The 69,992-nt window shown below is 49.2% G+C and overlaps 1 long non-coding RNA gene, 14 other non-coding genes and 1 pseudogene across 15 annotated transcripts; 10 read left to right on the forward strand and 6 right to left on the reverse strand.

The window, feature by feature from the left end:
- Positions 1-8,005: 8,005 nt before the first annotated feature.
- Positions 8,006-9,093, forward strand: LOC122219474. The gene is made up of 3 exons (XR_006202394.1): positions 8,006-8,232; positions 8,496-8,695; positions 8,822-9,093. It is a non-coding gene; the product is annotated as an uncharacterized LOC122219474 (long non-coding RNA).
- TRNAT-CGU lies at positions 8,620-8,692 on the reverse strand. The gene has a single exon. It is a non-coding gene; the product is annotated as a tRNA-Thr (tRNA).
- A 7,237-nt stretch (positions 9,094-16,330) lies between the features above and the next one.
- TRNAL-CAA lies at positions 16,331-16,436 on the forward strand. Its single transcript has 2 exons — positions 16,331-16,368; positions 16,391-16,436. It is a non-coding gene; the product is annotated as a tRNA-Leu (tRNA).
- Positions 16,437-18,168: 1,732 nt separating this feature from the next.
- On the reverse strand, positions 18,169-18,274 carry TRNAL-CAA. Its single transcript has 2 exons — positions 18,237-18,274; positions 18,169-18,214 (listed from the first exon to the last, which is right to left on the reverse strand). It is a non-coding gene; the product is annotated as a tRNA-Leu (tRNA).
- Positions 18,275-22,054: 3,780 nt separating this feature from the next.
- On the forward strand, positions 22,055-25,388 carry LOC122219293 (annotated as a pseudogene).
- Positions 25,389-26,857: 1,469 nt separating this feature from the next.
- On the forward strand, positions 26,858-26,929 carry TRNAM-CAU. The gene has a single exon. It is a non-coding gene; the product is annotated as a tRNA-Met (tRNA).
- A 1,125-nt stretch (positions 26,930-28,054) lies between these two features.
- On the forward strand, positions 28,055-28,127 carry TRNAK-UUU. The gene has a single exon. It is a non-coding gene; the product is annotated as a tRNA-Lys (tRNA).
- An 8,896-nt stretch (positions 28,128-37,023) lies between these two features.
- TRNAD-GUC lies at positions 37,024-37,095 on the forward strand. The gene has a single exon. It is a non-coding gene; the product is annotated as a tRNA-Asp (tRNA).
- Positions 37,096-38,504: 1,409 nt separating this feature from the next.
- Positions 38,505-38,577, reverse strand: TRNAK-UUU. The gene has a single exon. It is a non-coding gene; the product is annotated as a tRNA-Lys (tRNA).
- A 1,418-nt stretch (positions 38,578-39,995) lies between these two features.
- On the forward strand, positions 39,996-40,101 carry TRNAL-CAA. Its single transcript has 2 exons — positions 39,996-40,033; positions 40,056-40,101. It is a non-coding gene; the product is annotated as a tRNA-Leu (tRNA).
- A 5,692-nt stretch (positions 40,102-45,793) lies between these two features.
- On the reverse strand, positions 45,794-45,883 carry TRNAR-UCU. Its single transcript is given in 2 exon segments — positions 45,794-45,829; positions 45,847-45,883. It is a non-coding gene; the product is annotated as a tRNA-Arg (tRNA).
- Positions 45,884-51,520: 5,637 nt separating this feature from the next.
- On the forward strand, positions 51,521-51,602 carry TRNAS-AGA. Its single transcript has one exon. It is a non-coding gene; the product is annotated as a tRNA-Ser (tRNA).
- Positions 51,603-57,460: 5,858 nt separating this feature from the next.
- Positions 57,461-57,532, forward strand: TRNAQ-CUG. The gene has a single exon. It is a non-coding gene; the product is annotated as a tRNA-Gln (tRNA).
- Positions 57,533-61,206: 3,674 nt separating this feature from the next.
- On the reverse strand, positions 61,207-61,288 carry TRNAS-UGA. Its single transcript has one exon. It is a non-coding gene; the product is annotated as a tRNA-Ser (tRNA).
- Positions 61,289-63,966: 2,678 nt separating this feature from the next.
- TRNAS-AGA lies at positions 63,967-64,048 on the forward strand. Its single transcript has one exon. It is a non-coding gene; the product is annotated as a tRNA-Ser (tRNA).
- Positions 64,049-65,497: 1,449 nt separating this feature from the next.
- TRNAM-CAU lies at positions 65,498-65,569 on the reverse strand. Its single transcript has one exon. It is a non-coding gene; the product is annotated as a tRNA-Met (tRNA).
- Between the last annotated feature and the right edge of the window lie 4,423 nt (positions 65,570-69,992).

Genomic DNA, 69,992 nt, shown 5'->3' on the forward strand with positions numbered 1-69,992 from the left:
TCCTTCTATGATGCAGTCAGGCGTGTTATCTTATGACAGACAGCCTCCTCCTCAAAACAAACAAACAAACAAACAAACAAACAAAAAAGACCCAAGTAAAGTACAAGATTTTTACAGATTGTACAGACTGTGAACTGCTTCTGGTGGAGACCAATTTCTACAACTACATCTTAGTCTTTCCCGTTTCTCTTGTGATTAAGGGGTTGCCTCTTGGTAAGGAAAAAGATTTTTAATCATGGAGTTAACCATCATGGAGTCCAACCAGATTTTTAAAAACTTTTTTAGCGTTTATTTGTTTTGGAGAGAGAGACAGGGCACGAGTGGGAGAGGAAGAGGCAGACGCAGAATCCGAGGCAGGCTCCAGGCTCTGAGCTGTCAGCACAAAGCTCGACGCGGGGCTCGAACTCAAGGACCATGAGATCATGACCTGAGCTGAAGTTGGTCTATTGACTGAGCCCCCCAGGAGCCCCCTGGATTTTTTAAAAGCCTGGTCCTCTCAAACGACAAATAGCAGTGACAATATTGATGGTGACAACAACAATATAGCAGATTATTAAATGAAATGGATTAACGTGAGCAACACGTTGTGAACTGTCAAAAAATCAAATAAAATATTGTGTATATTTTGAACACTTCTTTTGAGTAGCCCATCTATGCTATTAACAGCCCCACTTATCTCAAGGCAGAAGTTAGAAACTCCATTTTGTAGTCTCCCTGGAATCCAGAGTGCAGAGACAGACCTAGATTTTTCTCCAATAGACACACCCATACGGGAATAGATTTAGAAGAGACTAATGTGCGGAAGAAGTATTGGACAGGCTTTGTGGCCGTTTTGAGGCTGTCAGTGGAGACACATTGGTTGTCAGAGTGGGCGGTGAGTTAGGCTCTAAGAGGAAGCCTGGAGGCCAGCACGGAGGAGGCTGTGCCCAGCTTCAGGGAAGGTCAGAGGCCTGTGTGGGCCGCACTCCCGAGAAACCGGGTCACACCCACACCGGTTGGCCCAGATGGCCACTACGGCAAGCCCCCGAGCAAGTGAGGAGGACAAGTGGGAGACCAGCCCCAAGCAATGAACATTCTGTCCCCTAGTTCACAACCGTCAGTAACAGAGGGAAACCCGACCCCAGGGCACCAGCTCTGTCTCTAGCTCACCTGCTCTCACATCTAAAGAACGTACTTTCACTTTAATAAACTTTGCTGCTTGGATCACTGCACACCGCATCGTGTGTCCTTGAATGTTTTCTCTTGAGGAGACCAAGAGCCTTCAGTGACATCTTCGGGGCGGGCTGGGGCGGGGCCTCGGGGCCTGGGGTCACCCCAGTTCTCTGGGCAGCCACGTGGCTCAGGAACAGCAGGTGCTCCGTCGGGTTTAGCAGAGGAGGTGGCAGGGACGCCCAGTGCACTGGTACCCGGCTGTCTGCGTCCGCAGCCCCCTGGCTTGGACATTGTCTCCGGGCCCGAATCTCCGGACATCCGTGTATTTGGAACATCGGAGAAGAATTGTGGAGCATTAAAGGACGAATCGGCTCTCATATAACCATGACGTGAACATGTGTCTGTAGAGGGGAAAAAAGTTCTCCTTGCTCCCCTGGGGGTCCTTGGCTGGGTCTGAAAATTAAACTGGCAAAGACTGAGGGGAGAAAAGCATACAGACCCTACCGGATTTTTACGTGTACGCGGAAGTCTGCACCAGAGCACGAAGACTCCAAGAAGTGACCAGACCAGGAAGCTTGTATGCCGTTGGGACAAAGGGACAATAATCTGCGAGGAATTGACAATACGAGGGGGGTTGGGGTAGGGGTGGCAAATGGTTAGTTTAACAAGATTTGTTTGCACAGATCTCTTGGCCCCCGGTTGCCCACCCCGTGGGGGTAAGAATGTCTTCATCCTCGCGGCACAGACCTGCTGCACGGGATTTTGTGACCTGCTTCAGGGAAGGAGGGCAAGGGCAGGTCAGCGTGACCTTCCTGCTTCTGGATCTTCTCCAGTTCCTTCAGCTTAAGACAGTCAATATGTCAAGGTGCCGCATTTTGGGGCAAAGTTTTCGGAATCCTATCATTTCAAGTATTTTAATAAACTCAGTAATTTACGAGGGAAACGTTAGCTAATCAGTAAGATATTATCGTTGGTTCAAAAGAGAATTCAAAGCAACGCACATACGTAGTCGGGTGAGAAATACAGAAATGAATTTACAACCCAATGCCAGCCCCACAGCCGGCGAGCACCGCAGCTGACCGGCCTGGCGTTGCACCCGCTGTAATTTGGACTCTCCACACACAGGATTCGCATACTGTCAGTTTTCTACGGGTTAGCTTCCTTCTCCACAGTTGTAAGACTTCACCCACAGACCAACCCTCTCTAGGATCAGCAAATCCCCGGAGGCCCCAGCATCCGGTTGAAGGGGAACTCACAAGTCCCTTTTGCCCATCTTAAAATCTCCCACGAGATGCTCAGGTAAAAAAAAAAATAAGTTTATTGATTTATTCTCAGGAAGAGAGAGAGCACGCGGGCGCACACACATACACTTGGGGAAGGGGCAGAAAGAAGGAGAGACAGAATCCCCAAATGGCTCCAGGCTCTGAGCTGTTAGCACAGAACCCTACGCGGGGCTCGAACGTTGGAACCATGAGATCATGACCTGAGTTGAGATCAAGAGTTAGATGCTTAAGCAACTGCACCACCCAGGCGCCCCCAAGCTGTTCAGTGAAAAAAAAAAAAACTTTTAATGTTTATTTATTTTTGAGAGGGAGACAGAGACAGAGCGTGAGCAGGGGACAGGCAGAGAGAGGGAGAGAGGGAGACACAGAATCCGAAGCAGGCTCCAGGCTCTGAGCTGTCAGCACAGAGCCCAATGAGGGGCTTGAACCCACGAACGGTAAGATCATGACCTGAGCAAAGTCAGACGCTCAACCGGCTGAGCCGCCCAGGTGTTCCTCAACTTTAAAAATAAATTCCATTTCAGGGACACCTGGGCAGCTCAGTCGCTTGAGAATCTGACTCCTGATTTTGGCTCAGGTCATGATCTCATGGCTCATGAGTTTAAGCCCCTCAGAGCCTACCTGGGACTCTCTCTGCCCCTGCTCTGCTCACGTGCTCTCTAAATACATACATACATATATACATTCCATTCCATTCCATTCCATTTTAAACTAACTAGAGCAGCTTCTGATTTTTGCAACCCCCAACTCCGGTTCACAAAATTCTTTCAAACAAACACCGACTTTACAGGAAAATACCATCCATGCATTAAGCACCAGAGCAACCCCGCATGCCAGATTTACTGGCTGAGCTGAGCTCTAGGGAACGAGCAGGAAGAAACTTCACTCTCCCTCAACTGCCTCTTTCAGCCGGCTCTGCAGACCTTCCTCCTCACTTCTTGGTGAAAATTCCAGTAGATCCAGCTTTTCTGGATTCTTGCTCAGGCGGACAAAGACTCCAGGGAGGCCTTGGCCCCTGGGGCCTGCTTCCCCCTACCCCACCCCACTCCCCGGTTTATCTTTTCCTTTTATTTGAAGTTTATTTATTTTTGACCGAGACAGAGACAGTGTAAGCAGGGGAGGGGCAGGGGAGGAGAGAGAGAATCCTAAGCAGGCTCCATGCTGTCAGCACAGAACCTGATGCGGGGCTCGAACTCAGGAAACTGTAAGATCATGACCTGAGCCGAGATCGAGAGTCTTCAGGGGCACTAAGGGATCTACTCCTGAAATCATTGTTGCACTATATGCTAATTTGAATGTAAATTTTAAAAAAAATAAAACAAGTTAAAATAAAAAAAAAAGTCTTCGGCTTAAGGGACTGAGCCACCCAGGCACCCCTGTCTCGCCCAGTTTAGCAAGAATCCTGCAAAGTCCGCTGCGTAAGAATTCTCCCAGCCATGACATGGGATCAGATTCCTCGGCCTCTACCCTTGAGCTGTGGCCCCGTCTTTCACAAGAATCCCGGAAAGTCTCTCCTCTTAGCCATCCTCAGGGTGGTAACTCTCCAACGACCTGCGCTGTGTTTGGAGTTGGGTTCAGTCCCTCTCCGCATGACAATGGTCTTGAGTAAAATCTCACCATTTTTAATGATGGAGGCAGGTTGGGTGGGAGGACCCACAGGGGCTCCCAGAGGACCAGCCAAGAGGGTCTTTGGCTTCCAGCAGGATCGAAATCAAACAGGAGCCAGAAGGAAGCGAAACCAGTTTGGTGAATAGTGTAAGTGGTAAGAGTGTCGCAGACGCAGAGTCTGGAAGACTCGGGAAGACTCGGGAAGGGAAGGAGAGTGAGTCTGGTTGCTTGCGGTTAAGAGTTTATATCGGAGGGAGGTCCAGAGTACTTGCTCCTTAAGGAATCCGGGGCAGGGGCCAATCCAGGGCGAGTGACAGGTGGACAGGAAGTGTTATTTCACAGATCACCGTGGGTAGGGGGTATTGACGCAGCACCAGCCGGGTTTGCTGGAAGCCAGTGTCCCAAACACGCTCGGGATCCGGTGTCCGGGGGGCCTAGGAGGAAACTCAGAGAAAGACTGACTTTCTCGCCTCCCCCCTCGGAATGGGCACAGAACCTCTTTGGTTTCCTCCGAGGCAGGTGAACAGAACAGGAGTACGCGGGGCCTAGCGGAGAAACAGCAGGACCGCGCCTTTCTGAAAGAGAGGCCCTCCGGTCTCCCCATGGCACCGACAAGCGTCGGAATAAGCTCTCTGTACCAATGCTAAGGAACACTCTCGTTTTCCGGTACAGCGTGATATCAACTCTTTAAATTCTCACCCAACGTAAAGCTTTCTCCTTTCCCGGCTCGGGCCTTTTCACGATGCTGACGCTGCAGTGGGCAAGGAGGTACGTTTGGTCTCCTGAACTCTCCCTCCTCACTCATGCCGCCCGTCTGGCTGCTGTGAGGTTGGGCCGCGTGGGGCAGACTGTGTCTTCCAAGCCCCCCACCCGGCACCCCTCCCTACAGCACACGTCCCCCCAGGCACCCCTCCCTACAGGAAAGAAGCCTCAGTCCCTTAGAGGAGGAGACACATACCCATCACCAAGAAACACCCGCCTTTTTCTGAGATCCGCGGAAGAATGGCTCACCCTCTCTGTCCCTCCGTTCGCACTCAGCCATCAGAGCAGCCACTCAGGCTCGCGCTTCTAGATGCTTTTAGCCATAAACCCAGAAGTTTTCTGAACCCTGTCCTTCTGGGATTTTTAGGGAGACTCATCACATAGGCCTGAGGCTCAGTAACTCAATCTCTAGTCCCTCTTCCCTTCCTGGAGGATGGGGGTGGGGGCAGCCGAACATTCCAAGCTCCTGATTCCGGTGACCAGCCCCCACCCAGGACCCCACGCGGAGTCGCCCCTTTCGAACAAAAGACGCCCCTGTCACCGAGGACATTCCGAAGGGTTTAGCAGCTCTGCGCCAGGAACGGAGGTCAAAGACCGAGTATTAGAACAAAAGACACTCCTAGTGCTCTTGTCACTCGGGGAAACTACAAGGGACTTGGGAGCTCTGTGCCAGGAACCAGGGACAGAGGCCGCTGTGTACCTACACACGGTCTAAACTGAACAGCACGGTCTAAACTGCTGGGTCCATTCATATGCAGATTTTTCAGTAACTATAGCACGGTATTGTAAATGTATCTTTCTTTCCTTGTGATTTCTTTCTTTTTTCCTTTTTTTTTTGTTTTTGTTTTTGTTTTAAGTGATCTCTGTGTCCCACACAGACATCTGACTGAGCCAGTCAGTCCCTGGGATTTTCTTAATAACATTTCTTTAGCTTACTTCGTTAGAAGAATACAGTATACAAAATGGTGTCAGTTGTTATAGATCAGGGTTCCGGTCAACAATAGGCTATTAGTAGTTAAGTTTGGGGGGAATCAAAAGTTATCTATGGATTTTTGACTACATGGGGATCCGGGCCCTAATCTCCCACATTGTTCAAGGTCAACTCTCTCTCTCTCTCTCTGTGTATAATGCTATACTGTATACGAAATATCACACAGCAGGCCTCTACTGTACCCAATCTCGAAAATATGAAACCCCATAATGAAAACCCAGGGAATTCACCATCATGCTATTCTTCGGGTCCCAAGTTCTCTTCTTTCTTCTCCACACCTTTCAGGGTCTCCTTACATTTGGTTTACACCTAACGCCTGGGATTCTTAGCTGTGCTCAGTGGACGGGATAAGGAGACGTGACGTGTGTGTTCCGTCTACAGAGGTCAGCCTCCTTTCAGTCTATTTAAGTTTTTTTTAATTTTTTAAAATTTACATTTATTTACTTTTGAGAAACAGAGTGAGACAGAGCATGAGCAGGGGAGGGGCAGACAGAGGAGACACAGAATCTGAAGCAGGCTCCAGGCTCTGAGCAAGCAGCACAGAGCCCGATGCGGGGCTTGAACTCGCGAACTGTGAGATCGTGACTGAGCCAAAGTCAACCGACTGAGCCACCCAGGCGCCCCTCAGCCTATTTAGTTTTTATAGTTTCACTTTCATCAGCCCCACGAGGAAGAGCGTGTTGTGAGGTGGATTCTAGAAGTCAGGGAATCATCAGAGTAACGGATTTTACATTTGGCCTCAAGCACCACGAAGTAGGGGTGGGTATTGCGACATCCAGATTTGGCCAGTGGACATGTCTCCAAAGTCTGTTCTTTTGGCCTCATTATCTTTCACACTTCTTCACATCTTGATTGACCGTGCATGAGGTTACAAATTTTATCTTGCAATTTCTTGGGCCTTGACCCTGGCTACACACACACACACACACACACACACACACCAAACAGTGGAAGCCATTGGCTTATATAATCCAAAACGAGGGGAAACAGTAACCTTGGGGACTAAAACGAGACGCCCTCAAATCATCTGCTTCATACACACAGAGGCTAAAAGGAATTCATGTGAAAAAAGAAAAGTTCAGTCTTTCATTTGGATTTCTGGGATATCATTCCACCAGAGATGTTTTTTGGAGGCTCACTTCATTTCTCTCTAGTTCTGTGCCAAGTGAGATGGCTCGGAGTTTCAGAATCATGAGAAGCCGTGTTTTATGTCTTTTTCTTAATCTGGCAAGCAGTTTTTCTTGTCACCCTCTGCTCTCCTTTCTGCCCCTTCCCTCTGCTCCCCCAGGCCCCTAAGGAGACCACCAGAGCTCTCTGAGGCCCAGCCAGCAAAGTGTAGCTTCCTGTTTACAAAGCAACTTTGGAACAGAAGCTATTTCTGAATCGGGAAAGAAACGCACTGGAGTATTATTTTCGACAGAGAAGTTAAAGATCATTAATAGTGCTTGTTATATTTAGCAAAAAAGTTTTGCTTTCTCCCCTAAAGTGCTGAATTATAATAGTTTCCTTAGGACCGATAACTACGGACACGGAATTTCCTACCTACTACCAAGAAGTGCCATTTTAGTAAGAAAAAGAGAAAAAAAGCCATCAGTTATTTAGTGGGCCTTATACATATGCTGTAATAAAGGTGTACAAATGGTGTTAGAAAAAGCACCACTCGCCTAGATTGAGGGTAAAGCGACCCACGAGCCGAATCCTGAAAGATGGGGAGGACTTTGCCAGAACAAGGGTTGGGGGTGTATTTTGAGCAGAGAGAGCAGCGTCCACAAAGTCACGAAAGCACAACGAACCCCGGAGACTCTGAGGAACAGCCAGAGTCCTTCGCTGGGAGCAGCAGAAAGCTGACTGATTGTAACGAAAATGAATCAAATGTGTCTTTCAGAGTTTACAGCACCCTTTCCAAACACCTTGCAAAGGGATGTGTGTTGGATTGTTTTCAAAACTCCAAAGTACTCTCTGGAGAAATATATCTGTGGCTTATATACTTATAATTACTATATTATTAATTATTTAATACAAACGTGGTGTAGGGAGATTCCATCACTTGAATCTCTGGTGTGGATTATTGGTTTTAGCAACACACGGACGCCATTCAGCTGATATCCAGTGTTCACGTTGGGGGCAGCCAATTCCAATCATGAGACAACAAAATGAGGCCAGAAGGACGAGTCCCAGATTTGGTCGAATCGTTATCAGGGCTGAGTTGCTCTTTGGTCTTCTCGGTTTGCTGCCCTTGGCTCCTTGACCTTCAGATCGTTTTTATGCCTCCTAAGGTATTTGCAGGGTCGCCGCACTCCGGGTACAGTCTTTAGCTGGGCTTCACTCAGCAAATCTTTGCTGAGCACACACTAGGGTCCCCACTTGTCCAGGCTCTGAGATACAAGAGTAAATCGGGTGTGACTCCTGTCTGCGGGGGAGTTTAGCGTCCACTGGGTAAGTGCGGTAAGATCCATGATTATAACACAATTCGTTTAGGCCTCCAGGGGCTGAACGAGGCAGGACCCCAGGGTGGGGTTGAAGCTCCATACAAATCAGCTTCCCCGCTGGCTTATACCGGCAGTCGTGACACTGGTGGCTCCTCAGGTTTTTTCCGCACCTGAATTTCAGGTGTTACCAGTAATGCAGGTGGCGGAGCGGCTCAATTTCCATTTATTAGGAGAAATTTCAATTTTAGAATCATCTCCTTTTGTTCGCAGCAATTTTCTGAGAATACGGAATAGAGATGCAGTCGGTTCATTTCTAGTTCTTGATTCCGGTGTCAATGAAACATTCCTTTTGAAATCATCGACCAAAGATGAAGAAAAAAAAGGCAGCTATTGGAGGCCCCAGTGAGATTCGAACTCACGACCCCTGGTTTACGAGACCAGTGCTCTAACCCCTGAGCTACGGAGCCTCGGTGAGTCCCTCTTTGACTCCTTGTCCTAAGGTTGATTATATATTCAAATGTCTGGGTTCCTGTTTCTTAAGTTTCTGGAAATTCCATGTTCCACCCTCATCCCCTTTCCTACTTTCTCCGTGACAGTTTCAACATCAGAAGGGCCGTCTGGGGCCCGGGCTCGGACCAGCGGCGCCTCAAAGTAACGAGACCGGGGTCAGGGAGGAAACGCGCCCGGAAGCCGCGGGCCCCCGAGCCAAGCCCGCAGCAGGTGCGCCTGGAGCTGGCAGGGACCGCTTCCCTCCGTACTCTCGCGGCTCGGTCGCTGGCTTACACGGAAACAGGAGGCACCAAACCCAAACACACCTCGACTGCTGGCCAGGCCAAACGAGTCATGAAAACCACCCGGAAAAGCAAGATTCCGGGGCTGGGAAGCGGGGGGGGGGGCCGCGCGGCGCTTCCGCCCGGGACTCCGGAATGCGCGCTCCACGCGGCGGGGGAGAGGCCGTGCGACCCTTGCCTGCAGGGCCGGCGGCCAGCCGGGCAGAGGGACCCACAGGCTGGGACAACCACCGTGCGCAGGCGCAGCACTGCCTGTGTGCCCTGGGGCCTCACGAACGCACGCGATCGGAAACCTAACGAGGGGTGGGCGTGTCCATGAAGGTGAGAGCGAGGTCAGTGGAGGGGGTTCAATGTTACCACTTACTCTTCGGCGCCGTGCTGACCCCCCTAGGATTAGAGGTCCGCCCCCGCCTCCGGGAGCGGCCAGTGTGTTCACATTCTCCAAAATCCTCGACTTGCCTGCGCAGAAGGGCCCTGTCTTCCGAAGCTTCGCGTCCTCGCCCGAGTATCGGAGAAGGGGGTGCAGGCCCGAGGAGGGTCAGAAAGTCCCAGCCGGCCTGTGATTTGCAGGTTTGTGTACAATGTTCACTTCCTGCTTCTAGCACCTAAAGAAATGTATAACGTCGGTGAAACAGGCCTGTTAGGGTCAGAGAAATCACTTGAACTTTTTTTTTTTTTGGGGGGGGGGTTGTTTTATTTTTTAATGATCTTAAGTTATCTCAATGGGCTCTCTGCCCTCCCCTGTCTGCAGAGACAAAGGCTGAAATGCGTTCATTCGATGAGCCCTTGGGCTGGATTCTGCGCAGGCTCCTTGTCTTTCGGCAAGTCCTCAGTAGGTAGAGACCGCGCGGCGTGCGTGCAAATCTCGACCACGCGGCGTGTGTGACAGACTGTTTCACCTGCAGATACAGTTATATTGAGAGCGTTTTTGCAGCTCTGCGAGGGCCTGCAAGAAACCACAGTTCTCGAAGGGGACGAGCCCAGATAGCGCTCTTCTCCCAGCTCGAGTCTCCAAAAGTCAGCTAAGCCTTGCCTGGAACTCAAGACCTCAGGGGCAGGAAGACAGACGGCTCCAGGTTCTGATCGTGGAGGCATGGCCGCCTCATAAGAATTAAAGAACTCTCTTTAAGAAAACGGGAAAGGAAGCAGAGAACACAGTGGGGAGGGAGACGGGAAGGACGGAAGTAGGAGATAGACACCTGCCTCCATCAAGTCCCCAGATCTGTTGGCAATACTCCCAAGGGGTCCTGAGCCACCCCTCTCCCAGGCCCGAGTCTCCAGGTGGGACTCTGAATTTTGGTCCACCTCCACTAACGCCGCACTAAGGTACTATGTAGCCACACAGGATATCAGGTGGCTCTTACAGATTTTTAGAGGCAAACTATATTCAATATGGGGAAAGGCCATAAAATACCAGTAAGTGAAAAAGGCTGAGTGCAAAACTACATGATACGATCACAGTTTTATTCTAAACGCCTTGCACCTTGACTTAGAAGGAAATAAGTCAGCAGAGTGGGGACTCTCCGTGGGCTTTCGAATTTATTTATGTGTAACGCCCTCTATAATTAGCTTGTAGTGCTTGTTCAATTATACAAATTAAAAGATACTTGAGTAATATTTCTCTGTGTTTGGTTGAGCCTTACTTAACGGTAAATGTGGTTTGCGGAGCCAAAGGATTCAGAATTCCGTAAATGTAGGACCCAGCCCTTTGACTCTGTGATGCTAACCTTGACAATTCACTTTTCCCTACTGTTGTTATTAATTTTTACCTCCTTCTGATGTAGGAAATCTTTGCCTAACTGGAATTTGGTTTTTTTTGAATTTATTTTGAGAGAGAGAGAGAGAAAGAGCGTGAACAGGGGAGGGACAGAGGGAGAGAGAGGGAGAGAGAGAATCCCAACCAGGCTCTGCACTGTCAGCACAGAGCCGGACATGGGGCTTGACCTCATGAACCGTGAGATCATGACCTGGGCGGAAACCAAGGGTCAGAGGCTTAACCGACTGAGCCGTCCAGGCACCCCTAGAATTTGTTTTAACAGGTGTTTTCAGAGAGCCATTGGGTTGATCTCCAAATTTAGGGTTAGGTTCAAGAGAGGAAATCGGGGATCTCTACTTCTCTCTTGCCATCTCACATCTGCCAGTAGCTTCCACGGGCTGAATCCACATAGGAGCTAGCGGGGCAGGAGAGCCCAACGGGATACAGCCTTCCAGGGAAGAAACACAGGCCAGAGAATGGGTCTGGATGAGCAAAGGAAGGATGATCAGCACCCTAATGTAACTGCAGTGATAGGGTTAGGGTAGGGTTGGTCCAGTCGTGAAATTCTTGGATAGACCTCGGGTAATAGGGTAGGTTGACACTTGAGCAGCAGATACATAATATTTACTTCTAAACAGCTTGAATTGGCCCATATTGGGAGTACAGCCATTGCAGTATGTTGGCCACTAACTGCCATCGGGTGAGGAAGAAGGCAGGAAGTCTAGTCCTTTCTGGCAGACGCCTCCCAGGGAGACTGGTCTGCGAAACGCAGCTCTTCTGTGAAATAAGGCTGGTTCTGGAGAAAATGCCGTGGGGCTTCTGGTGTCATTCCAAACACCACCTAAGGCTGCAGTGATATCTCCTGCTCGAGACGTAGTCAAGTCTGTTTCTCTTGGGGACCCCATGAGCTACATAAATAATGTTTTCGAAATCTCGTTGTGATTATACTGGTAGCGTGGATTATCTTTTTAAAACGCGCGATCCTGCCCCACACTTGAGTGTTGGAACACTCCCCTAATACCAGGGATGTGCAAAGTTACTGGTCAGGAAACATCAGTTTCTGGTCCACAGAGAGGTAAGCTTGTTCCAGAATGTAATTAAATGCACTCCTACCTTCCCTGAGGAACTTTCACTACGAACAATCCCTCAACAGAATTGAACAAGATGCTCACCGATACAACTGATTTCTTTCTGGCACGAGCTCCCTATCTTGGAACAGAGAAGACTGGTGGTAGACATTTATGGACTGGGGTGGTCTGCCGACCGTACGTTGAGTGGCTGTGTTCGGTTTTATGTCCTTCTTGTCACTTGCCCTCAACAGACTCTCCGCAGACAGTATCCACACACCTTTGTGTGCCCTTGGGCTGATGGGTAGCTGGTTAGTTCCATTGGACACAAAGCAGAGAGAAGATCCTGGTTTTGCAGTAGCTCCTTTCCGGCCGACAGGACTCAACTGGGATCCGTAACACCTTTCCTTACAACTAATACCCAGTGTGGCTTCTGTTGGCCTTTGGAATCCCTCATGGGTAAGATTTAGTGAGGCAAAGGGTCTTGCCTCCTCTTTTACAGGATGAGAAAGGGGGCAGCAGGAGCCAAGAAGGTACACACACATTTCTAGCTAGGCGCAAATAAGTGGCACTGGGTCCCAAAGGGGCCTGGGAGAGAAGGTCACGGGCAAGAATGTCAGGGGCTCCATAAGTGAGACACCCTGTTCTGGTTCCGGGAAGAGACAGAACAGAAGAGCGTATCTGGTCCACCGAGCCCACCTGTATGGGGAATGTAGAGATAGACTTTTCGCTCTCTGCAGTGGAGAAGGGGGATAAAGCACACTCCAGTGCGGAGAAGGTGATGGTGACGCCAGCACGAGACCGGGGGAAGGAACGTGCCTACGTCTCTGCCTTTCACAAACCTCTGCGCCCCAGACATACCCCCCACCCACCCGAGGTCACGCTTGTCCCTAAGCGGCAGCTAATCTAGAGTAGAGAGAAATGGTTAGCCCGAGAAGCCTGGAGTCGGGCCGCTCCTCTGAAAGGACGTGAACAACAGATAACAGAAAAGAAACGGAGGCCCTAAGCTTCCCCCAGAAGAACAACAAAGAACCCAGAGTTGCCAGTGCACTCAGAATAAAAACCACGGAACGACAGATTCGCGAGAGAGTCGGCAAACTCTTCCTGCAAAGGGCCAGATGGTAAACATTTTAGGCTTTGCGGGCATATGGTCTCTGTCGCCACTACACAGCCCCAGACTGTGGCTCAAAACTCGTCTCAGATAAATAATACATAAGCGAGGCAGCGGGGCTGTGTTCTTACAGCACTTCACTCGCAACACCGAAATTAGAATTTCATATAATGTTCACAGGTCATGAAATATTCCCTTGACGTTTTCAACTACTCTAAAATGTCAATTTTAGCTCACAGGCCCTGTACAAACGGGCCTCGGGTGGGATTTGGCTCCCGGGGCTGGTTCCCTGACCCCAGAATAGAATACACCACAGAATGTCAAATACAGGTAAATACCAGCTCTCAAAGTCCGCTCTGCGGTGGAAGTTCCATTAGCTGGATTTCTTGCCTTTTCCTTTTTGTCTTGTTCCTTTAATTGTCCTGTGATTGCATTTGCCATTACTATTGTTTCAGTTACCATGGCTACAGAACAAATTACCCCTCAAATCAAGGGCTTAAAACAACTATGACATAGGTTTTGACTTAAAAATACATATAGGTAATTTGTGTAGGGCCCTGATAGATAGTCCACCTGCGTGCGGCTCAGCAGAGATCTTTCTGGGATCTGACCCAAGGCTTCACAATCGCATCCTTGGCTTTCTCTTTAGACCATGTTTTCCCAGAAGACGTTTCTTAATTGTAACATCGTCTGTCATCTGGAGAAGCTGGCAATGGGGAACAGTTTTACTGGTGAATATTCACCAGGTCCTGGCTCCTTTATAATTAACCATTCTTTCCTTAGTGTGTCTGTCTCTCGTAGTGTGTCCCTCTCGCGTCTCATTTTACCGTAGGCATCTAGGAAAAGCCAGGCGACACCTTCAGAACATTGCCCGGAAATGTCCTTCGCTGAATCTCCAAATTCATTAGGTACATTTTCTATTTTTTCACATTTACCATAGTAACAGTCCTGCTAAGCTTTCTGCCATTAGATAATAATCCTCTCCTTTCCTCCAGCCTTTTTAAAAAGGATTTTATTAAAATCTACAGCCAATGTGGGGCTTGAACTTGCAACCCTGAGATCAAAACTCAGGTGCTTTACTGAGTGTGCCAGCCGGGCGCCCTTCTCCGGGCTCATTTTTCCTCACCCTCCTTGAAACGTCCCTGACTCTGGGATCGCAAGTTCTGCCAAGTTCTGCCAGCACAACACCACGGTGATTTCTCTGGTCTTTAGGGAGCCACGGCTGTGTCCCCCACAGCAAGGCTGGATCTTAGCTAGGGGTGCGGAGGGGCAGAGGGCTCACCCTTCCAGGCTTTATCTCGGCCCTCTCTTCCCGCTGTGCTTTCTCAGCCCTAGGGGTGGTGACTGCTCCCTGGGTCGCTCTTCTTAAAGTCTCCCCAGTTCTCTTTACTTGTTCCTAGCCAATTCCTTGTTCCTCCGACCCTCCCTTTAGTTACCAATTCTTGACATTAAAACTTGCCCTGTTCGTTGTAAGATAAACAAGTTCTGGGGATATCGTGTAAAACATGTCAGCCATAGTTAGCAATACTGAAATATGTACTTGAAAATTGCTGAGAGAGTGGATCTTAAAAGTCTTCATCACCAGGAAAAAATTGTCACAATGCGAGGTGACAGATGTTGGCTCAAGGACCGTTTTGCAATACGTTCCTATATCAGATCCTTACGTTGCCCATCTTAAACTTACAGTGTTCTAGGTCAATCATATCTCAATACAACGTGAAAAATAAGTAAATAAATAAACAACCAAACAACTTTTCCTGTCAAATTACTGCGCGGTGCCTCTCTCCTGATTGGACTGATACCCCCGACCTATTGCCACGTAAAAAATCACATTAAAACCTGATGGCTGAACTGACACAACAGCTCTCATTTATTCTCTCCCAGACTTGGTTGGGAATCTGGACAGAGCACCGAGGACACGGCTTGCCTCTGCTCCTGGTTTCTGGAGACCCCACTGGAGGACTGTGAGGCTGGGGGCAGGAAATCACGCGAAGGACCATTTCCCCACGTGTCAGGCAGCCGCTGCTGGTGCGGGCTGGAGACCTCAGTTCCCCTGCAGGGTCTCCTGTGGCCCAGGTCGGGCTTCCTTGCAGCATGGTGGCTGGGTTCTGAGGACAAATGTCCTGAGAGGAGGCTGTTGGAAGCAGTGGTGAGCTAACACTGGGAGCCCAGCAGCATCGGTTCCAAGCATCGCAGACCTACCTGGATCCAATGAGATGGAACACAGCCCCCCACCCTCGGGCGGAAATGTGTCAAGATCGCATTAAAGGAAGAACCCGTGGCATGAAATCTCTCAGTAGGGCCATCTTTGGAAAATACCATCGGTCACAGGCGTTCTTACGGCTGCACTCAGAAGCCTCTACTATTTCAGATTTCACGTATCCAATTTCCCCTGAACTGGTAAGGAAAAAATCGGTAAAATACAATATAACAAAGAGGTGTCAGGAAACGTACTATCCAGGAGTTCATGACATATTGACTGTGCTGTGAGGAATCCATCTATGAAAGACAGTTGGATTATGGCATCTTTTCTGCTGCATTTCCATACGACGGGGCATTCAAAATAATATCTACTTTCAAGTATCTCCGATGTTTTAAACCTGTATGCAGAAGTTTTCATTCCACAGAAAATATATACATAGACTTCAAACCGGTATAGGCCGAGTGCAAAAATTCAGCATATGCATATATTAAGATATGCACTTAATTTTCGATACAGTTGTCGTTGCCGTGCCGAAACATAATCACATTAAAAAGAGTCAACTCTACAAATAATAACCCACCTTTTAAAAAAGGTATTTCCCACGCAGCTTTAGAGTCATAGATGAAGAAATCACAGATTTAAAAGTGATGTCTCACAAATTTAAATGTGCTGTATGGATCTAGACCCTTGCGGTCTGATTACAGGAACCTGTCGATCCTCCTATTTATCGGAATTTTAAAGTGCTCCTCTCTTTCACGGCTTAGGCCTAGAACGGTAGTTGCACCAAGGTTACTTCTTTTCCTTCTTGGCTATTTCATTTTCACCGTCAGCTGGTGTTTTTCCAGCCACCGAAGGCAAACATGTTTCAGACTAGCTGCTGCCGCCCAAGGTGGGTCACTTTTACTGAAAAGCACCCGAGAGCCGTGGAGAAAGGAGGGGCAGGACTGTCCTGCAGCGCCCAAGCGACCCCGCAGGGCGGAAGGCAGCGCTGGTGAGTGATCCGGGGAGCGAGATGAAAGGTTAAGGGCGGCTCGGGCGCCGAACTCCCCCGCGGTCGCGTCTCTGGGTTCCCAACCCGCGCCTCGCCCAGTCCCTCCGCGAGACGCCGCGGGCGCTGAGCCCCGGGGCACAGGCGGAAGCACTCAAGTAGCAGATTTGGCAGAGGTCGCGACGCGGTGTCAGGATGGCCGAGTGGTCTAAGGCGCCAGACTCAAGCTTCCGCTTCCCGCTCTGGGGCTTCTGGTCTCCGCATGGAGGCGTGGGTTCGAATCCCACTTCTGACACTTCCGTTTTGTTCCCATCTCCGTGGATTCAAAATTCTCCCCCGTAACCGCCTGCGACTAAGTAACCGGCCACAAAAGAGTACGGGGGTGTTTTCACGGACATTTGGACGCAACCCCTTCCCTCTTCCCAGAAACTGGAACCGCGTGCGCGGGTGGGCGAGTCATCCACAGGCGGGAGGGTTTTTTACTGAGGAGAGAACTATGGACCCGCGTGCGGAAAAGCACCTGTTCCAAAGTTCCGTCCCAAAGTCTGCAGTGCCGCCTGTGAACTCTGAGAGCGAAAACCTTTAAGTCAGCAGTCGCGGAGAAGTGGCCCCGCTGTGCAAACACACTAACAGTAAGAGCTCCCTCTGAGATTTTATCTCAGGGTTATGTGATTTATGTGATTCATTTTTTGAAGGTAAAAAAAAAAAAATGCATTCTATGAAGTTCTGCGTAGGCTAACATCTTGGTCTGAAACTTCAGATCTTAGATGTTTGCAGCTTTGCTATTGAATACGAGTTTGTCCCCCTGTTACTGAATTACTATCCAGCAACTTCTCCGGCAGGGATGTGTCTCGGTGGGATTCCAGCTCAGCTCCACCGCTGGCCTTGCCTAGGAAAGTCATTGTAGTAGTTTTTTTTCTGTGTTCAAAATAGAGATATATCTGACACACAATATTGTGTAAGCTCAATATCGTGTAACACTTAAGGTGTACAACAGAGTTCTTAGCTGGCCACATAATTATCATTTCTTCTAGTGCTGACAACAACCAGCATCTCGGTTCTTGACAAGTTTAATGTTCATAACACAGTTTTGTTGTTTATAATCACTGTGCTGTCTTTTAGGGTTCCGGGACTCATTTATCTACTAGTTGCAAATATACGCCCTAGAGTATCTCTCCCACCCACCCCCACCCCCAGCTCCTGGATTCCACCACTCCACTCTCTGCTGACACAATTTTGTTTTTAATTCCACATATCTCCTATATGTAGTATTTGTCTTTCTCTCTCTGACTCATGTCACTTAGCATAATATACTCAGGGTCTATCCATGTTGATTCAAATGGCAGAATTTCCCTTTTTTCTCCTGGCTGAATACTCTTCTATTATATACGTATAGATGTATGTCTCCCACATCGTGATCCATTCATGCATTGACAGACAAAGGTCACTTCCATATCTGGGCCATTATGCATAATACTGCACTAAACATGGGAGTGCCTATGTCTCTTCAATGCTGTTTTTATTTCCTTTGAATAAATACCCAGAAGTGGCATTTCTGTGGCATATGAGAGTTCTATTTTTATTTATTTCTTTTTTTGAGGAAACTCCACCCTGTTTCCGGCAGCGGCTGTCCCCGTTTGCACCCCCACCAGCAGTGAGCCAGGGCCCCCTTTTCTCCACATCCTTCCTTCAACAGCCTCTTCCTGAGGCTGGCTATTCTAACAGGTGTGAGGTGATATCTCATTGTGGGTTGGATTCGCATTTCCCTGACAGCTAGTGATGTTGAGAACCTTTTCGTTTGCCTGTTGTCCATTCGGACGTCGTCTTTGGGCAAATGTCTATTTAGTTCCTCCGCCCATTTTTAAATCAGATCGGTTGCTACTTTGTTATTAAGTTGTATGAATTCTTTACAAACTTTGAATATTAACCCCTTACCCAATACATGGTTTGCAAAATTTTCCTCCCATTCTGAGTGAGCCCTGGGACCAAAGGGTGGTGATGAGTCAGGCAAGAACCAAAACGAGCACTGTCAGGAGTGGGATTCGAACCCACGCCTCCACGCGGAGACCAGAAGCCCCAGGGCGGGAAGCAGGTGCTTGAGTCTGGCGCCTTAGACCACTCGGCCATCCTGACGAACGGTGCACCCTTGGGGGTTAAGGACCATTAATGACCGAGGCCCTTCCGTGCAGGAAGGGGGCGGGGCTCTGTTTCCAGAAGGCACGGGGGCGAAGCACCCGCAAACCCGAAGGCACAAGCGGACGAGCGGTGCGGGGAGTTGCGCGCTGGCGGCGGGGTGAAGGCGCGCGTCCCGGGGGCCTGCCTGCAGGCCCCGTCTAGGGCGTGGGGTGCGGCTGCAGGTGCTACCGGAGCCGGGGTGCGCCCGCCGTGCCTCGGGGGCTTCCCTGGACGGTCACGGACCCTCCCGCGCCTTCATCTGCACGAGCTTTTCCGCGGGGAGCCGGCCCCGGGGCGCAGCGGTGTTTCCGCGTCTCACCGGCTCCGGCCAGGGCGCGCGGGGGCCTTGAACGTCCCTGCGCGGCCCTCGGGTTCCCTCCCCAGGGTCCCCCGGCGCCACCTCCTGGCTCCCCTCTCCTCTCCCCTTCCATTCCTTCGGCCTGCAGGGCGAGAAGGGATGTGATGCGGGGCGCGCCTCATCATAGGGCGCAGAATGAGAGAAGTAGGAGGGCACGGACGACTGGCTTCACCATCTCTCCTGAGTTGAAAAAGACGTTGTCTTTCAAATCCCTCCTGCCTCGACCAATGTTCCCTTTTCCTGCTGCCCCATAGGAGCGTTCTTGGTCAGTTCCCCCAGTTAATGGCCTGCAGAAACCTGTCGTTTCCCACGAGGACCCCCGAAACATGCAGGCCCCAACTGGCAGACAGCTGTGCCAGGATCCTAGTCTGTGCGCACGGCCGTGGGGGGCCGTGTGGGGGGGGGGGGGGGGGATAGTTGTCTGGTTTGGGTTGGTGTCGGTCTTCACAGAGAGCACCCCAGATACTGTCTCCAAGGCAACGCAAAGTAGTAGAAAACGTGAAGGTCTTGAATCAGATGTGTGTGCCTGAAGCCCCGTGACTCACAAAAGTGTGGTGTGGGATCGCTTTGCATGAGTCGGGCCATCTGTGAACGTGTCCTCCATCCCTACATTTAGGGAACAAGTCCCCCCTCGAGATCCTCCAGGGATTAAGCAGACTTCATGTAGGCCTCCCCCCCACCCCACCCCAGCAAACCATGTGACAAGTGGCCGCTGCTCAAGACCCCGGCCACCTTCACTTTTCTATTGGCTAACGTGGCTGGTGTAGCAACAACTCCAATCCCCTGCTCCATTGCCCTTTCTGAACTGTGGTGTTCTATCTTCCAAACACTTAGAAAATGTGCTGCCAGTCCTCCTTTCTGCCAATGAACTTGTTTTCAGACTTCGCCTGCCCACCTTGGGCGGTGTGCTCTCTCAAGATGCCCTTGACATCTCAGTCAGGACTTCTTCCTCCTTCTCTCTTGGAAACTCTCCCAATATATTGGTGCTATCAATCAGATGAAAAGGCAAGGCCTTGGGGTGCCAGGCTGGCTCAGTCGGTAGAGCCTGTGACTCTTGATCTTGAGGCTGTGGGTTTGAGCCCGATGTTGGGTGTGGAGGTTACTTGGCAAATAAAGTCTTTTTTTAAAAACCTGAAAACTTGACTTCTAAACATATCATATGAACACAATGTCAAAGGTTTCCTATGTCTCACTAGTTAATGAGTAAACACTTAGAAATGTTTCAAAGGAGAATGGGAAGAACAGACCACACACAATCAGAAAGGCTGAAGTCAATTTGCTAACAGGTGCAAAACTGGTTAATATCCTATAGCACACTAAAGCTCAATGTTTGGGGTCCTCTCTTCTCCTGGACAGAATTGTATTCCAAGCGTGCAAAATCCTTTGCAGTGATGTAGACAAGAAGCACTTGCAAAATTATTTGTTTTAATAAGTTAACCTCTACCACCATAGAGTTCTAAAATAGCCTCATGAATAAAAGTCAGTCCAAGGTGCCCATTCCTATAAAACTGGATAATTCCCAGAGGGTCTGCTAGACCATGCCCAGCACTTCACTAAGGCAAGGACCCAATCATTTCTGTTGTCCATTTTTACGTCTCTGATGATTTTTTGACGCATGCGAAATCTTATATAAGCTGATTAACAGTAAGCTAATTAGGAGAGTGGAGAGAGAGACATGTTTGATCAGGTCACTGTGTTCTGACTCTTGTCTCAGTTTACCTATGTATAAAATGGGATATATGTATTTAATTTCAGTACCGTGGTCAGGGAGAACACTTTAAAACCTTTTATGCTTTCCTTAGTTTACATGCTTTTCAAGGGGAGCAGAATAGACCACCCCAGGGTGTGCCACTTTGGCATTTGACTCAACTGCCTGAAAAATGTAGACAGAAGGCCTGGCCCAGGAAGAGAGCAATTAGCAGAAAAGACCATAAAAAGTGTGGAACAGGGGTGGTGAGCTGGGGGGAGCTCACAGGGCCTGTTTGTTCTAAGTCCTTCCTGTGTCCCATTGTCTTTGCACCACATGACAGATATTTGTTTACCAAACGTTTGCTCTGCCCATCTTCCTGTGAGTCGTCTTCCTTCTTGTTGAAGCCCCAACCCCTGTCCCATTCCTTAGCTCAGAATGGCATATAAATCAACTTGCCCCTGAGTCTCTTGTCTTTGGGGCTCCCATAGGTATGAAATTAAGTGTGTTTTCTCCTATTGATCTGTCCTATGTCAATTTAATTAACAGACCAGCCAAAAGAACCTAGAGGATAGAAGGAAAATTTTTCCTTCCCTACACTTTCCAATGGACTCGTGTGTTCCCAAAATTAATAAAAACAAATGTATTCTTCTTCTTTTGTTCTGCATCTTTTTTTTTTCTATCCGTCCCTATTTGATTATTTAAACTATCAGATGTATGTAGTGTTGATGACGTTTTGGGGTGATGGTGGGGTGGTCCGGAGCCGACAATCAAGAAAAAACTCTTGAAGACACATCCTTGGTGCAAAAAAAGGTGATTTTATTAAAGCATGGGGACAGGACCCATGGGCAGGAAGAGCTGCATGGGGTTGTGACAGGTAACTCATTATATACCCTCAGGCTGGGAGGGGGTCAGGGATAGGTTAAGTCTCTAAGGAATTTTGGGAGCAAGGTTTCTAGGACTTTGAGGGACTGGCTGTTGCTAAGGAAATGCCACCAACTGCCGTTTAATAAAACTTCAGTCATGAGACCCTTCAGATGTATACCAGGGGCCATAAGCTTGGAGTCTGATTGGCAGCATCTATCTAGGGGCAGTTGAGATAAAGGAAGTAGACTTACAGGATCCTCGAGGTTGGGATAATGTTAAGCTAAGGTTCTCTTTTGCCCCCAGCAAAGCATCATCATCGAGGCAGCTGAGATCCTAGCGGGAGGTCACTCTACCAGTTTCAAGGAATGTTAGTGGGCTGTAGGCAGTAAGGGAATTTAATTTTTCATCTGCCTTAGTTTCCCACATCACCGTGGCCAGCACTGAAACCCCTTTCCTTTGTTCTTGGGTAGCCAGGAGTGTCCTGGGAATATCACACATATCCCACCTGGGGGCGGGGGTGTCCAGCCTGTACTTTGCCCTCAGCTTGCCCCACGCTCCCCCATCAGTGTGAAGGGAATTCAAAATCAGCATGTAATATTTGTTTCTCAACCCCAATACAATGTACAAGTCAACTGAAACAGTCAAAACCTAGCAGACCAGAGATATGGCCAAGGTCATGAAAGACTCCACGATTTGACTGATTGACGAACTAACTCCATACTGGTAGAGTAAGCAGTCAGGTTCTAACAGGATGTCTGGAGGCCAGCAGCAAGGAAGTCAGAGGCCGGTCCTGGTAACACTCGAAAACAAAGCCACGAGAAGCCAGATGGCGCCAGACAGGCCAGAAACCCTCACCAAGTAAGGGAGAAAAGGCCCCCTAAACCCTACTCCCACCAAAAAAATCCTAGATATTCCATCCCCTAGTTAACAACTGTCAGTAAAAGCTAGACACCCAGCCCCTGACTGCGGCTCTCCCCTGAGCTCACTCACTCTCACATCTCTAGTGTGCTCCCACTTTAATGAACTTCCTACTTGCACCCCTCAACTGTTGTGTCCGGTCTGTCCTTGAATGCTTTCTTGTGACAAGACCGAGAGCCTTCGGGGACGTCCTGGAGATGGGCTCCCCAGTCTACCCGGGACCACTTTCAGCCCAACCATGCCAACTGCAGCCCCAACAGAAAGACAGGGACTTAACCTTGCACAGACTCGACCTTGCAAATGGACACCACTCTACTATTCCAGCCCTGGGAAGACACGTTCTTCCTGTCCACCCCCCCCACCCCAGCCCAGCCAATGAGAAGCCACCATGCTTCAACTTCCGGTTTGCTCCAACAAACCTTTGGTTTGGAACTGCCTTCCCAGCTCACCCCTTTTCTGCTTAAAAAAGCACATTTCTCCTTTGTTCCCTGGACTTGCCTATGGTTTTGCCAGATTGCAATTCTCTTTTATTCCCAAATAAACCCATCTTTCGCTGGTAAAAATAATAGGTAGTTTTTGTTTTTAAGGTTAATAGGCTAATTCAATACTGAGACAATAAATATCTTTATTGATTTAAAAGGCCTTTACAGAATAATTGTTCAACACTTACTTTATGTGTCACTAGAAAATAAGCTCTCTGAAGACAAAAGTTTAGTTTCTCATTCTCACTGCTTAGAACTGTGTCTGGCACATAGTAGTGAAAAGATAAGTTTCAATAAAAGTAAAGCCGTAACTCATACAGATATAAGAACCACCGTACGTTAAAGGCTTTATTTAACTCATAATACAGGAATCCAGCAGATTTTATCAGTTTAAAGGAGAATCCAAAGAGTAGGTATATTTATAGCTCAGGAATACTGAAATAAATGTGAAAATGTGACCCCGCCTTTTGGCACAGCAGGGAAGGGAAGTCATCTGAACCTCTACTGTCCAAGACAGAGTTTGTATGTCTATGGACAAGAATTATTTTCCATTGCTCCCAGCTATTCACAATTGCCAAATTGTCGAGTGAATCAGAATTAGATAACCCAGAGGGGATTCTTTGAGAGAATGCGGTTTTCCGGTTTTCCGTTGACTCAAGACATTTTCCCCTATTATACTTATTGAATGTTTGTTGATTAAAACAAGACCGCAGTATCTGCCCCTCCCTCACTTGTGCTGTCTCTCTCTCAACATAAATAAAAAACTTTAAAAAAAAACCAATTACCACGATGAAATATAAATAATACCTCCAGTGCCAAAGAATTTTGCTTTATGGTAATTGGAGGCAAAATTTCACTGGCTTGTAATTCTACTATTCTTCCTTTCACTATCTTGTCTTTTTGTTGCATAAAATTACATTAACATACATCCTATTTTACTTTTAGCTTTTAATATGTAACTTTCTGGAGATTACATTTTTTTCTTTCTTTTAAGAGGCATCGTGCTATCTTCTTATGCTAACAGAAAGAATACCTACTTTGAAATATTTTAATCTCAGGATCTGTAGACTAACATTAAACCGTCACTGGCTGGTTCTACAATCAAAGCACAGCTGTTCTCTTTCTTGTTTGAACCTTTTAATCTGTTTTCCATGCCTCTTTATTAGTCTTTCATATTTTCCACCTCTTAAATTCTGTCATACTGCTTCCGGAATATTCACTTAGATTTAGTCTAGTTTTTCTCTCTTTATTTGCATATTTCTGTTTACCCTTAGAGTGTTGAGTATGATTTTTAAAAGCACAGTTCTTAACTTTCACGTAGTCAAATTTGTCAACCTCTGTCTTCACCGTTGAGTTATATTTTGTCTTCACTCTGGAACGAAATTCACTTCGAGGTCAGTTCTGTACACTTCCATGTAGATGGCCACATTAAAAAAAAAAAATCTACCGCGGGTGGTGATTACACAGCCTTCAGCAGTGGGATTTCAAAATGAAGACTCCACAATCTCCCCTTGAAAACACCAGGCTCCCCCGTTGAAAATTCAGCTCCCGACTTTCCAAAAGTGAGAGCAAGATAGCAAAGAAGGCCGTGGAGAGGCCGGGAAAGAGAACGGGAGCCCTGGGAAACTGGGGGAGATGGACCAGCTACATAATTTACGGGACCCAATGACAAAGGAAAATGGGGACCCCCGGCTCAAAGAGCGGGAGAAACGTGCTGCTAAAATTACTAAAATATACCCGCATGGGGGTGGGCTAGAGGCTCACTCCCACCAAGACTCCCACCCAGCGTCCCCTGGTAACGCCAGCTGCGAGACTACAACCTTTCCCCCCAGATCTCCTAGGGAGCTTACTGCTGGAGAGGGGGTCAGGAAGGGGAGTGGGAAGGGCAAATTGGCACAAAACCATCTCTGGGAGGGAAGAGCCAGGAGAGCCCAGGCTTCAACGAAAGCCCCAGCCTCAACACGCTCCGTGCCCCAGTGAGCCTCACAAAACATATTTAAAGGGAAGGGGGCGCCTGGGTGGCTCAGTCGGTTGAGCGTCTGACTTCGGCTCAGGTCATGATCTCGCGTCCGTGAGTTCGAGCCCCGCGTCGGGCTCTGTGCTGACGGCTCAGAGCCTGGAGCCAGTTTCAGATTCTGTGTCTCCCTCTCTTTGACCCTCCCCCGTTCATGCTCTGTCTCTCTCTGTCCCAAAAATAAATAAAAAAAAAAAAAAAAAAAAAAAAAAAAACGTTGAAAAAAAAAATTAAAAAAAAAAAAAAAAGAACTGGAAGACAGTTCTGAAGCTGACGAAGAGGCAGTAAGGAGTGGGCGATAGAAACGGTTCCTTAAGAAGCCTGAAGGATCTATCCTCTTTCCGCCATCTTGGAACCTGTGGAGGCCTGCTAGGAACTGGACTCCTGAAACGACAAATACGTCTGGAAGGCTGTGATCCAAAGCCATTTTTGCTGGCTGTAGGCGAGGTCTCCGGAACCAGAGGGAGCACACAGCTCCTCTTAAAATTGAAGGTGTTTATGCTCGAGATGAAACTGAATTCTATCTAGGCAAGAGATGTGCTTATGTGTACAAAGCAAAGAACAACACAGTGACTCCCTGTGGCAAACCGAATAAAACCAGAGTAATCTGGGGAAAAGTGACTCATGCTCATGGAAACAGTGGCATGGTTCGTGCCAAATTCCGAAGCAACCTTCCTGCTAAAGCCATTGGCCACAAAATCCGTGTGATGCTGTACCCCTCAAGGATTTAAACTAACTGAAAAGTAAATAAAGGTGGAGATTTGTTGTCTTGTATTTTTGTTAAAAAAAAAAAAAAGGCTGAAGTATTGATAACTTGCCTTTGTAAAAATCCACTTACAAATGTGACCTCTCCCCAGGAGAACCGCAAAGTTACCTTGGCTTCCACTCAAAACGAAACGTGGGGGAAATGCTACCTCTCCAGTAGCAGGCGCCTTCTATGTTCCAGACTTTTTTTTTTTTTTTGCTTTTTAACTTTGGAGCAATTCAAATCATACGAACGAATATAACATTTAACCATGAAGCTGAAAGGAGAGAAGTCTGGTTTTGAATAAGTACGCAGCAGGTGGCCATGGGCTCAGATGCGAGCGAAGGATCCCCTTGGGTTCTGTAGCTCCAAGGCCAAGAGCCTGGAGGAAAGACGGAAACACCTGCGCGAACTGAGAGGAGGCTTCATATACTTCTGCGGAGGAGAGAGTCTTTCAACGATGCTCTCGGGGCATCCCTGGAAGGTGGGAGAAAGAAGAGACGGTCGATGAGAGGGACAAGAAAGAAGAGCGAAAGGGTGTCAGGTAAGAAATGAGGACATGGAAAAGTTTGAAAACAGCTTGGCAGGAGTCTTTGTCGGGGAGAACCAGGCCTCGCTGGCAGAAACGGGTCCAGACGTAACTAGAAAGCGATCCGGGCCTCGGTTTCTGCTCCAAGGTCACAACATACGTACAGACTCTCTCCCAAACACCGACTCAGTGTTGGGACCAGAGATTGGAGATTTCGTGTAGGCAGGACGTCACGCTGCAGGGGAAGAGGGCACGGAGCCTCCTGTGAGTCCTGCGCTCGCCCCTTCCCTGCAACCCCGGTAGTGGAGGTTCTGCAAGTAGTGCTTGTGGCTCCTCCCTCTGCCCCGCGCTCTGCCCCCGACCCTCCCTCCGCTCTCTCCCCCGACCCCGGCGTGCCCCGCCCCCTTCCCTCGCTCCGCCCCGCCCCCTCCCTCCGCCTTCGCTCCGCCCCCGCCTCGCGCGCCCCTCCCTCTACCCCGCCCAGCCCCCCTCCCTCCGCTCTCGCCCCGCCCCCGTCCCAGCCTGCCCTTCTCTCTGCTCTGGCCGGGTCCCCACCCCATCCTTCCCCTCCCTCTGCCCCGCCCCTCCCCTCTAGCGAGCCCAGGCTCTGCCCCACGCCCCTGCCCCCTCCTGGGTGGCGGAGGTGCAGGGCGACCTAGTTTCGGGTCCACGAGCGCGCAGGTTATGGCGCGAGAGCTCCGAGCTTTGAACCCCCCGCCAGAACTCCACGCGGGCTCCCGAGAAAGGGCTGCGGACCCTGGGTTTTCTGAGTGTGTACAAAGGCGCGGACGTGTGAGGGATTCCCTGTGGTCGCAGGTCGGAGAAGGAAATGTGCGGTGGACCCCGAGTGGAAGGCGGTAGAAGAGCCGGCGGAGAAGAGAGTGTAGACACCCGAAAAGACGTACTAATTAGTGAGAGTCTAGGCCGTTGTCGCTGCAGGTAGCAGAGTGGCGCAGCGGAAGCGTGCTGGGCCCATAACCCAGAGGTCGATGGATCGAAACCATCCTCTGCTAGCGTGTTTTTATTCAATCCGCACACTGCCCTCTCCAGCTCCAAGATCCGCACGAACACCAAGGCTGCTCGTGACAGTGACACTACTACCTTACCTCTCTTGATCTCTTTTGGATCTTGTTGGAAATTGGCCATTATCAAAAGCGTGTCTTTATTACCATTTTTGACGCTCACCCCATACTGGGAAGGGACGCGTCATCCCGTTTATGGTCCCCGCGTCTTGGCCCCTGCCGAGGTGCGACCACGTGTCGTGCACGCACGAAGACCTGCGGTGACAAAGGCCGCGCACGCGTTCGCATGCGTGCCTGGTCCGTCCCTCCCGTACACAGGACGGAGCTCAGGACCGAACGTGGAGGTAAAAACAGCAGGGCGAGGACGCAAGCGGACTCCCGAGCGTCGCTGGGGAGGGGGCGGTGCACTGGCCGGGGTTCACGTCCCTGCCGGGTCGGACGAGTGGGCGCAAGAATGGCAGAACTGGCAAAGGGGGGTCGGACAGGTGTGGGGACACCTGGAGGGGTGGAGGGAAGGAACGTGACGGAAGGCGAGGACCGACTTGGACACTGCGGCGCGTCCCGGACAGAAGCCCGTCTGAGAAGAGGCGGCCGCGCGTTTGCCCGCTGCTCCACCCCCAACAGCCCAGGAACCCCGACGCCGAAGGAAAACACTGCCGGAAGCAACGGGAATTGAACCTCTGCCCTGTGCCGCAACCTTCGTTCTTTACCCAACGTCTGGCTCTCCTAAGTTTCCTCCCATTTTCGGAAGTCGCGGGTGGAACCCGCGCTTCCTCCTCGCGGTGAGCCGTGGGGACACCCGCGCGTCCACGCCCAGGCCGGCTCCGGGGGCTCTGCCCGCAGTCCTCTCCTGCAGGAATATTCCTTCCCACCAGACGGATCCCCCCTGTTCCCAAGCGACTCTCCTCCCACGCCCCCTGCAGTAAATACACCCAATACTTGTGTCGCGAAGAAATGCCGCGCTCAATGCCGTCGAGCTCAGCGGCCGCGCTGAGGCCCGGGCTGTGTGAGCGGCGCAGCTGGGGGACGCCAGTGATCTCTGGAGTCACGGGCATCACTCGCACTTCTTGGAGCCCTTAGTCATCATATGCAGTGAATTAGGGCCCTTGTCGTGAAGCCTGGGTAGCTCAGTCGGTAGAGCATCAGACTTTTAATCTGAGGGTCCAGGGTTCAAGTCCCTGTTCAGGCGACTCGTCGTTGTTTTATTTCAGTTAGGCCTACATTCTCTGGAACGGGGTCTCCACAACAGCCGAAACAGACCAAGGCATATCCTTGCAAGAGTTTACGTTTTTGGTCTTTCAGTAATCACATTTGTCTGTTTTCACGTTCCTTTGACACGACTCATTAATCTTGGAGCGAAGCCTGTCAGGAAGGGAAGAGAGTCTTTGCCGTCTGTCTCCGAGGTGACACAGTTTGGGCCAACTCTTCCTACACGGAAAGTTTGTGGCACCTTAAAAGTGCCTGGCTGAAAAGCCATATGCGAACACATTTTGAAATGGTCTTAGCTGCTTTTTTGTCTTTACATTAAAAAGTTTCGGTTCTTATCCAGGGATTTGGATCATGGTTAAAGGCCCTGATCGTGGGCTTTTAAGTGCATGGTGTGTGTGCGTTAAACCACGGCCCTGGGAACCCAAGGTACTGAGAATTGACTGGTTTTCTAATTTTTTACGTTTTCAGCCTGACGACATGTAGTATAAATACTGCACTTAAGTTCATTGTGTTGGGTCTCTCCTTTTCTCGTTGTTATATTATTCATTTGAAATAATCAGGTTCATGCCATGTTGCATCTCTACCCTACCCTTGTTTATTTTATTATCTTTGTAGGCACAGGGACGATATCGTTCTAAAGGTCAAAACCATGCAGAGATACTCGGAGAAATGTCACTCGCCTCAGCGGCTCTTTGGTTTTCCTTCCCTCTCTCTCTGCCCACTCCCACCTTCTCTCTGTGGGCAATCAGTCCCCACTCGGCTTATCCTTCCTGTACCTTTTCCTGAACAAACAAGCAGATACACAATTTTAAAATTTCCTCTTCTTTCCTAAAGAAACTATACCGCAGATGTTGATTGGCCCTTAATCTTTTCACTCACCAAAAGACCCTAGAGATCACTCTATGTCAGTTCATCGAGATCTTCCCTGGTCTTCCATTGTTACGGCCGCAGAAGTACCCCGTTGGGGGAAAGTAATGCTTTATTTAACCACGTTCTTCTGTTTGGGCATTTCGGTTGTTCGCAGTTACAAATAATATGCGCACGTGTGTTTTCATTCTGTTGAAGGTAAGTTTTTAGGGGAGGTCATGAGGTTTGGGATTGTTGGGAGAAATGATGAATGCCTATGTGATCTTGTTAGATATGCCCCAATTCCCCTCCATAACGGTTATATCAATTTGTATTCCCACCAGCAATAAGTAAGACTGCCTGTTCCCCATAGCTTTGACATACCTTTTAATTTTTGTAAATCTAATAGCAGAAAAATGGCATCTCACTTTGGTGTGAATTTGCATTTCTTTATCTGTTAGAGTTCGGATATACTTTTATATGTATAAGGGACTTTAAAATTTTTTTTTTAACACTTGTTTATTTTTGAGAGAGAGAGACAGAGCGCAAGTAGGGGAGGGCAGAGAGAGAGGGAGACACAGAATCTGAAGCAGGCTCCGGGCTCCCAGCTGTCAGCACAGAGCCTGACATGGGAAACCACAAACCATGAGATCATGACCTGAGCCACCCAGGAGCCCCTAAGGACTTTTTTAATATCTTAAAAAATTGTCTATTAACATCTTTTTACTATTTTACTATAAAGTTTTGGCTTTTGTTTCAATTGTTAATTGTTAATTAATTGTTCATTGTTTATCTCTATCTTAGACATGTTAACACAACAAGAAAACACTACATAACAGAATGGGGGGGGGGTTCATTTAAAGTAGTGATAACAGGAAGATAGAGATCCTTGCAATGAACTGAATGTTTGTACCACCCGCCCCCCAATTCATATGTTGAAATTCCAAACCCCAGTGTGATATATTGGGATGTGGGGTGTTTGGGAGGTAATTGGGTCAGGAGGGTGAAGTCCCCGTGAATGACATTAGTAACTTACAAAAGGAACCCCGGAGTGCTCTCTAGCCCTCTTTGCCCTGTGCGGATACAAGAAAACAACCCAGAGGAGGGCTCTCACCAGACCCCAGCCACACTGGCACCGCCAGTCTTGGACCTCCAACCTCTGGAACTGTGAAAAATAGATTTTTGTTGTTTATGAGCCCCTCAGTTCATGGTACTCTGTGAAACCCTTTGTCAATAAGAATGAAAACAAATACAATAAACGGTCAGTTGAAAAAGCCAGAATAATATCAACAAAATTAACAGACGAAAACACAAGGAAGAAAATGAGAAAAAATAAAGTGCAGAAAACGGTGTGGTAGAAAATAGAATAAAATCAAAATCCTGAATTTCTGGAAGAAAATAACTTAAGGCAAACTAATGGCTAATTTAATCATGAGAAAAAGGAGAAAACAGACCTAAGAAACACCGAAGGGAAATCAACATCGAAAACAAAGAGATGTTGTCAACATTATAAACATATTTTGCAAACCCCTTTGAGATATATTTGAAAACCTAGACGAAACAGATGAGTCCTAGAGAAATGCGGTTTACCAAAATCAAGACTACATCAGCAGAAAACTTAGACTATGTGCCATAAAACAGAGAACGTTATCAAGGTACTACTCCACAAAAAACCATGAGGCCCAAATGGTCTTGAGAAGAATTCTGCCAAATCTACAAACATCAGATAGTCTGAGTGCTACATAAATTATTCTAGAACATAGTACATGAAGGAATACTTTCTAATTCTTTTTATGAAGCAATTATAGCATTAATGTCTGAACCTAACAGTAAAAAAATGTACATGTGATGATCATACATGAATATCAATCTGAAAATATTGACATTAGCAAACAGAGTCCAACACCATTCTGCCAGAGTGAGATTTAGTCCAGGAATTCAAGATTGTCCCATTTTTACGAAGTCCATTAAAGGATAAGGATATATCACATTAATAGATGTAAAGGGAAAAGCCATATGATATCTTCTGATACTGATGAAGGAGCATGCGGCAAGGTGACACCCTCCAACCTCCCCCCCAAGCCCCCACCTCTGCCCAGAGGGGTGGGCTCTTTGTGACATTCCTCAGGCTCCCCTGGTTGCCCAAGAACCAAAGAAAGGGGAAAACAAATGGTTAACCATAGAGATCACAGTCGTGCAGGACCTGAGTCTCCATCAGTTTGTGTTTTCATGATTTACAAGAAAAAAGGCAATCTCCAGACACCTCTAGACTTAGTTTCCTGGAGCCCCAACATGCCCCTCCCCTCCACAGTGGTGTGGGGAACAAGGACAGAAGGAAATGGCAGAACTAAATTTCCTTAGAACCTGCAGCTCATTGACAAATTCTTGAGGCAGGCAGAGTATAACATTCCTCCGGGAACCCCTACGGTCTTAATGTTCATGCTTCGCTAGAGGGAAAACCACCTTAGCTTGACAATAGCCAGGCCTCTGGTATCTTCTGAGTCCTCTTTAGCATATGAAAGTCATTTTGGCAACTTCCCTTTTACCTTCAAGTCCCCCAACTCCCAAGTGTGTAATCAGTCCCTCCTCACAACCCCAGAGCTGCTCTTCCTGCCCACAGTTCCTGTCCCCATGCCTTAATAAAACCACCTTTTTGCACAAAGACGTCTCAAGAATTCTTTCAAGGCCATCGGCTCTGGACCCCCCACCAGTCCAAAACCACATCGATACGGATACTGAAAAATTAGGTAAAATTCAACACCCGTTCCTGACTTAAAAGTTCAAGAAAATAGAAATTAATGAATACTTTCTCTGAACACACACACACACACACACACACACACACACACACACACACACATCTTGAAACCAGCAGTTTAAGCAGCTTATTTAACAGGAAACCACTACGGGCATTTCCACTAAGAATACAGCTGGTCACTACTCCCACTGCTACTCAATATTGTCTACTGGCAGTATTGGGAATGCAGTTAGATGAGAAATATCAGAGACATAAAATTTGGAAGAGGAGTAAAATGACCCCTCTTTGCAGAGGACCTGAGTACGCTTAGAAGACCCCAACATTCAACGATAAACATCAACCTACAAAAAAATTGTGGCACTCACAAACGAATAGACAAATAGATCAGTGCGGTCAAATACAAAGTCCAGAAATAAACCAAATCGCATAAGGACATTTAGTCTATGATAAAGAGTGCATTTCAAACCAGAGGCGGAAAGATAGACTTGTTGATAAATGGTTCAGGAACAACATTCCTGGAATTGAAGAGAGTCGGGGCCTTGCTCTCTGGACAAGGCTTTAGCTTCAGGGAATGTTGGGGCTGGTTTGATCTTCTATGCAGACCGCTCGCTCGAACTGTCTCCACCATCAGCAATAAGGCTGTGTCACTTCTCATCATTTGTGTCTTCACTGGAGCTATATTTTTCACTTTTCCTTTGCATTCACAACTTGGCCGACTGTTTGGCACAAGAGGCCTAGCTTTCGGCCTGCCCTGGCTCTCAACATGCCTTTCTCGCTGAGCTTAATCACATCCAGCTTTCGATTTAAAGTGAGGTGCCCCACTCCTCCTCCCCTTGGACACTTAGAGGCCGTTGTAGGGCTATCGATCGGCCTGATTTCAATATGGTTGTGTCTTGGGGAAAAGAAAGGCCCGAGAAGAAGGAAGGGGAGAGATGGGGAAAGGCCGGTCAATGGAGCTGCCAGAATATACACAATTATCGATTAATTTCGCTCTCGTATTTGGGCACGGTTCGTGGCACCCCAAAACAGTTACAGTGGGAGCCTCAACGCTCATGGATCACAGATCACCACAACAAATATAATAATAATGAAAAAGGTTGAAATATTGTGAGAATTACCAAAGTGTGACACAAGGACACGAAGTGAGCAAATGCCTTTGGAGAAATGGTGCCAGCAAATTTGCAGGACGCAGGGCCTACAGTTTATAAAAACACAAGCCTACAAGCCACAAGCCTACAGTTTATAAAAACAACAGTCATAAAAGCCACAAAGCAAAGCTCAAGAGAACAAAGTATGCCTATGTAACGTGTGAGTATATTCCTAGGAGACAAAGTGTTGATTTGTCAGGTTACATAAATGTGTAACTATTGGAGGTAATGAGAACTGTTTTCCCAAAGTTGTAAAGACGTACGCCTGTCTTAGTCCCTTGTGGCTACTGTGACAATTTCCACAGACTGGGGGCTTCTAAACAACAGAAATTTATTCCTCAGTTTTAGAGCCTGGGAAGTCCAAGATCAAGGTGCTAGCAGCTTCAATTGTCTGATGAGAGAGAGCTTCCTCGAAGGAGCTCTTTGGGGTCTCCTGAAAAGGGCACTAATCCAATTCAGTAGGGACTAACTCAGGAATTAGTCACCTCTCAAAGGATCTACTTCCAAATACCATCACATTGGAGGGCAAGATTTCAACCTATGAATTTGGGGATAAGCAAACATTCAACCCATAACGTCTGCCCCGTCATAATTCAACCTGAGTCCGAAGGCCTGAGAACCAGGGAGCCAGAAGAAGATCCATGTTCCAGCTTTGAACAATTAGGCAGAGGGCCGAAGTCTTTCTCTGCCCTTTTGTCCTATTTAGGCTCTCAGCGGCTTGGATGGTGCTCACCCATATTGGGGAAGGCAAATGGCTTTACCGAATCCCCTAATTCAAGTGCTAATTTCATCCAGAAACACCCTCACAGACACACCTAGAAACAATGTTTAGCCAGATATCTGATCCGGGCAAGTTCACACATGAGGTTCACCACCACAGGCTCTTTGGGCAAAGTATAAAGGGTACCGTGTATTCAAATCTTCTCCAACGGTTGTCACTTCGGTACATTTAATTTTTATCCTATCAAGTGGAAATAAGTTTGTTGAAGTAATGGCTTGCATTTTGGTATCACAGTGAGGTTGAATATCTCTACACATGTTTGGATTTATACACTTGAATTTTCTCCCCAAGTCCGGTTTACTTATTTATTTATTTGACTGCCTGTTTTTCTATTGAGTTGATGTGCTTGACTTACTAACGTATGGGAGGTCTTGGTGCATTGTTTTCTTTTTCTCTTTAGTTTCTTGCAGCTCCATTATTTGAATTGCAGTTAACCTTTCTCCGCACAACTTGTGTTTTCATTTTAAGCTATAATTCGGTTACAAGAAGCTATTAATTTCATATGCACAAACCGGTCAAAGTTGTCTTGACCCTGTAGCATTTCTGTGTCGTATTTAACCAGTGTTTCCAATCTTTGCTGCTCGAATATACATTCTCATGATGGGGGTGGATCACTCACTCACTTGTGGGTGGATCCCCATCCTCTGAATTACTCTCTACATCAGCAGGGCTCAACTCCCCAGACTGTGTTTCCCAGGCCAGCCTCCCACCTGTCTGCAGCTTAGTTGCGCTGGTGGGAGATCGGAGCCCAAAAAAAGAGGGCGGAGCCAGGTCATGTCTACCCCTCTTTCTACCGCGGGCTCCGTAGCCTGGAGTAGCTGCACGTTCTCCTTGCGTCAGTTCACAGAGAACAGAGCTGGCGTGATGAGATCTTGGGTCTGGAGAATTCCAATTCCCCTCTCTTTCCAAAAGTAGGATGGTGCTTTGCCTTTCTTTTTTTGGAAGGGTTTGAGGGCACCCTCATACGTACAGAGCATTAGCTTTTTGAAGGTAAGTTAAATTTTAGTCAAATGCTGAGACTGGATGGTGAGGGGCAGAAGGGGAGGCCTCGCATGTCTGTGCTCCGATTTATCCATGACCTGGGCTCGTTCGTGCTTTCTGACACGAAGATGCTGCACCACGTAAGCTGCAGTCCTCAACTTACCTCGTCAGGTGACTTCTGGTTGGGTTGAAATCAGTGTTGGGCACTGGATGGAGATTAGAGGAGAGAAGCCAGAGGGAAAGTATTACTCGCCACTGCTTGGTCTCAGCTGTATCTCCTCAGGGCATCAGATGCCTTCGAGGGCAAATCTGCGGGGGTTTCAAGTTCTCCCAGAGAGCCAGGCCTTTTAGCCTGTGTGGCTTCCTACATTGATAGTCTCTGTCCCATTGACCACATCAGCTCTTCCATCATTAACGGAATTTTACTATATTACTATATTTGCTATACAATTTACTATATTACATTTCTATACAAATTATTAAATTCTATTAAATTTACTATATTAAATTTCTCCACATTATTCCCCAGGATAGCACATACAGGTTCCTGGCTGATTCACAGCTCTCTACCGAGAGCTTTAAATTTTGGTTGTGGCATTTATATCCTTGATCTTTCTAGTGTTCATCTTTATCCAATGTCATATTTCCCTCCATGAGAAAACTATATTTTTTTCCTCGCTCCATTTACTAAATAGCCTGAACTGTCCTCTGCCCTGAATGCCGCCCCTCTCAATACACCAAATGCTGATCTCCTGAGCTCTCTGTCCTGTTTAACCAATTTGAGGTTCTATGCCAGTGTCTGTGATGTGACAATATATTCATTCCTGGAGTGTCTGATGAGTTCTGCAAGCTTTACAGGCGATCCTCTCCGCATTTGTAGTAAAAGTGGCCTTGCTATTATGGGCCCGATACACTTACATACAATTTTACAAAAAGCTCTTGGAAATCTTTTCAAGCTCTTGAAAAAATTGTTGGGATTAATATTAGAATAATGTGGAATTCATAGATCGCTTTAGGGAGAAATGCTATCCTTGAGATACTAAGTCCCCCTATCCACAAAATTATATACTTCCCATTTGTTTAGGTCTTTAATGTCTCTTTTGGAAACGAGGCTATGTTGACATTTTGCCGTTTCTAATATTTTTGGAAAGTTTGTATGTTTGTGTTATCACCATCATTATGTCATTTAACAGCTTTGTCCTCCTCTTTTTACAATTTCCTTCCATTTTTACTGGAGCCACAGTATCAGACGACTGTATACTCTCCCTTCCCTTTCCCCACAACCAAACTTCAGCAGTGCCTTTCCAGCTCTTAGTGTATACTCTGGCGCAGTCAACGGAGTTTATGCATAAATGCTTTATCTTTCATTCTTAATTGCAGCGGGTTAAATAGCACCCCCTGGAAATTTGTGTCTGTCCAGAACCTCAGAGCGCGACCTTACTTAGAAATAGGTCTTTGCAGATGTCATTAGTTAAATTAAGATCGGGTCATACTGGGCTGGGCTGGGCCCTACATCCAGTGGCTGGTGTCCCTATAAGAGAGGACCCACAGAGACACAGAGAGAGGCAGAGATTGGAACTTGGCAGCCAGAGGCCAAGGAGCAGGCAGGATGGCGCGGAGTCACAGGAGGCTGGGTAGAAGCCGGGAAAGAGTCTTCTCCAGAGCCCTCCTGGCGCTGGCATCTTGATCTCCCTCTGCTGGTCTCCAAAACTGAGAGGAACGCGTTTCTGTTGCCTTAAGCCAAACCCATTTGTAGAGGTTTGTTCCGAGGTCGTAGGACTCCCATTGCTTTTCTCTCCGGTCAGGACACACGTTCATTTCAGTCATGCTCATCCAGGAAGTGTGTCTTCGATTCTTTGCTCCCTGGAAATGCTACAAAGACCACCTGGGAAGCCCCCTCTGGCTCTGGGCTGGAATTTCACTGAGGAATATTCCTAACGGTGGGATTTCCACCGCTAAAAGGCTATTCACAAACAACCCACTCGATGCCAGCGCTGCAGAATCTGAGATTAGATTTTAAGAGTAAGCTCTTCTCCGTACTCCGTGTACAAATTCACGCACAACACAGACGATTCTCACCGTGGCGAACCGAAGCAGAGGAAGTGCGTCTAGCTCGGCGGTCCTGCTGTTAAGGAACATTTCTGTGCCAGAGTGATAATACTGTGCACGGCAACGTCTGATCTCCTGCGGACTGTCGTGTTTGCGTTTTCCAGGTCACACTGGGAAATCTGTTCTCTTGGATTTTATAACAAATCTTTCCTGTGAAGATGGGCGCATCTCTCAGGAATCCCGTGCGCAGGAAAGGGCAGGACCCAGCGTATGAATTCCTCTATAGGAGAACTTTCCGAGAACTAGCGCGTCCTCCTCGTTAGTATAGTGGTGAGTATCCCCGCCTGTCACGCGGGAGACCGGGGTTCGATTCCCCGACGGGGAGACAGCAGGGGCGGCTTTTGGCCTCGCCCTTTTGAGAGCAGCAAACTTCCGGGGTGGGCTGGGCTCCCGGGGGGCTTCCTGCTTGGATTCCACCTCTTGTTTTAAGGCAATTTCCGTGTGGGGGCTGATCGTTGCACCGGGCCGCTTTCCCTGGATGCGAAGTGCGCCCCGGAAATGCTCCCGGGTGTTGAGCTGAGAACTTTGAGCTGCAGACGTCGCAGGCGCGAGTGAGGTGTGTGTCCAGGCACGCGGGGCGGGGGGGCCGGGGGTGGGGGGGTGTTTGGGCGGAAAGGGACGGGCACCTGCCGGGACAGGTGAGGCGACGGAGGGGCCTCCCCGGAGCATCCAGGGCGTAGGGCCCGCGCTCGGGGACGAGGAGCAGGTGGAGTCGAAGGGGCAGGTGAACGCGCCTGCGAACCGGTGGCGCACGGGCTCAAGCCCAGGTTTGCCGGTGGCGGGACTCGAACTCCCGGTTCCCTGCAGCAGCCGGAACCTGGGCCGCGGCAGGCAAGGATTGGGGTGCCTGGGGCCACCCCCTTACCTGCCCCGGAATTATGTGTCCGTTGGTCTCAGCGCTGGGCAATAAAACACCTGATCAAAATCGCTTTCCGACCGGATAGATTAGAAAAAAGAAAAACGGAAAGTCTACACGAAGTAGCAATTCCCAGCTTTCACACACAGTATCCACCAGGTGAAAACCTTGACTTTTTAATCAAAACTCCATCTAAGGACTTACCAAAGCCTATGGCACCCTACAGAGAACAAATGGAAAGAACCTCCTTTCCAGAGCTTCTACACATGATTTAAACCCCAGGAGAAGGGGAGTAGCTTTCCCTTTTTAAAGATTTTGAATGTAATCTCCATACCGACATGGGGCTCGAGCGCACAACCGGGAGACCGAGAGTCGCACTCCCTACCAACCCAGCCGGCCGGGCACCCTGGGAGGGGCAGCTTTTCCAACGAAAGCACAAAGCGGATGGCGAACACGATTTCGGGATGTGTCTGGATTTCAGTTCTTCACCTCCGTGTTGCAGAGCGGGGCAGTAGCCGTGCACTGGCGTCTGCTGAACAAGCTGGGGGACGCCCAGGGATCAAAGCGACCACAATGGTACCCGGACAGGGTCTAATCAAACTGCACCCCGCCTTCTAGACAGTCACCCCCACGTTGTGCAAGGGAATTTTAAAAGGGCACATCTCATAGCAATTCACTCAAAAGTTTTTTGTTGTCTTTCTTCCTATCGCCCACAATTCTACATTCCCTTGCAAAATCTAGGAGTGGCTTAGTTCGCTCTTAGGAATAATTAAATGAGGCTAGATTGGGGCTTCACGTGGGCAAAGACAACGAGTTCATGTGGACCACGTGCAGGTTCCCCTTCCACATGTGGCTGGGGGGAAAAAAAGCTCAACTGCCGCCTGAACAGGGACTTGAACCCTGGACCCTCAGATTAAAAGTCTGATGCTCTACCGACTGAGCTACCCAGGCCCTGGAAAGGCAGTGCTAACTTGTCTTATAAATAACTAAATTCCGTGCAGAATTCGAACTACCAGGAAGAGAAGTGACCTAAGGTTCCAGGAACTACCAGGGCCCCCCAAAGTGTGGCTCACCGACCCGGGTCATCTCATCCTTAAGCAGACCGTGTAACCGCCACCCTGGACATTCTTTAAAGAGCCGGTTAACGCGCACAGCTACAGGGAGAGTGAAGGTTCTTCCTGGACCCAATTATTGCCGAAGGGGACTCGCGGTTTGGGGCAGAAGGACCCTCGGACACACTATTTCCTCCTCAGGTGCTTGCGGAGCGGACGCGCGGGCTCCCTCCCCTACCAGTGGGGGAAACCGGGACGAGGCTTTTTTAGGAACTGGAACGACTGAAGGGCATCCTCAAGAGAACGCAGGGAAGATGGAGAGGAGGAGGGTTTGACCCTGACACAACGCAGGGGGATTGAGCCTGGCTGTCCCCTGCGGGACTGTCCCCGTAGTTTCGGAAATGGAGGGTCTGGGTTCTTTAGGGCCGGGGGGTGGGGGTGGGGGTGCAGGGCCGCCTCCAGCTTTGTCCCTCACGTTGCATCGCGAGCCCCAACTCATCCCAAGACAGGAGTGAGCGGCGGGTGAGGAAACAGTGCTCGTGGTTCGTGATTTAGCGGCTCGCGAGCACCTGCAGAGAGGACGGGGGGGGGGGGGGGGGGGGGCGAGGGACAAATTCCCACCCACCCAAAGGAGGCGGCAGCGCCAGCCCCGGACTACTCACCTACTTCGAGTCAATACTTCCGTTATCATTAATTTAAGGCATTATGTTTGGGCTTTTCAATTCATGAAGACAAATGCCACTTTGACCGAATATGAGGAAAATCGTGCGTCAAGTTCATGCAGTACCCACGATGCCAACTCCTACGAAGTCGTGTGTACGTGCTATTTTGTTACAGAAATGACACCGAATTTCAGGCATTAAAACTAACGCGACAAACCTATGCCTGGGGGAATAACATTTAATCATTTCGACTTGACCGAAAAAAACAATCCAGCCGCCGCTGACTCTTAGGAGGACACTTCCAGGTGGGCCGGGGCAGGGGGCGCTAAGCCCCGCTCTCCGGGTCTCGCGGCACCTGTTACCTTCTGAACTTAACCGTGGGGGGAGGGGCGTGAGCCCCGCGGGAAGCCGGGGGAGGAGGGCTCTGCGGCCCACGCTTTCCCCACCCCCACCCGGCGGGGCGAGGGCGTCCCCCGGGTCCCCCTGGGTGTCCCCGGGTCCCGGCTCCGGCTCCGCGCGCCTCAGCCCCCGGCTTCCGGCAAACTCACCTTTCGCCTCCGGCATCGCGCAGGCGCAGTGGGCTGGCGCTCGCCGCTCGGAGTCCGGTTCCCTCTGTTGCGTTTACGAGCCGGTTAGCGGCCTGCCCTTCGCGGGTGTCAGGATGGCCGAGTGGTCTAAGGCGCCAGACTCAAGCTTCGCTTCCCGCGCTCGGGGCTTCTGGTCTCCGCATGGAGGCGTGGGTTCGAATCCCACTTCTGACACGCTCCCGTTTTAGTTTCAAAGTCTGCAACTTTACGTAACCGCCGTTTTAGGCAGCAAGAGCGGATCTTCCCCTTTCTCCCTATTGCGGCCCGCACTTCACCCTTTTTAAGTCGGTGGGCTTGCATGTCTTTCTCCTCTGCAGGTGCTTCCTTCGTCCCTCCTTTCTGTTTCTTTCTTTCTCCTTCTGTGTGGCATCTCAGTAATACATCAGTATTAAAATGTAGGTCTTACAACATGGATGAGGTGAGGGTTCTAAGTTCCTGCCTCCAGTATTTGAACTGCTCTGTGACGGGCAGGGGCAGGGGCACCCTCCACCCCTCCACCCTTCTGCGTGTCCCTCCTCCCCACTGCCCTCGCCTCAGCCTCTTTTTCTTCTCCGACCTTCCTCTTTCCTCCCCTGCACACTTTCTCCCCATCACTTCTCCCTGATGGTCAGGGCGTGGGCTGTGGCGTGAAGAGTCTGGATGTGATGTATTCTGTGGCATCAGATCAGCGAGACATGAGAGGCAAAAGGGTTAGAACAGTGATCCTCAACCAGGGGTGATTGGCACCCGGTGCCACCCTCCGTGGACCCCCGGTAATGTCCGCAGATACATCTGATGCTGTATGTGTGTATATTTAAATACATACATATAGAGATATAGTAAGGTTCATTTAAAAGGCAGTATACAGGGGCGCCTGGGTGGCTCAGTTGGTCAGGCGACTGACTTCAGCTCAGGTCATGAACTCACACAGTTTGTGAGTTTGAGCCCCACGTTGGGCTCTGGGCTGACAGCTCAGAGCCTGGAGCCTGCTTCAGATCCTGTGTCTCCCTCTCTCTCTGCTCCTCCCCTGCTCACACCCTGTGTCCCTCTGTCTCTCAATAGTAAATAAACATTTAAAAAAAATTTTTTAAATAAAAAAAAGTATACAAATGATCAAAAATATGAGATAGTCATTTTTAATTGATTTATTTGTAGGAAAAGAATATACAATTGTGGGATGAAAATACGTGCAAAATAGCAAAATTTGATTTTTTTTTCCTGCAAAATTATCAAGTTATTTGTACCAAGTTAACCGAAGTTCTTTCTGAATCGCCAAAATATTCTGTTGCCTCTTTGTACTCCTGGTATATTTTTAAATAATTTGAAGACAATCTACATATTTTTAAGTTCCCAATAGTCACTGTTATTATTGCTGTGGATTTACATGTTATCTGTTAAAAAAAAAAAAACTATGCCTCATTTTTACAAAATTCTGACTTGTATTCATGTTTTGTCTCTCATGACAATTCCTCTTGACTTGATTTTCACAAATGTAGGCCCTAACTTCAGAATAGTAAAAACCACGAAGATGTCTTTTGTGCCTAACTCCTTCAGGTTTTCTAGAATGGCCTCCAACTGACAGAAAGATTTGTTCTTCCACTTTAAAAAGGAAGAATGATAGAAATAATTAGGTTTGCTTTGTCATTTTTCAGACTTGGACTCAGAAGTATTGTGAGAATTCTTTTATTTACCAAATTTAGGATTAAAAAAAAGACTAACACTGAAAAGAGAACAGTCTTCCTGGGTCAATTGTGTATGAGGGTGTATTTTTATTTCATAAAAATAAAGTAAAATACATAAATATAAATACATATCAATGATCTTTTATTTCTCAGCTTATAGAAAACGTAGTCATATTCAAACATAAAGATAGGTATAAAAATTGTGTATAAAGTGATTATCAGTCAGTCGGGGACAATTATAGTACATACACTTCACGATTAAAACAGAGGTCCTCAGTGTTTATGATAAGTTGCTACTCACAGGGGAATATTTAACTCCATGTCAGAAATTATTTGTTATACGATAAGGAAGGATCCCACTTACCTACCATCCGTTCTGCTCGTGCTGATTAACCCATACGTTAGCTAGAGCTGGAGTCTCACTACTATTCCAAAGAAAAATCGACTACACTCTTAAATGAGGATTCATACAAAAATGTTAAAGGTAAAGCCGAGGATGTTTCTGATGCTTATCTGACCTACCTAGTCTGTAATCCCCTCAAAACGATAAAGACACTGGGGTCAAGCCTCAAGACCCCTTTACACATTCAAAAATTAATTTTATTCCATTGTACCAAAAAAAGATATAAAAATGTTTATAAAAACAATGTATATAAAAGTGTGTGTGTGTGTATTATGTGAAATGTGTATAAAAATGTATATAAAAGGAATTTTCATATGGGGAGCCTGGCTGGCTCAGTCAGAAGAGCATGTAAGTCTTGATCTTGGGGTCGTGAGTTCAAGCCCCATGTTGGGTGTAGAGATTATTTTAAAAATAAAATCTTAAAAAAAAACAAAAACAAAAACAATTTTCATGTGGATCAAAGCTTTCTCTTGTCAAAAAGCCACAATTTTAGCAGAAGCACAAAATGTTGTTTGACTCTTATTTCCTACCTGGTAAAATCTGTATTACTTATTTAGTGATATACACTCAATTACCCAGAATTGTTACTAAAGAGCTTTGTAGGTTATTAATGCTTACTCAGATTCTCCACTGCCTGTATCATCCTTTTTTTCCCAGGTAAGACAGAGAGAATAAATGAAACTCTCAAACATAAGGGTGCCAAACTTTCAGAAATTCTTACACTTCCTTAGCTTGAAGTATTATTTTTGGCCTTACTAACAGTGAGAAAAACTCCCCCTGGGAGCCCTCTGACTTTCTGTCTATGAATCAGTGACTGAATATCAGGAGACTGAGAACGCTTTCTCTAGTCCTTACTACATCCGCACGTCGCAAGAGACCCACATAGAACCCAGTCTCACGTTCAACAGGTGCCAGCGGTGTTTCTACAACATCCTCGGTGAGTTTAAAATCCCACTCTGAAATCAAGAAATGGTCAGACTGGAAAAAAGAGAAGATCCAATCATTTGCTGTTTATGAAATAGGCATTTTACAAGAAAGACACCGAGAAGCTTGGAGAGCATGTCAATGACCTGTGAGGAAATGTATCCAGTGATTAGTAAATGCTCTCATTTTATTGTTTTTTGAACCCCCGACCTTGTAAGTTTACTGATAATGTATTTATTTATGTAGTAAGATAGGATCTACCTTGAATATTTCCTTCCCTCACACACAATTACACCGCTGCACCATCTGACCCAAGCCAGTTTCTAAGCCTGCTTCTTAACAGTTGGACCTTCATTTAATTACCTCGTTATAATTTTATATGAAATGTATTATTATATAGCCAAACACAAATATGATATACTGGAAGGGAAGTCAGGGCCGTCAAGAGTGACCGTATTTCTTTCACTTAGTACTATGTATTTGAAATGTAACTTACAGATCAGCACATCTGGACGGTATATGGCAGATGCCTTTCAAATGGATGCGAATGAGGATGTTTGCCTCAGGAACTAAAATGGCACCTTCTTAGAAGCATTTTTTAAAAAGGTAAAATATGGTAGATACACCCTATGAGATATTGCTCAGCATTTAAATGATGTATAAAGAAAGTAATGATTGTTATGGAAGAAAGTCAGGGGCGCCTGGGTAGCTCAGTTGGTTAAGTGTCTGACTTCAGCTCAGGTCATGATCTCACAGTTTGTGAGTTCAAGACCCGCATCGGGCTCTATGCTGACAGCTCAGAGCCTGGAGCCTGCTTCAGATTTTGTGTCTCCCTCTCTCTCTGCCCCTACCCCACTCACATTCTGTTTCCCTCCCAAAAATAAATAAACATTTTTTAAAAAACCCAATTTATAAAAAAAGAAAAAGTCAGAAGTGGAATGATATGTATACCAAGTACGATTTTGTCATATGGAAAGGATATGCACAAAATATTACATATTCTGTAAGAAAACATGTAATGTTTTAATGTAATAGCAATGTAAACAGTTAATACATTAAAACGGTTTCCTATGAAGAAAAATGATATAGGGAATAGAATATGCAGATAAAAAGAAATCAATCAATTGATTAAGAGGGTCCTTAAACAGCCCCATGCATAAATCAAATAATCTAAAAATCTAAGAAAACTACTATGAAATGGTGAAAGTAATTGGTGATCTCTGTGGTGTGTTATTTTTTTTTTTTTTAATGAAAATTTTACTTCCACCCATGAAGGATTAACCACTAGGGGAGTTGTCCTCTGGCTATACAAAAATTAGAAAACCAGGAAATAAATCTATGAAATAACCATTAGAGAAAAGATGTCAGGAAGCAGGAAGTGTAGGACTGAGATCCTTGAGGGAAGGCAAAGAGAAAAGGTGAGTCTGTGACTGTGCTGGTCAGGAGACTTTTAAAGAAGAAAAAGACAGTGGTATTTAGCATACTAAGTATCAAGACTTAGTAGAAAACTCATTTAATTAAGGGCATGCATTTTGGCGCAGGGATTAACAGATAAGACATGCAATGGCATGGAGAATTCAGAAATCATCCATGTGTGGATTTAATATTAGACAAAAGTGGCATTGCAGCTATAGTAAGAACATGGTAATTTACTGAGAAATCTATGCAGGAATGAACAGGGGTCAGAGGCTGTGAAACTACCACCTCATTTCATTGCCTGGCCTGCTGGACATGCGATGTATATCATGGTATGAGGAGTGTGTAATCGGCAATATTCTGTAGGAGGTTAATTATTACCCTAGCTGACAGCAGTGAAACGTGCATCATGGCCAAATTGTGCAAGTTGAAGAGCAGAAAACCCACCATGTCACAAGAGGTGGTTCAAGAAAATGCTTTATTGGAAGATAAATGAGCCCATGCTCAACAAGCAAAGGTAGAGATCAAACAGTTCTCCCTTTTCAGTGCCTGGAAGCATGCCAGATGCAGGCTTTGCTGGGAATTCAGTGGGTCTGTGGTCCTGTTTCCCTAATGGCAAACACAAGACCCCCCCCAGGGGCCTTCAGTAAGGGGAGGGCTGGCCGCAGGATGCCTTGCAACCTGGACTCAAGATGTGAGGTGTTTACGATACAATTGTACACCCCCTGCTATGGAATATTACATAGCTTATATAAAGAACACAACAACACTACATATGTGAGATGATATTACACACGAAAGACGGGCGCAGAGATCCATATGACTATATATAAATATATAAATCTTATATAATATAGATATATTGTATAATACATGTTTATATAACGTACACATGCATGTATAACTTCTGGAAGGATACTCAAAAGTAAACGCCAGTGGAGAGAATGAAGGAAGTAGTGTTCGAGGATGGAGAGCAGGTGTATTTTTCCGCTCTATCTCCATTTCCACAGTTAACGGAGGGGGGGGATAATTGCTACTGATCTCACCCACCATTCATTTAAAAGCAAACTGAATTTTGGTTAAGTTTCCGGAGCTGGAACTTGGGTGCTTCCAAGAAGCGCTTTGGGAGCGCCGTGGGGGAAGGGGGGAGTGCAGACCCGGGCTGCGCGTCAGCAGCTGCAAACCCCCCGCGTCTTCAATGTTCTGGAAGGAGCAGCGTGGAACCCCCGCCCGCGACCCTCCAGCCAAGACCGGGAAAACAGCACGTTGGAAGCCGTTTCTCATGACAGAGAAATAGCAGCATTTATGCCAAGGTTGAACCTTCGCTACAAGCGTCCATTCCCTTTCGCTCTGTTTGGTCACTGAGCCCCTGTAGACACGAGTGGGATTGCTCATGACGAAGCTGCGGGGACCCAACACCACAAAGTTGAAACCAAGTGGCCACTGAGTGGCAAAACGCTTCCGACTCTGGCGGGACTCGAACCCGCAACCTTTGAATTCCTCCACCGCCCGCGCTAGAAGTCCAATGCGCTATCCATTGCGCCACAGAGCCTGCGGGGAGGCGCGCCGGGCCCGAGCCCTAAGGTCGTCTACTGTGCATTTGGTCAGCAATACAGTATTTTTCTGGACATTTATTCCGTTCCAGTCACCGCGAAAAGTGCAAGAAACACAAAAACAAGACAGTGCGAGGGACACACAGTACCCGACGCGGGTGTTTCTGATCCTTCCAGCGACCATTCTCATCTGTCCCTACGAGATGAGGAACAGTTTGATCAAAGCTCAAAACCCCAGGCCATTTGCAACTCTGTGGACGGAACTGGACGGTATTATGCTAAGCGAAGTTAGTCAGAGAAGGACATATGTCATGACTTCACTCATCTGAGGACTTGAAGACACAGAGCAGGTGAACACAAGGGAAGGGAAGCAAAAATAATATAAAAACAGGGAGGGGGGACAAAACATAAGAGACTCCTAAATATGGAGAATAGATGGTTACTGGAGGGATTGTGGGTGGGGGGTGGGCTAAATGGGTAAAGGGCATCAAGGAGGGCACTTGCTGGGATGAGCACTGGGTGTTACACATAGGGGATGAATCACTGTACTCTACCCCTGAAATCATTGTTGCACTATATGCTAACCGACTTGGATGTAAAGGAAAAAGTAAATAAATAATCAAATAAATAAATACATAAACACACAGATGTCATTTCAGCCGCATGATGCACGGATGTGCTCCCGGCCGCTGGCTCCGCGAATACAGAACGGGGGGGGGGGGGGGGGGGGGGGAGGGCTCCCGGCACGTGGCCTGGGCAGCCGGGGCTAACCCGTCCCCACCCCCCTCTCTCCTCCTCGCCGCCCTCACCCCGTCCCCTCCGGCCCCGGTCGCGGAGGCGCTCCCTGGCACCTGTGCTGTTCACCAGGACGGTGGCTTCCGCGCGCGGCCTGGTCCCGGGACTCGCGGAGCAAAGCACCGCACCGCCACGCAGGCCCGCGGAGCTTTGAGCGCATCCAGGCAGCTTGGGAAATACTGCAGGTTCCCAACTCGGTAATTTTCTTTGCTGCCTCTCTCCGGTGCGACCGGGCGGTCCAGCCGCCCCCGCTCCTTCGGCGACCCTCGGTCCAGTGGGTTCGTCGAAGGGGCGGGTTACAGGTGCGGCCAGTCCGGGATCTGCGGGCGCGAACGCGCGCGCTGCGGTGATCTGCGCATCGGGAGGGGGCTGTCGGAAGAAGAGGGGACATCTCAGCTGTTCCCACTGGGCCACGACGTGATGCGCGGCGACCCGGACAGCGGGGGTCCAGCCCCGACCCGCAGGCGGAGCGCGCACACGTGGAGGTCAGGGGCCCCAGGGCCCTGCACGCGCGCGCACGCGGGGGCCGTCAGTCCCCAGCCCCACCCCCACGTCCGGGCCGCACCCGGAAAGCACAAAACGAGCTCCGAGGCTTGCAGGGCAAAACCCGAGCTCCCAACCCAGCGTCTGCGAAAGTGCAAAGCGGACAGGACGAGAGTGTTGGACGCGAGCGGGAGGCTAAGCCGGGTGGAACGTTCTCAGCGCCAGAGGAGATGGGTCGTCCTATTTCCTGAGGGTCATTCCTGCGTGTCCGCTTACAAGATGAAATTCTTTTCTGACCGTGGGGTATCCGAGATGGGCACGAAGCACAAGTCAGTTGGGAAGATGAGATCCGGGAATCCGGAGATCTAACTAAGCACGCCTTAGGCTACTTAACTAGATACTTAAACCCACACGCTGTGCTTCGCAGAGAATGTTAAAGTTTTCAAATGAAAGGAAGTCTTTCCGGGTGGACAGCGGTAAAAATATATTTGTCGTTACTTTGTGTCTGCCATCAACAGAATGCTCAGTTGCAAGGGCTCCTTCGCAGAAAATAAGATGCGTAGACTGCAGAGCAGTTAAACATTCCCAGCTGCTCGAGTGGCACATATCTGCAGCAAGCCCCCAAATTAGGGGTCTGTGGAATGAAATAGTCTTCCGGACAAAACTTATCTTAATCCCTCTTGCCTCAGCAGTCTTAGCACCCCATCTGAGAACGCGTTTTCAAGTAAATAATTTGAGGCAGAGACGGTGCCTAAACATGATTTTCATTATACGTTACAAAGTCCTCTAGGCCACTTATCCATCGTGGGCTACGCGATGCACCCACGTTCTCCTAATACTTTGTGGGCCTTTCCCGTATATGTCACGTGAAATCCCAACAGCGAAGTGCAAGGAAAGACCCTGTGATGTTTGGCACAGCTGTGACGGCCTCCCCCTGTGTCTTCCGACCTGTGCTGTCCATCCTGGGCGAACTAGGGTCTCCTGGAAACCCATCTGTCTCAGACCACAGATTGTGAGTGAGAGCAGAGTTTGCTCCCGTCGGAGAATTCCCTCTCCTACGATTGCTGAGCCTGTGAATGGAGGGAGGCACTGGGCGGGGACCAGGACGAAACCCCCCGCCATCCCCGTTCACAAGGAAGGATATTCTTTTTTTTTTTTTTTTTTTTTTTTCGGTGGCTCAGAAACTTGGTGTGCTGCTTCCAGACGGCTGTGATGACCGACTGAATGACAACGGGCATCTTTAAGAACCAAGTTTGTTTTTCCCAGCAGCTTGGTATACACACACTTTACAGCCACCCCTGCTCATGTCCCCGTTATCGACGATGGGTGATCCACCCTCCCGGACCTGAGCTCTGGAAAAGCTGATGCCGTTGGTCGCGCGCATGGTCATCCTCGGCCCTTTCCCGACAGCAGACGTTTGGGCTACCTTCCCTGAACCCCTGATCCCCACACCCTCAGTAAACATCTTGGGTGCTGGACCCGCGTCGCTCGCCCCGGCTCACCCCTCCACAGCCAGTCAGCAGAATTTCACGCCGTCTAGCCGCCCTCATAGCTAGTGGAATGTTAACTCCTAATGCGAGCGCGTGGTAGGCGGGCGGCTGGCCACTGGGCCAAGGTGTGCTTGGCAGTGAGTGTGACAGAGGCCTGGTGTGGGGGGCATGGGCACACACCGAGTTTTGCAACCATTTCCTGGCTGAGGCAAGGCGTCTTCCTCACAGATTAAAGAATGCGTCCCTAGTAAATCCAGAACCAATCGAGGCTGGTGAGTCGGAGCTTGCCCATGGTGCATTCTCCCCCCCCCCCCCACCCGCTGACCTGCGAGGACACGTGGGGTCACTTCCAGATCTGGAGCTCCGCAGGCAGGGGGGCTGGAACCGGGGCGCCAATGCAGGGGGTGGGGGGAGGAGCGGGCAGGGAGGGGACCCACGTGTGTGACCCTCACAGCTGACACCTAACTGGGGCTCCTTAGAGGGCACCACACTGGCTGCCCGGCCGCCGGCCAATGGGCCCAGGGACACTTGCGGGGATGCTGGCTGAGGCCGTGGGGAGCTGGGCAGCCCCCTCACAGCTGCAGGGGGGACCCCGGGACCGCCGCCACCGGCTCAGGAGCGTCCACGCCTCCGGCCTCCGCGCGGGACGCGAGCGCGGGTCCAGGAGGCGCCTCGGCGTCGGGGAGGCCGCGGCCCAGACGCAGACGCGCAAATCCGGAGGACACGGTGTCCAAGGAGCCGCACTGCGCGCCTCGCGGTGGCGCACGCAGCGAAAGGCCAGGCAGGAACTCGTGAGTCCTGGGCAGAATTGAGCTGTATTATAGACGGGGCGGTTCTGGGCTCGGGGGCGCATGTGGTTCCCTCGAGCAGGGTGTCCAGGCGGCGTCCTTTCCAGGCTCCGGGTTCAGGCTCGCAATCCTGGGAACAGAAGGGCCCTTGCGGGGGCGCGAGCAAGTAACAGATGCGTCCGATTTTCAGATTCCAAGGCAAAGGTGTCCTCCAGCCCTTGTACGGGACACTCGTGTGGCGATCGACGCCCAGGGCTCCTGCCTCTGCGCTGCCCTCGTGTTCTCACAAGGTCGTGTTCTCCCCGCGAGCGCAGCACCCGGGACACGCGTTTCGGCTGATTTAAGCTTGATAACGCTTGAATCGGTCATCCGTTTTGCAGGACACTGTCCCGCGGAACGAGCCCCACCTGAAGAAGAACGTTTTGTGCGCAAAAGCAGAATATTGAATATCGAATTCTTTCACTTTAATAAACTTTTCCCCTTGTGTTACAGAGAAAGAAAAGAAAGAAAGAAAGAAAAGAAAAATGAAAAGAAAAGAAGAAGAAAGAAAGAAAAAAGAAAGGAAGGAAGAAAGAAAGAAAAGAAAAGAAAAGAAAAATGAAAAGAAAAGAAAAGAAAAAGAAGAAAGAAAGAGAAAAGAAAGAAAGGAAGAAAGAAAGAAAAAAAGAAAGGGAAGGAATGGGGGTTGGGGGTGAGGGAAAGAAGTTATACCCAAGTCCTGCTGGTTTCTGGGAGGTAAGCTTGTGGGTTGTTTTCTCCACCTCCCTCACCCCGTGTGAGACAGCCATCACAGATTTTCTTTTTTTTTTTCCTTATTTATTTATTTTTAATATGAAATTTATTGTCAAATTGGTTTCCATACATCACAGATTTTCCAATCAAGGAGGAGAAACATCTATTTTCCTGGGCACCGAAAGAGGAACTCTAAGTATAGACTCGAGGACTTTGGTGTTGAATGTTTCCCAGCAGTTCCCGGTTCAATCATCTGTCTTTTCCAATGCCCGTCACTATTTCTGAGTTTGTTCTTGACTAATTGAATTCCTGGGGGCCTCTCTACCTCTCTGACCTGCTGATTTAATTAGACCTTAAGAATTATTTCGTGTGCATACTTTGGTGAAGGACTCTTTGGGGGTTATTATATTAATAACAAAAAAATATGAGACTTTAAAAAATGTTTTAGGAAAGCTCAAGACAACGGTCTGCCACCCCCCCCCCCAAATATTCTTATGGGGAGACGCAGAAAATAAAGATGGAAAATATGTCTCACAGTCTTTTAAAGCAAATAGCTGGGAATTTCCCCAAGATTGCCAGTGATGCGTGCTTACTTAACCAGGACCATATGCCTTCTGGTTATTAGTGACAGCACAGTTTATCTTTTCTGGATATAAATAGAAGGAAAATATTTTATCTTTGATTAGATCTAGCCCTCTCCATTGCCAGTGGCATCTGAATTGACCTCTATTTAAATAACACGTTGTTACTTCTGATTAAATACAATGTATTAAATCCAAGCAGTTACCTCAGCTTTCTCAAGACGCATCAAATCCTTCACCTGTCGCCTCTTACCCACTGGTCATAAAATGGGGACCGATCTACCTGGCACCCACACTCAAGCATTTTGTTCTGAATCGTCCCTGGGGAACATCTGGAAATCCTGCCGAAGGAAGCAGTGCGTTGCAAAAGTGAACAGGAGAGCAGGAAACTGTCGTGTTGGTTCCATTTTGCACTGGCAAAAACCAAACCACACCAGCTAATCCATTTCTTCAGAAAGCAGCCAGGATCTCAGGGGAAATGAAACTCCTGGACCGTCTATACCTATAGGTTTCTTCTAATCCGCGTGGAAAGTGATAGCGCATTGGTATTTGCCAAGCACTTTCCCGAACGCCGCGAGATGAGTATGTTAGGTGTCAGCCTCGGAGCTTGGGGACCCCGAGTGAGGGGACCCAGGGCGGTTTTCAGCGTCGCGCCTCTCTCCCTGCACCTTGCCCAGCTTCCTAGACACGCTTTTGTCTACACAGGCATCCTACCTGTAAACCTACCACGTTTCCTCCTAGAATTTGAAGAAGCCCGGCTCGTGCCTGTAGTCGTGGCCGAGTGGTTAAGGCGATGGACTAGAAATCCATTGGGGTCTCCCCGCGCAGGTTCGAATCCTGCCGACTACGAGTGAGCTTTTGCCCCGCGATTCGCGGAGAGGCCGCCCTCACCGTTCTCCCCAGTCTGATCCCACCTGTAGGGGGTGCGCGTTCCTGGCGCGGACGCGTCTCGGGCCTGGCGAAAACCCACCGCCTCCGCCCTTCCCAAGTGCCGCCCAGCCGGCTCGTTGCCGCAGAAAGTTCGCGGGAACAGGCCTGTGCCTGGCGACGTGCAAAAGCTAAGAGTACTTTCGAATTTTCTCTCCCCCAAACTCTGCTCCAGGCAAGCTATGTCCCAAAGAGACCATTGGGTGAAGGGTATTTAGTCTGCCACAAGAGGCTATTTTTATGATATTTTAAAAATTTATTGAAGGGTAAAATGGACTTTTTGAAAGCATATGCACACGTTTGTGTAATCAGCTACCGTAATCAGGATCCAGGAGGTTTTATCAATCCAGAAACTGCCTTGTGTTCCCCTTTCTAGACACCTCCCAGCCCCGCAGGCAACAGCCCATACCCACACACGTTTTCTGTCCCTGTAGTTTGGCCTTTCTGAGAATGTGATAGAAATTGAACACGATTTTTATACGGGTGGAAATGCAAAATGGCAATTTCATATACAATAAAACAGGAAAATGCTGTATGATTCGTCCACTGCACTCTCATTCCCGGAGAGATGGAAACTTGTGTTTGCACAAAAACCTATAGATGAAGGACCACAGGGGTCTTCTTTGCAATAGCCGAAAACTGAACACCACCAAAGTGTCCTTCAGCAGGTGCGTGACGACACAAAGTGTGCCGATCGGAACTCTGGGCAGGAAAGAGTGGAGGGCACTAGTGACGAATCAACACTTTGGAAGCGGTTCAGGGGGGCACTAGGCTCAGGGAAAGAAGTGATCCTGATGGGTCGCCCAGTGCATGAGTCCAACTATGTGACTCTACCGAGTGACAAAATGTAGAGATTAGAACAGAGTAGCGGTTGCCAGAGGTTTCCGGATGGTGGGAACAGGGTGTGAGCGTGATTGGAAGGGGCGGGTGGAGATGATCCCAGCGACGTTCTGTGGTGTATCTGTTGCAGGAATGCGCACAGTGTGTAACGTTTTGAGATTGGATGCTTTCACCAGAGACAGGATTGCATACAAACACTGAGCCAATATTAATCTCCTGCTTTTAATATGGTACTTTGATTATGTCACAAGTAACCCATCAGGGAAATGGGTGAAGGAACCATGGGGTACGTGGAACCTCTCTGTACTATATTTGCAACTTGCTATGTATCTGCAACCATTAAAAACAGAAGCTTTTTAAAGTTAAAAACATGAACAGGGACTGTATTTTATCAAACACTCTCTACACGTGTATTTTGATGACTGTATAATTATTCTTTTACTTATTAATATTATCAATGCAAAAGATTTACTTTTATAGACTGCGTTTTGAATGTTAAATCAGATTGCATTTCTGAAATAAATCACAAAATCAATACAAAATTGAAACTCTGTGAGGCAATACGTACACATCAACCCCGTACATATCAAATTATTCCGCCTTGTGCCTTAAACTTACACAGCATTAGATGTCAGTTAGATCTCAACGAGGCTGGAAAAAATTAAAAATACAATGGCCATATGACCCAGCGATTGTACTTCTGTGTATGCACCCAAAAGAATCGAAAGCATAGTCTCGAACAGATATTTGTACACTCATTATTCACAACAGTCAAAAGGTAGAAACAGCTCAAGTGTCCATCAGTGGGCGAGTGCTTAAACAAAATGGGGTCTATGCATGTGATGGGGTATTATCCAGCCTGAGAAAGGAATGAAATTCTGATGCACTCGTCAACGCGGATGGAGCTTGGAGACACCGTGCTGAGCGAAATGTGCCACAAAAGGACAAAAACGGATTCCACTTCCATGAGATACCTCGAGTGAACCCATATAGACAGAAAGTGATGCGGTGGTTTCCAGGGCCCGGGCGGAGGGGGATATAGGGAAGTACTGACTAGTGGGTACAGAATTTCAGCTTGAGAAAAGGTGAATAAAGTTCAGGAGAGACGTGGGAAGGGCTGCAGGACAAGGGGAACGTGCGTGATGCTACTGAACTGTGCACTGAAAAATGGTAAAACGGTCAGTTTTTGTGTTGTGTGTATTTTATCACAAGAAAAATATCAAAAAAAAAAAAAAAGAAAAAGAAAAAAGATTACCACTTTTGTTGGCTTTGTTGAGAGTCCCCATTTTGTACTTACTTTCTATTGCATTGTCTGCTCTTTGCTTCATTGTTTCCTTCCCTGAAGCTTCTTTGGAAAGAAATTAGTGGTTGATTCCCAGTTTCATGTGCTGAATGCTTAGATCATTACCTTTAAGTGTTTATTTTATTTATATATATGTACACAAGGGGGTCCCTTTATATACACTTCTAGCCGCACAGTATGTGTTCAGATATGCACTGTTTTTATCATTTATTTCAAAATAGTTCCTAATTTCATTTGGGATCTATCCTTTGAACCATAGGTTATTTAGAAGCACATTTAGTATTTTGTAAACAAATACAATTTTTCATTTTCAGGTTTTGATTTCTGGTATAATTTTCTTGCCGTGAAATAATAGCATGTATCCAGCCCTGTTATGGTTTTGGAGCCTTGCTTTGTGGCCTGGTAAAATGTCAAATTTGAGATCATTTCATCTGTGTCTGAAAAAGTTTGAGTCCTGGAGTTGATGTGTGCCCCATTCTCTCTATATTATATGTTATATGAATAACAGTATTATGAATTATGGTTACTTTTTCCATTTATGTTTTCTATTAGCTTTTCAGAGAGGTGTATTGTGTGAAAATACCCCACTATGATTGTGGTTGTATCGGTGTCTCTTTTTACTTCCGTCACTACCTGGAATTTTTTCTCCATTTGTCAATCTTCCAGAAGCAAGACCTCTGGATAAAGCATGGCTAATGAAATAGCTATGACTTGGAAATACAAGGCATTACCTCCAAGTGCAACAAGGAAAGCCTAGGGGGAAAAAAATGTGTTCCTACAAGCTTCAGCATATCTATTGAGACTTAGGAGACACTTTATTAGAGACACTTTTACATGTTTCCTTTGCCAAAAGAAATGAAAATGTAATTCAGATATAACTGTTCTCATGCGAAACTCAAGGTAAAGGTTGAACAGAAGCTGCGGGAGAGATTCTGATCTTCCTCTGCTTAGAAAGGAACCTGGTCCTATCCCCAGGGCCTGACCCAGATTTGTGTAACTCTGGTCTCCTAAATCAGCTTGGTCAGGAAGCCACATCCCATAACCACCCTGAGACGAGGGAGACAATCAGAACCAGTTTGATGAGCTTCTTAGCTTCAGGCCTGGGTGCTCCTTGGGCAGTTTCGAGGTTAATGAATCATGCAGCCTGAACTTGCAGAGGCTGTTTCTCTAGGAGCTTTATGTTTGATTTTACTGGAGTGATTTCATTTCTTAAGAGTTACCGGTGGGCTCTATGAGATGCAGGAAAAACCTAGACGCGGGGGATTCTTAGTTTGGGGCACAGACTCGGGTAATTTTGTGAACTCGCTGGGTGGTCTGTGGTCTGCACTCGCGGGGTGCTGGTGTCCAGGTTCCTCTGTGTGTGACGGGCTGACACTTCCATTCCTTATGCCATGGGGTGCTTTGCTTCACCCACAAAGGTTCTGGAAGTCTCCCTGGTAATTTCACAGTCCATTACAAAGAGACAGAAGAAATTGCCAGCTTTGTTTTCTTGTTTTCAGACATGCACGAAATGCCTCTCGATGGCCACGAGGCCCAGCGCCTTCTTTCTGACCAGTATAAGCATCTCCCCTGAGCGGGCTCAGCACCTCTTTCCCTCATGACAGTGGGAGCTCCTGGGCTCGCTGGCTTTGCTCTTGTTGGGTTTTCCTGTTCACACCCCGGTGCGTGTACGTGCCTCTGAAAGTGAACAGCACGGAGGCTCGTTTGAGCCAAAATTCTAAGTCCGTTGTGGAACTTACTCTTTATTTTCCCTTTTCTGTTTTACCGTCTTGTGGCTGCCAAAGACAAACCGTTCTGCTTTTGTAATCGGGACCCATGCACTGAACTCTTATTGTGCACTTTTTCTATGGACGGTCAGTCTGCACAGTAGGTTATCAATTCTTGTGCAAACCAGTATTTTCCATTTTTGTTTGTATTTGAGCTTCCCATCTTGTCCGAGCCGTTGGACAAGCTACAAGCTTGTCAGCTGCCAGCTACAAGCGCTTCTCCACTTGATCCCCAGTTATGGAACATCCTTCCCAGCAGAGAGCCCCTGTCTTATTCACCTCTACACCTCCAGCGCCTGACCTTCCAGAGTCCAATAAAACTGTTGAATGGTCTTGGGAAAAGGTGCTGATGACTTTTTTCTACAATAAGAACTTTAAAAAACGTATCTTTCTGTTTCAATCCTTTGATTTGGTCCTGTTCTAACTTCTTCTTTTCCCCGTTCTTCACTCCTGCTTTTCGGATATGTACATATATAGGCCCCGGACCAAGAAGTGACTCTCCAGGGGACGTGGGCTAACCCCCAAGCCCGAGAGGGAGGAGAGGTTTCGCTCTGCATTTTGCAAGCTTAGCTCTGCATTTCCTTTAAGATTATTTTCTGTGGCGGTGTTTCTGCACCTGCTCCTGTGAGCTGCAGGGTGACACCTTCCTCCCGCGCCGGAGGTGGCCGCAGACGTGTGGGTGAGCAGGACCCAGATTCCGGAACCGGGTCCTAGTTCGCTAAGGGCTTTGCGCGGAACTGGTGTTTGCACGGAGTTGGCGTTTTGCAAGCTCCTTGAGTTTGGTTGGTCTTGCATCGCAGACCATTGGAAGGAGAGGCGGGCCGCCCTTTCGACCTCGCTCGCCCCTGCTAGCAGGGGAGGCGCGTGCCGCCGCCGCCTCCGCGTGGCGAGTGCCGGGGGCGGGGGGTGTCCGGGGTGCGCGACACGGAGCCCCGGGTGCTGGCCTCGGACACAGTCCTGAGCGCGGACAGGTTTCACCCGGATAGTCACCGCGCCGCCGGGCCCAGGCCGCTTCTCTCCGATGAGAAGTCGTTCTGCGGCCTCGGACGCGCGGGGCAGGCGGCCGGCACCCCCCGGGGTCCCGCGCCCTCCCCCCAGGGTCCCGCACCCCCGGGGTCCCGCCCGCACAAATTCCGCGCCCAGAAACCTGTTCTTTAGCCGAAGGGGAGCGCGGGGCCCGAGACAGGGTCTGTGCGGAGCAGCGGGAAAGAACGTCGTGGATAGAGTTCGGCAGCCTTCGCGGGCACGCTCCTCTCCGGTCAGGCGGCGGGTGTAGACGGTGACTTGGCGGGTGTAGACGGTGACTTGCCGCGTGGCCCACGCGCTCCTTGCCGACGGCTGCAGGTGGCCGAGGTGCGCTCAAGCCCACCTGCTCCATTTTCTCGCCAACACGCTCCTCCCGCGGGTTTTCTCCCGTGAACGTGCCAGAAACGGGCACCTGGGTTTGTCTTCCCGGAGGCAGGAGACGCGATGATCAACAATCTGCGAGGAGAAAACACCGCGGGGCCGGGAGGCGAGACGCCAAGCCTGTGCCCCGTGTGTGCGGGGACTAAGCGGGCCGCTTCTCGGGGACCGTCGCCGCGTGCAGTGACTGTGACGTCCGCCCAGCCCCGCTGCGGATCGGGTGCTCCCTCTTCCTCCCGAAGCCGGCAGGGTGAGGACCTCCGGGGGCTGGGATGGCGAGGGGCACTCTATGGCCGTCTAGGTGGCGGAACATAAAATAAGACAAAAATGAAATCTCCTGGGGTTTGTTTTTAAGAGTGTCATGCGCGAGCGTGGACGAAGAATCGTGACTCATAAACTCGACTAAACGCTCAGTGGAGTCACTCAAACTCTTCATAGACGATTACGGGGACCGGCGCCTCGCGTGGGGTTCCATGGTGTAATGGTTAGCACTCTGGACTCTGAATCCAGCGATCCGAGTTCAAGTCTCGGTGGAACCTGCCGAGTCTTTTGGTCTCGCTTTGTTTTTTTCCTGGAAAGTGCTGTTCACCTCAATGACCCCGACCAGTTTTGTCCTGGGAACCCCCTGTGAGTCCCTGCAAGTCCGCACACGCCTGCATCCGGGCCAGGACGAAGGAACAGAATTTCATTCTGGCTTAATGGGGTTTCTTTTTAAGGAGGGAAAGAACCATGAGACGGAAACACAGGAGGGAAACCGCAAAGCCCCTGTACTCTGCCGTGACCGGGAAACAACTCGAAATAAAAAGCAAGAATCGACTCACGTAACATTTATTTTCTGTGCACATTAAAAAGAATGTTTGCACCTGTGAAATATTTCAAACAGGGGAAATAAATAATTCTAATGGTCCTCCTCCCCTCTCCCTATGGCCACTGAACCCAGTTTGTGTATACAACACACACACACACACACACACACACACACGCAGAAACCAAAGGTGGAAAATCTGAAATTAGGGGACTCTAAGTAAGGGGTGCTTAAGACTCATTATCACATCGTAAAGGTATCTACAGATTCAACATATTTTGAGGTAAAACTTGAGGGGAAATCCATAGTAATAATCTCACTGGGCCTTCATCGGGCCATGGTGCCGCCCCCAGAACGCCACACTTCCCTCTTTCTCATCCAGGACGGTTAACTCCTGCTCTACAGCTATTTCTTTACTAATTACATTATTTGTACAAGTTTCCTTTTTTCATTTGCTCTTGTACTGTTGTGTATAGGCCTTCTTCTTTTTTTTTTTTTTAACTTCTGGTTGGGCATCTGTGTTACATGCAGTGAGGTTGTTTTCATCCTGGATTGGAAATCTGCAGACGTTCCGCTACGGGCTGGAAGATTCCACGCCAGCAAATAGTCTCATCACGACACCAGGCGGGTAGGAGATTGTTAGGCAATGTTCTCCCCCTCACAACCAACACCCATCACTGACTCCAAATGTGCTCGCCCTGCAAATTCTGTCCCCGTAGCCGGGTCTCGTTCACGGCCTGCTTCTTCTCCCGTTGTCGCTTTGTGCAAACTGTTTATCCAAACGTTCATATCCAGATTCCCCTTCATAATAAATGAGTTCTGTGAAGTCTCTGCCACCACGAGTAAACAAACACCCTCATTCAAAATTAGAGACCTTTGGTTTTCTCTCTCACGGTGTGTCACTGACTGTGGGATACGCACAATCTTGAGTGTTTTGCTAGGTCTGTGCTGGGGAAACACCAATTATGGCTTTACCACAGCCCCTCACCCTTCAGAGTATGTGAGATCTACTCTTCATACACTCCGTCACCCATGGATACAGACTGCTCTTAGTGTGGTCCACACTGAAGTTTGCTTTATCCTTTCTCACCTTCCTAGGCACACAAATTTTCTTGTTCAGACAAAAATGCAAGAAGTGTCTCTACCCTGCAAAAGTAAAACTCTAAGTCTTTCCTGTAAATATTTTGCCATCAGAAAATGGTCCACATGAATCAAAATCAGAAAACTTAAAGAGGATACGATCAACAGATATTTCCTCTACACCAAAAACTGACAGCCGTGGTTGATTCAAACCTGTAGCCATACGGATTCGCCTGATTGTTATAGAAGAGGGGAGGAAAGATTGTGGAAACTCTTTTCCTTTCTGTTGTTTCTTATTAAGTGTGAGAAGACTCGGCCTAATTGAAGAAGAAGGGAGGCGTGCATAAAGTAGATGAATATATGTCCAGAGAAAGTAGAAATTCAGTTTACCACAGTTGATATCAACCAGTCATTATATATGTATATATATTTAAATATATATATTTTTTTATTTTTGAGAGAGTTTAACACCGGGGGGGGGGTGCGGAAGGAGAGGGAGAGAGAATCTCAAGCAGGCCTCCTGTCCATCTCAGAGCCTGTTCCAAGGCTCCATGCGCCTTGGGCTTGGTCGGGGGTAGGGGGACAATCACACAGTTATGAGATCAGGACCGGAGTCAAATCAAGAGCTAGTTGTTCAACCAACTGAGCCACCCGGGTGCCCCCATCCGTCATTATATACTGAGATTCATCCGTATAGCTATGTGTGGATCTATGCCTGTTAAATGCCGCCTAATCCTTTTGGTGGGAATATACTTTCTTAAATGACACAAAATACGTCTCAGCTGATGTAACATCCTGGACTTACATTATGCTTCCCTGAGGATCTTGTCGGCGTTCCCCCCACTGTCTCACACTGTTGGGTGTCATTCTGGGGAAGGCTGCTTCCAGGATGATTCTTGCCCTTAGCAATAAGGTGATCTTTTTAGTGACTCCCTAAATAATCATTTATCTTCAAAGCCACATAACTTTCAGTCACCGTCCCCCCCCCCACGGCTCCATCCCCCACCGGGTCTTCTCACCCATAAATTCACTCCCATCTTTCTTCCGGACCTGAACTCATAAGCCTCTTAATCACTGTTTGTTTCTCCTAATCATTTGTGAAACCCGCCGTAACACTTTCATCCCCTGAACGTGCTAGAGGAGAAGGGAGTGGGGACAGAAGAATCTGCTTTGGGGTCTCTCTCTGCAGCAGCATGGAAGCATTAATTCTAAGGAATATGTCGATGGATCGGGGCTTTGCAGAGTTTAAAAGTCTCCCTCCCTCCAATATATGTGCCTTAATTCCAATTCCTCCCCATCTCTGGGGCCAAAATAGCTCTCGCCTTTCTCTCAAACCAGCCTTCGACTCTACATCCAAATCCTGTTGGTTGGAAAAGTCTGTCCCGGCATCAGGCTCTGGGGTTCAGGAGCGGAAAAGGTCTGCTGCGTGGGAAACTCTTGGCGCGCTGTGAAGAAACGCCCCCCTCAGATGTAGGCGAACCCCCCACATACTGAGGGGGGATGCTTCCGGCATCAGGGAAAACACGAGCACTGAACACTCAACGGGCCGCAATATCCATCCCAGGCCAAATCCAGGGTCTTAGGTCACACCACTCTTGTGGTCTTATCGCCGGAGAGGACGAGTCCAGAACAGTGAGCCGACTCAGCGGTGGAGGCAGGCGCGGGTCTGAACCCCCCGCAGGGGCAGGGGCGGACGGACAGCTGCTGGGGGGTTGGGTGCGGGGCTCGCCCTCTGGCTTCCCAGTCCTGAGACCAGGATACAAACCTATTATGTCCGGTGGGATCTCTGAGGACCTGGTGTAAAGATCGACAAATAAGACGCGTCAAGTCCTTGGACCGCCGGGGTGCAGTAGGGGCCTGAAAAAGAGGACCTACTGTGATTTGGGGGGGCCAACAAATCTGCCCCTGAAGCTGCGAGCAACCTGAGCGTTTTAGGAGTGTCTCCTAAGGACCTTGTGAGCGCCGCGGCCCATCAACCCACCCGGAGGTCCGCGTCCATACCGCCTCACTGTGCGGCCCTGAGCAGTTTCTTCATCGATTAAGTGGAAGTAAAAATCTGATGGGGCTCCCGCTTAACTCCTGTCTTCTTGGCACAAAGTGATCGGTAGCGACCTACCAGAGTCACTGCTTTTCAGGGATCCTAACTTCCCACAGTGGGGGCTGGAGTCTGACGAAGTCGGGTGCCTCAGGCCAACTTGGCGAGTGGAGCCGAGCAGGGCGCCGCCCGCACTTGAGGAAGCAGCCCCCGCGGGTGGGGAACGGGGTGCGTTACCTTCATCTGCGGGTGTGGGTACGCGGGAGAATAATCCAGACTGTTCCTGGTAAAACCGTAGTCGGCAGGATTCGAACCTGCGCGGGGAGACCCCAATGGATTTCAAGTCCATCGCCTTAACCACTCGGCCACGACTACCTGCTCGCCTGGGGTGAACCGAGAGTGGATGCGTGCCGCGCCCCAAGGAGTGGGGCCGGGCGACAGCCGGGAAGATCCGCGGGCCTCGCCCTCCGGAACAAAGGAGCCCGTCCACCGTGCAGGGCAAACCGAGAACCCGCGGGCTCGTGGCGGGTCAGAAAAAGGCTCCGGCACAAACCACTCGAATGTCCGAGGCCCGCAGCACCGGAGCCGTCCCCCAGCGGCCGCCCTCCGCGGACACCGCGGTCACAGCGGTCACAGGGTGCTTGGGAGCCCAGGAGGGAGCCCAGGAGGGAGCCCAGGAGGGAACCCAGAAGGGAATCCAGGAAGGGGCACAGGACAGAGCCCAGGAGGGAGCCCAGGAGGGAATCCAGGAGGGGGCACAGGACAGAGCCCAGGAGGGAGCCCAGGAGGGAATCCAGGAGGGAACCCAGAAGGGAATCCAGGAGGGAGCCCAGGAAGGAATCCAGGAGGGAACCCAGGAGGGAGCCCAGGAGGGAGGACCTGATGCCCACTGAGCTTTGAGGAGCGCCGTCCTAGGGGAAATGAACTTAACAAAGAGCGTGTACAGCACACAAACCTTTTCATTTCCCGTTGTGATAGGTTTAAAAAGGTATTAAAAATGGATGAAATGTTTAAATATTTTTGCTTCATCTGCCTAACAGATCAATAAAGGCCGCTAAACAGAAATTTGGAAGGTTTCTGTAATCGTCCTGGGAAAACGTTTATGATATAACACGTATTCACTGACAAGAGCAGTGTGCAATTAACACGACCTCAGTGAGGCAACCTTTCGCCTGTGAAACACTGAGAGGAAGGGAGGGACGCTTCACGATGTTTCCGGTGCTGGCTTCCGGCTTGCGGAGTCAGGAGCGAAGCTTCTGTTTGCTTCCTGCAGCGCGAAGTGATCCAGTCTTACAAGTGAATAGCAGAGCGACGCATTTTATTGATTTGTTGGTTATTTATTGATATTACCGGAGAGTTGACATTTGCCTCAAAGGGTTCTGGGATTCATTATCTGCCTCGTTGCCTGCAATGCACAGTGAAAGTAATTACCTTGAACTTGTTTCTCAAAAAACCGGCGCCAGTCGGCGACTGGCAAAATTAACGAATTTTTAAAAGATGATTTTGAAAGAACAGTGAGATGGGGAACAGTTTTAGAAGCCTCTTACATTTGCATACATGTTCATGTTTTGAAGGTTTGAGGAACGGCTTTATTGGAGGCCTGTGCCAGGGTGATCTCCGCACACGGGTGCAGCCAGACAGTCTTTTAAATCAGATGGTTGTGGGTTTTCCGGGAGACGACCGCCGGATCTTCCACTATGTGCAGAACCCAACACTCGTCTTGAAAACGGTTGGTCGCTTGGAGTTGTCCAGCCTCGCGGGAAGCCGAGCTATCGAACCAGCCTGATGACAGGGTCCCGGCGGTGGAGGATGGGGACTGCAGAGAGGCCCACAAGTACAAGTACAAGTGAAGCTTCTTGTACTCCCGCTTTCATGTAATTTGGCCTTAGCTTGGTCAGGGCAGCCCCCCTACCAATGAAAGTACCTGGGGATTTGTTGGTTGGGGAATTGCCCACGACAGGCCCCCCGGGAAAAGGACCATTGGGGAAAGAAATAAGATTCCGCAGGGAAATTGTGCGGCCCCACATCCAGCCCTTGCCACCCCCTATAAAGACTCCTCTGCCTAAAGGAAGGATGGGCCCATATATTTCCCAGCCAAGGAGGGGGCAAATGGGTTCGAAATCCCCACTATGGCAACAAAGAAACGTATCTATGGATACAAGTTACTCCAACCCCTAGGCCCGCTTGGCCCCCAGGAGGCTTCCAGATGACAACTGGACCTGGTGGGTTAAGGTACAGAATGGTTCATTAGTTCCTAGGTATACATTGTCCCTCTGGGAGCACATGAGGCGTGGGTTCCCAGGGCCCTCTTGGCTCCCTCCCGGCACCCCAGACCAAAGCGAATACCTTTGTTCCTTGTAGTGCAAATGGTTCAAAGAAACAATTAAAAAGTCCTATCCCTGTAAACGTTCCACTTGAGGTGTGGAGAGCTAGATGACCTTGAAAGGGCAGGAGGGAACGTTACAAGAAAAGAACTATGTTGTTCCTTTATGGGTGATCACACAAAGGAACATTTTTAGAATTAGGTAATGCCTAGAAACATAGATAACACAGCTACAAGGAATTTGCTAAAAAATATAATGCCACGTTTGCCACAATAAAGCGGCCAGTCGAACCCACTGCTGTTGTCTGTGTCCATGTGTTATTTTCCCCGACGCCGTTCATCCTTCGGGAACGCCTGGACCTGCTGGGGCTGGACCTCGGCACAGCCTGTCGCTGTCCTCACGGAGCCGCGGCCGATGCTACAGCCCGTGCGGGTTTGCTGCGCGTCTCCCGGGTCCCCTCGGCAGCTGGCCGCGCAGGGAGCTGGGCTCCCGGGAAGTGTCCTGCCCCAGCCCTTCCGGCAGGCCGCCCGAGGCAGGGGTCCTCCCGAGCTCACGACAAGGACGCGTGACCCCGCCCCTTCGCCCCGCTGATGTCCAACGGGAAGAGACGGGAACAGCAGATGCGCCTCCTGGTGGAAGATGCGAGCCCCTGACACCTGTCCCTGACGCCTGCCCCTGACGCCTGCGGGCCTCACGGCTACTTATGCTAATGAGGCCCACGGCTCCCGTGTAGTCGTGGCCGAGTGGTTAAGGCGATGGACTAGAAATCCATTGGGGTCTCCCCGCGCAGGTTCGAATCCTGCCGACTACGGCGCCCCGCCCCCCACCTGGGGGCTATCCTATTGTCGCCGCCTGAGCCGGGAAGACAGCGACCCGGTCCTTTCTGGGGCGGCGGGAAGACTCCGCGCTTGCCCGGACACGAGGCGCGCGCGCCGTCTTTCCATGCACTTTTGCACAAGTCACTCGGCCACAGTCCTGCAGGTGCGTCCCTGTCCCCGAGGAGGAGCCAGGCTTCTCGATGCTCCCGTGTCCGCCGCGGTCCCAGCCCCGCTCGGACGGCAGCGTGTCCGCCCGGGAGGTGGCCGCGGGGTCCGCAGGGGGCTTCTCCCCGAGCCGGGGAAGATGGCAGGTGCGGCGTCCCCCCGGGAGCCGGACCTGGAATTCACAGAGCCCTGAGCACAGAAGGGGTGCAACCACAGCCGGACCCGCAGCTTGTCCCGCTCCTCCCTTCCAGCGGCTCATCCTCCGGGGGCTGCGCCGCGGCTCGTGAACAGACACGGAAGGAGAAACGCGGGAGTTTGCCCCCTAGACTTCCGGTTAAAAGTCCGCCCCCTCCCGCCTCAACGGCGCGGCCGCTGCGGTGACGGAACAGCGCGTCCTTCCCGAGTCGGGAGACTTCACCCGGGCCCCGGGGAGCCAGGCTTCTCACCGAGACCGGGATCGGGCCGGTACGTGCGGGGAGGCGCGCGGGGAGGGGGTCCCGGAGTCAGGGGCCGCAGGGCGGGGGCGCCGCCGTCTGGGGCGCGCACGTCTCGGGTCCCACGCGTCCCGGCCCGGAAGGGAGGCAGACGCTGGGGTCACTTCTGCGAGCGGTTCCCGCCCGCGAACCCCCCGCCCGCCCGCGCCCCGGTCCTTTTCCGTCCGCTCCCGCCGCGCGGCCCCGTGTCCTCCCCCTGCCCGCAGTCTCCCCCTGCCCTTTCCCGTCCCACCCTCCCCCTGCCCACCCGCCCCCGCAGCACCTCCTCCCCCGGGAGCCGCGGCACCGCGTCCCGCCGCCCGCTCCCCCACGCGTACGGACTCCCGCTATCGCGGGGGCTTCTCCTACGGGCGCCCCCCGGAGCGTCACCTCCCCTCCCTCCGCCCTGAACCCCCACTCTCTCCGAGGGTCACCTCCGCTCCGCCGAGGGTCAGCCCCGCTCCTCCCAGGGTCAGCTCCCTTTCCCCCGAGGGTCCCCTCCGCGGCGTCCCAAGCCAAGGCCGCCAGCGCCTGGCGGCGCGGGAAGTAGGGAGGGGCGCGGCCGGGCTCACGAAAGGCCCCTATGACTCTTTAGGTTTGAGCCCGAGTCCAGCCGGCAGACCGGGAGTCGAGGTGCCAGAAAAATGAAAGGCTGGGAGGGTTTGCCGTTATTCCGTGAGCTTTGAGAAAGAGGTGCGAGGAAGAGAGAGCAGGGCAGCCGTGAGATCCTTCCCCGGGAGGGGCCTCCGCCCTGGGGGTGCTTGGGAAGCAGACCCCGCGCTCGCGGGCAGCAATAAGCGAGCTTAGCAGAGGATGGTTTCGATCCATCGACCTCTGGGTTATGGGCCCAGCACGCTCCCGCTGCGCCACTCTGCTCGTCTGGCGAGGCCACCGCTGGCTTTCCTACCCCGATTCCTACCTGCTTGACCGCGTGCTGCTACGCTCCGTCCCCCCACTCTCCCTCCCTCCCTCCCTCCGACTCTGCTCTCCGTTTCACTCCCTTCCCAGCCCAACAATCCACGCCACTCCCGACGTGTCCTCGCCGCGCAGACCCTCGGGGACCTCCAGTCCTCTCCCTGCGAGGTCGCCCGTCACCCGCCTGGCTGGGAGTGATGATGGCGAGGATGTCAGCTCGGGCAAAGCCCCTTCCTTGGGATTCGCCCCTGGTCCTCCAGCCCATCACCTTTCTCCTCTTCCTTCTCGCCGCGCACTCGGATTTATCCGCTAACGTGGTCCCGGGCTCTGTTTTACCTTTCGTGACCCCTGCCCGCGCGTCCGCACAGGTCTCATTCTCTCGGCCGCTCTCCGTTATTGGAGACCCCAAAGTCACCCTCCCCCATTTCCAAGCCCCCATCGCGGGGTTCAGAGCCACCTGCACCCAGCTCTGGAAGCGCCCCCACCCCCACCCCCGCGCACCGCGCTCCGAGGTCAGACGTGGGGCTGCGCGACAGGTCCGTTTCTACCTGCGGGGTCTTGGCCCTCGGGCACCGACAGACGGATGACTTAGCCCAGAAGGCCCTAGCGACTCTGCAGGCTGCCAAGGCTGCGGGCGTTTGAAGAAACCCGACATGCCAGCTCCCGGGGCAGAGACGGGCCCTCTCCGAGGCGATTTTACCCAAACCCGGGCCGCGCTTCCCCCATCCAGGCGCGGTTTGTGGCACCTGCAAACCCCTGAAGGCGCCGACTGGTTTCCTCCTTCACCCCCTTCGCTTCCCTTCCGAATTCTGCAGGGTGCGCACCTTCTCGGGCACATTCTCGTCCTTTCTGCCCCGTTCCCTCTTGTCTGCCACAGAAGCGCAGACCCTGTGTGGACCGCCCGGGACAGAACGTTCCGTCACTTCTACGGCTGACCCCCGCCAGCAGGAACGGGACACGGCCCCCTCCTGCCGGAAGAGGGTCACGCGGCCTCTGCACCTGTGCGTCGGTCACTTGGACTCCCGAATGCTCTCCCGGGAAATTGCAAGGGTCGAACCAAGACTTCCAAAAAAGATCGTGGAAACGCGGAGACGGCCCCGCCACCGGGGATTTGGCCCGCGCTCCTCAATTCTGTCAAGCGAAGCCAGACTCCGGGCGCCTGTTCTTAGCTGGACTGGCCGCCCGTTTTTTGGCTTTGATTCAAAGTGCTAACTTCGAAGCCTGTGACACTATTTCTGGACTGCACTAGAAGGGCTGAAACTTACATTTTTATGTCTAGAGGGAGCCCAGTTTTTCGCCCTCAGGATTGACAGTGCGAGTCAAGAGGCTCCAGTTGTCGATCTCTGGTCTGCTCCGCGGCCCCCACTCCAGCAGCTTCGTCTTTAGATGTCCCCACCCACCCATCACTTCTGGCAGTGTCTTAGGCTCGAGGATCCTCTGTCTTGGTCTTTCTTCAACTTTTCAGGTGGAAAACTTAGCTGCAGGGAGGATCAGGCTCTAGCGGATTGCTTGTTTCGTATGGAACACGGGAGATGGAAATTCCTGCAGCTAAATGAGAACTAGACTTAGATCCAGCAAGATCACTCACCGGGATGAAGCAATTGTCTTCGACTTTGACTCTCTCCCAGTGAGGTGAAAGAACATAGTGAAATGTACGTTCGAAGCCAAAGTTTCTGACTCTTTGACATAATGGGTCCCATAGATGACCCTTTGCTCTCATGACAAATGGGCACGTTGTGCTTTGTCCCTGGGTTGACGAGACTCAGTTTGATTTAATCTCCAGCTTCCTGTTTTGTCAGCCTCTGAGGGCAACCAGGGAGCTACCCTCCAAACCAGGACAAACCCTGATGGAAGGTTCAGACGGACTCTGGATCAAGCTCTGTGAGGAATGATGGACAGCGCGAAGACATTCGCTGTGAAATCATGTGCAATACAAAGATAAGGGGCACTAAGGAATCTACTCCTGAAATCGTTGTTGCACTATATGCTAACTAATTTGGATGTAAATTTAAAAAAAGAAATAAAAAAATAAAATTACAAAAATTACATTATCCACAAAAAAAACAAACAAACATTTTGAGGGAAATACAGACCGAAGAAGGTTAAACATGTAGCCTACGCTAATAAAACAGCAGAGCCAGAAGCTTCTGGTTTCTTTACATTCTAGACCTACCTGGCAACTACACCTCTAATAAAAAGCTCTTTTGTAATGATACAAAAAAAAAGAAGATTTCAAAACTCTAAATGTAATAGTTTTTGATTCTTTAAGCTGTGGAACGCATATATAATGGAATATTCTGCAGGTGATCGTGTGAATGAGGCAAGTTCGTTTGTACTGATGTGAATTACACATGCATAATATATGTAAATCTATGTATTTACTCCATGTAACTGCAGACTCACTGAGTTGTAAGTAATGCTAGAGAGAGAACACGGTACCCAAGTTTCCCCCCATGGTGACATCCGGGCTCATCACATCACCAGCAGGATATCGACATTGATACAGCCCTCCAAGTCTTATTCTCATCTCCCCAGTTGTACTCACTTTGGTGTGAGTACGTTCACCTCTATGCAGTTTATCCCGGGCAGATTCACGTAGCCAGCACCCCAAGCCCTTGTGGCTTCCTGGCAGTGAGACTCCGCCCCCCCATCTTCTCCCAGCACTTCCCTCCCTAAGGCCAGAAAACCAGAAGCTGATTCTTCATCTAAGTGAGTCTTTCCCAGAATGTTGTAGAAGTGGAATCACACAAAATATAACTTTTTGAGATTGGCTTCTTTTCCACACAAGTCCGTGGAAATTCATCCAAGTGGCCACATGTGTCTGTAGTCTCTTCCTTTGTACCGGAAGCATATTTCACAGTGTGGATACATCATTAGCTGTTCAGACATTCACCTACCTGTGTTTCCAGTTTGGGGCTAGTCTGGGTAAAGATGCTGTAAAAAAAAAAAACAACTGCATACAGATCTTTGTAGGAACATAAGTTCCTATTTCTCTGGAATAAATACCCGAGAGTGCGATTACTGGATTATCTGAAAATTTCATGTTTACCTTTCTAAGAAACTACCAAACCATTTTCCTGAGTCACTTTACCATTTTACGTTCCCACCATCAGTGTAGGAGTGATTTAGTTTCCCCACATCCTCGCCAGAATCGAGTGTTGTCATTATTTTTGGTTTAGCCATTCTGACAGGTGGAGGGTGATACCTTATTGTGGTTTTAATTTGTATTTCCCTGACAGCTAAGGAAGTTGAACATTTTGTTCCTGTACTTAATCTGCCATCCGTTTATTATCATAGGTGTAATGTCTCTCATGTCTTTTATCCACTTTCTAACTAAAGTGTTGGTTTTCTTTCCTGGTCTGTCCAGTTTCGAGAATTCTGTGTAGATGTTCTAGATACTGTCCTTTACCAGATATGTGGGTTATAAATATTTCTCCCAATTTGTAGCTTGTTTTTTCAACTGCTTCATAGCGTCTTTCTGCAGAGTGAAAGTTGTTAATTTTGAAGAGGTCTGATTTATCTCTTTTCCTTTTGAGGATTGAGCTTTTGGTACCAAGTCGAAGGACTCTGCCTTGACCCTAGATCCTGAAAAATCTGCTATGTTGTTTTCTGAAAGTTTTAGAATTTTACATTTCAGTCTGTGATTCATTTTAAGTTAATTTTTGTGTACAGAATGAGATTTAAGTCGATGTGGGTTTCGGTTTTTGTTTTTGTTGGGGTTTTTGGCCTACGGATGCCAGCTACTCGAGGACCAAGTATTGAAGGCTCCCTCTTCTGTTGAATTTTTTCCCCTACGCTACTGTTCAGAAATCAGTTGGGCATATTTCCATGGGTCAGTATGTATTGTTAAGGGAAAGAGATAACCAAGATGAACACTCTGTACGAATTTGCAACCCTTCACTTAAGAGTATAGAGTGGACTGAACATTATACACACATGTAACTCTGGAAAGTTATACAAAAACTCATTCCACTGGGGAGGCAAATCGAAGAGCTCAAGCAATTAGATGGAAAACACTTTTTTTCACTGCGTGTGTCCCAATATCATTTGAGATTCATATTGTGATTATTATTTTTAAAATACTTTAAATATTGAAATTCTTTTTTTATTAAAAATTTTTTATGTTTATTTATTTTTGAGACAGAGACAGAGCATGAATGGGGGAGGGGCAGAAAGAGAGGGAGACCCAGAGTCCAAAGCAGGCTCCAGGCTCTGAGCTGTCAGCACAGAGCCCGACGTGGGGCTCGAACCCATGGACTGCGAGATCACGCCCTGAGCTGAGAAGTCGGTCATTCAACCAACTGAGCCACCCAGGCGCCCCAATATTGGAATTCTTAATATGCAAAGAAAACATACTTTCTGTCCGTTGATAACAGCTTTGTTC

Source organism: Panthera leo, chromosome B2 (assembly GCF_018350215.1).
Source record: "Panthera leo isolate Ple1 chromosome B2, P.leo_Ple1_pat1.1, whole genome shotgun sequence".
In the NCBI taxonomy this organism is placed as follows: Eukaryota; Metazoa; Chordata; class Mammalia; order Carnivora; family Felidae; genus Panthera; species Panthera leo.